Genomic DNA, 54,027 nt, shown 5'->3' with positions numbered 1-54,027 from the left:
TCATCAAAATACATCGTAAAACTCATCTCCCCAATTCTAAATCGATAAAAAAAAAAAAAAAAAAAAAAAAATCCCGGGGGAGACCCCCCCCCCCCCCAAACAATAAAGTCTCACGCCTTCGGCGCTCGGAAATTTATCAAAATGCATGGTACAACACATCTCAGTTATTCTAAATAGTAACATTTTTCCATTTTGCATATTAATTTATTTACTCTGTTAGCGACGCCACTGTCTATTATGTGTACAAGGATTATATTTAATTATATATAAAGTACATGTATCTCCTCCGCAGGGGGGAGGGGGTTCATGAAATATTGGGGACATTTGCCCCCAAAACGTTTCATCTTCATACACCACTGGTTTGATCTTCGCTATGTAATTATGTAATTATTTGATCTGTGTTTATGTAATGATGTAATTGTTTGATCTGCGTTTATGTAATTGTTTGATCTGTTGATGTAATTATGTAATTGTTTGATCTGTTGATGTAATTATGTAATTGTTTGATCAGTTAACTGATGTAATTATGTAGTTGTTTGATCTGTGTTTATGTAATTATGTAATTGTTTGATCTGCATTTATGTAATATGTAATTGTTTGATCTGCGTTTAGGTATATATTGTGAGGCTGGGAGAGCACAATAAAAGTACAGGCGTTATTAAAATAACCATTAACAAAGATAGAAAATCCATGTGAATTTATTGCAAACAACAATAAATCAATGACTACATTTTTGAAAAATGACAAAATACTTTTTCATTCTTTCCCAAGAAATATCACACAATTTTCATGGCCTTGTTAAAAGGACATTGAACCAACAAGCAGAAGCTAACATCACATTCATAATCTCTACAGCCCCAGAGTACTACAGCACACAGTTAACTATAGAAACACGGCGAACTTGTGTAACAAACTTCTCAGGTCATTATAATTAAACTATAGAAACATGGCGAACTTGTGTAACAAACTTCTCAGGTCATTATAATTAAACTATAGAAACACGGCGAACTTGTGTAACAAACTTCTCAGGTCATTATAATTAAACTATAGAAATACGGCGAACTTGTGTAACAAACTTCTCAGGTCATTATAATTAACATAAGACTTATAACTAATTCAAAGATAATAATAATGGCATTGAAAATAATGAAAAGTAATGAACAGATACAAATGTATTTCATTGCAATTTGTGTCTATGCAAGGTATGTATGTGTAAAAAAAACTTTACACACAACAAATATGTAACAATACGCCCAGGTCATTTGTTAGGTTGTACTATAGGCTGTTCATCTTTGGGGCTACAGTTCAAGAAACATCATTATCTCTATCTTCATATTAGAATCAGCATTGAAAACATCAGGAATTAAACGTCCCAACAAATAACTGTAGCAGAAAATGTATATTATTTAGAATGAATTGAAATTGTCACCAAATATAAAAATTTGACTTTCAGTAAATATACGAACAACAATATTGAATATAAATCTGTAATGTTTCGAGCACTTAAATTGTATGTAATGGTTTCTGATATAATAATAAAAACAATCAAATATTACAGACACTGAAATAGATCATTATAGTACATTAACTTCATATGATATCTCTAAATGTTAAAACAATACGCGTGATATCCCTTGATATGGCTTAAAAGGGAGATAACTTTATGCGATTATTGGCCTTTATAGATTGTTGAACCCTAGGTAGAACTAATATTTTTTTTCTACAATACTCACACACAGATAAAAATTCCATAAAAACAATGAATCAATGACAACAAAGATGTTGAGATCATATAAAATGAATATTTTAGATCTGAAAAATAGTTAATTATGAAAATCAAATCCCTATGTCTTTCTTAATATTCTGGTAAGCAAACATTCCTATCGTACTTTCAAATAATTCATTCTCTCAGACAATTCATGCCATATATGTTTCTCGTCTTCATTAAAACATCAAGATAAAATAACCAAATTTCAAGTTGGAACTGACATTTAATAATGATGCAGATTTTAAAAACAATATTTACAACATATAATTAGTTGAACAAACACTCAGCATTAAAAACCATGTACAAATTTGGTATAAATAGGTGAAAACCATACACAAAATACCGAGTACACAAATCATATAAAGTGTTTATAGAAAAAATATTCCACAAAAGTGTTGGCAGTATATAATTTTTACACAAGTTAAAAAAGATATTTTGGTTTTTTAGTCTTTTGAAAAATGATGTTCAGACTTTATGGAAAATATTTAAAGATGAACATTTAAACCAGCATTTTGTCAGGAAAATCTTATGAAACACAGGTTTTTTTAACCCCGCTGATTGGACTGTTTTAGGAAATCAGCGTTTTGGGAGTATCTGAGTCTGTCTTGTTCTAATAAAGAGTTGTAACAAGACTTCTATATAGATAAGTCAATTTGGCTGTTAATTAAAGCATTTAATAACATAACATGGAACAAGGAAGGGACAGCACAGCCTGGTAGAAAAAGTCATAACGGGAGGGACAGCACAGCCTTGTAGAAAAAGTCATAACGGGAGGGACAGCACAGTCTTGTAGAAATAGTCATAACGGGAGGGACAGCACAGTCTTGTAGAAAAAGTCACAACATTATAGGAAATACAACGTAGCTTATAAAGAAAAGTAACAGTTCAAAAATAATTAAAACAGTGATTTGCATTCAAGTGGCAATGAATTACAGAGTACAGTTAATTAAGATATTGGTCCTTTGTTATGTTGTATCAAAAGTCAGATGATGTACTAGAACATACATATAAAAACTAAGATTATTTCTGTAGGCCCTATGTCAAAATATGAAATCTCAAAAGTATTTTGACATAATTCACAAAATATTTTCTCATTTCAAAAAGATAAATTTAGAATTCAAAAGTGATTGTCAATCTTAAATCTGTAATGTTAGAACAAGGACATGAAGATATCACATATATGTCCTTTGTCAGAGTAAACCTTTCCCTTAGAAGGCATCATGTCTTAGAGTTACCTGTCCTTGCCAGTAGGTTTCAATATGGTGTCATTAGTTTGTGGATGAAAATCAATTTATCTGCTAAATATGACTTCATGCTAAAAAACACATCACATAACCATTACTACCTATTCCATATTTGCCTATTACAGAGTTGCCTCCCTTGCAAATAGGTATCTATTATGACATCATCATTTTGTGAGCAAAATTAACGTTGAATTCTCTGAAAAATATGACATTACACTGACAAACACACACTATCACAATGGATACTCTTCCAGCAAGGGCAGATAACTCTGTAATATGCAAATACAGAATTTGCAAGGGCAGATAACTCTAATTTGCATACAGAATACCTAACAAAGTTGAACTCAGGCCCACCAGAATTGATAAAACTAATTGACACGAACTAAAATAAAGCAAGCAATTTCAATTATTAGTATTATACACAAGTGTAATATAATTAGTTAAAACTGGTGACAAGGGCGTGTGGCCTATATTTTATGTCATGTTAATTAGCTGAACAGCTAGTAAGGCAAAATCAGTAGTTAGTGTAAAATATTGTCTTTTTTAAAAATGTATCTTTCTGTAAAATCTAAATTATTCCAAAACATGTCTTTTTTGTCATATTAAAGTACAGTCTAATAAAGATATATAGTACAAGAATTACCTATAATAAAGAAGAAGATTACCAAAAGCTGGCAATAAATGAAAAAACTAATTATGATCATTATGATGATATATTTTGTAGACTTTTGGATTGTCAAAATGTATAATGTTCTATCCATTTATTCACTAGATCAGCCAGAATTCCAAAAGGTATTCATACACTGATTTTGTTTGATTTCAGATAGTTCTGTAAAAAAAATCTAGATATTTGATTTTAGATAAATAATCTACCTGGTAAATAAAGTACTTGACCAGATAAATTACACACAGGTTTCATAATAAAAGATATCATAGTTGTTCCTAAAGAAGCCTTAATGACTATCAGTATATATCCATGGAACTACAGCAATGGTTAGTATCTGTATTTATAACAAAACCAAAATGTTCCTATTAAGAACATATTGGAATGCTCCAAAGTTTTACTTAATCTATGGCATCCAGGGAAATGTTCACATGGTTATTGATTAATTGTACAGATACATATAACCATGGAAACTAATTATTCCTGTAGGAATTGGAGAACTATATATTACTGGTTACTAATAATGATTGTCATAAAAACACTATATATATTCAGTCCTTAATAAATAATGAAACTTTAACAATGATTTCTGAAATTCTTCTTCACAACACAAATAAATATTATGTAAAATACCTGGGACTTATATACAGTTGTAAAACCATATAAAATGTAACTGCTCGTAATACAGACTCAACACACGAAATCTGTGGGCAGGATTACCGAGCACATGAACATCTACACAAATTAAATAAATTAAATCTTCATTCATAAAAATATTCTTTGTAAAATCCTTATTTACAATGATGATTTGTATTTACACGGATGAACAATGCTGCACCAACAGTTACAGATTTGTGATAAGTGTCATAATATCAGAAGATTTGAAAGCCCCGTGGTTAGAGGAATTCAACACATTGATAAAAACATCCCTTTCTACAGGAGTCAATCAGCTGGAACATGCTTTTATATTATTTAAATAATGAAGAGGGTTATGTTAATTAATTGATTTAACACAAGAACTAAGGTTAACAATCAACCCAGGAAGGTAAGAGTTATCTCCCATAACAACATTGGAAGTCTCAAACTCTTTTACATATACACCTTCAGTTGTCTCACCTACCATAGGAGGGAAAGAAAACCTCTTGGTGAAGTTCAGGGTGATATGGCAAAAAGAAATATTCCAATTGAGTGTACTGTGTTCATAGTATAACTTATACAATTATTTCCAACATAACTACATTTCGTACAAGGTAATCTGAAAGCACTAAGTTTTTAGCACTGTATGTATATCATATTTCATTTACTGAAATGGTCAAGACACAGCAATTCTATAATAGATTTAAAATTTGACAAAGGGTTGAGGTGAACTAAGTATTTCCTATATTATATACAAATTGTACCTCAAAACTTATTATTTAATAAAAAAAAGTCTCCAACCCTTCCCAAACAGATAACTCAGAGTAACTCTGATGGTGTATCATTATTGTTTACCTGTAGGGAAAGAATTTATAAAAAATGTGTGTGTACACATTGACAGCGTACCTATTACAGAGGTCTAGTGACTATAATCAGCTAGTAACACCTCTTACACAGTACTTGGATTTAAGGAAAAGCATTTTGTCTGATACTTAACAACACTTATATCAAGGATAAATATATAACTCAGAATATTAAGACCTTTGAAAAGCAGATATTCCTTGAAAAAACGTAGGTAAAAGTTTCATATTCCATGAAATGTGTATTGATCCTTTGAGTAAAAATGGATGATTTTCCAACTGTTTTGGTTGCCCTGGTGATCAGAAATCTTGGAAATGCTTTAGTTCTCTGTCCGTGACAGCCGCAGCCTTCCGCCAGTCGTCCTCCGAGTATTCATCAAAGTTCTTAGTGTCGCCAGCGTGTGACAGTTTGGGAACAATAGGAGGCTACAACCAAGAAAACGGGAAATAGCTATAAAAATGATGGAAGTTAAATTATCAACATTGTTTGCTTTAGGCATAACCTGTAAAAAAAAAGTTGTTTAGAATCATCTTGATCTATTAGTTAATTGATCATCAATTTAACTGAAGAATTTTAAAAAGATGAAGGAGTTTAGTTTTTATTAGCAAATGAGTATGCATAACCAAAAAGACAAGCAACAATTTCTTTCTTATACTAATTCTACACATTTGGTTGTGGAATTTCTCAAATCCATTCCATAAAAAAGATCATGGATAACATTTTTTTTTCTTGCCAACATACGAACAATGATTTCACAACTGACCGTTAATTTTCTGGCGACCACATCCTCCCATGTGATTCCTTTGAACCATTTGTGTTTCTTTACGTCATCTGCACCGTTCTGTAAAGAGGAGTAAAATATACATGTAATATCAGATATCAAGTAGGAGTTACCTCCCTTACACCAATGAAAATAAGTACATTTCTGAAATAGACTATACTAGCTACACCATTGATATGTGCATTGGTCAATGAGATTTTTCTAGTCCAAGAAAGTTTTCTTCCTAAATTGTGACAAGAGACTGATTACATTTTTCTCCTAAATTGTGACTAGTGACTGATTACATTTTCCTTCCTGAATTGTGACAAGAGGCTGATTATATTTTTCTTGTGACAAGAGACGGATTGCATTTTTCTTCCTAAATTGTGACAATTAAGAGAATGGTTACATTTTTCTTACTAAATTATGACAAGATACTGATTAGGTACATTTTTCTTCCTAAATTGTGATAAGAGACTGTTTACATTTTTCTTACTGAATTGTGACAAGAGACTGATTAGGTACATTTTTCTTCCTAAATTGTGACAAGAGACTGGTTTTTCTTACTAAATTGTGACAAGAGACTGGTTTTTCTTACTAAATTGTGACAAGAGACTGGTTTTTCTTACTAAATTGTGACAAGAGACTGGTTTTTCTTACTAAATTGTGACAAGAGACTGGTTTTTCTTACTAAATTGTGACAAGAGACTGGTTTTTCTTACTAAATTGTGACAAGAGACTGATTACATTTTTCTTACTAAATTGTGACAAGATACGGCTGATCTTAAAGGGACATGAACCTTTAATAATTTGTTCTGTATGCTTTGATATGGTTTTCAGATGTTTATTGAATACTTTATTACAATAATTGGTTATCTAAAACGACAGGAAAACGTGGGGAATACCTACCTTAAAATGATAAAAATAGACCGTCATATTCTATTTTTGGAACACAAAACGAAAGCTGACCGAAAGCGAAGTTATAATGAACAACAACCTTGCTGACGTGACAAGGAATATTAGTTTACCACATTTAAAAATTATTTTCTAATTTATGATGGTTGACAATTTGACAATTTGTATTTAGCGCAAGAATGATAAATCAGAAGTCAAACGAGACTTTTCATTCGATCATGACAGGACACCGTGTGCAGTGCATTGTGGGAGGTCACTAAAGTTCAACACTACTATACTATCGTTATAAAATTCGACCGGGCCAGTTCAAAATACAGAAAGATGGAATTTCCATTATATTTATTTTTTTTGACACATTTGCACAATAACTGATATATATTACTTAGTAAGGTATCTGACACGTCTTAAATATGTATTTTACTCAAATTTACATGTTTTATTTAGGTTCATGTCCCTTTCAGCGTTTATGAATATTAATTACCTTCATATTTCCTAATCGTTTTGTCCTGTCCTGGACAAGAAGTTTCTTTACTAGGTCTCTGTTAGAAAAAATAATTAAATTAATTTCAGTATGTTTCATCAGGTAAGTAGATACACACATGAAACAAGGAAAAAAACTAGCTGAGTATTTTCATATATTTGTCAATGTTATCACTATATTCAATCTGTATTTCTCCTTTTATATTTCATACATGATACTTACCTGGTAATTATTTAACTTAAACAGGAAATATATCTACAGACAGATACAAAATTGAGAAAAGTGAATCGCCAGTTTTAACATAGAATTTGGCTGTTGTGAACAGTTGAGAACAGTTTCGAGACACAGAGATAATTGTTTAAATCGTTTCCTCATACAACTCTGACCGTAGGTAATATTACATTTCTGAGGTTAACAATGCCTCATAATAATAAATCTACAAAAAGTTCATAATTGTATAATGTTTTATATATATGCTAATTCTTACTTTGCTACAGGATCAAGATGTCGCGGCCATTCTATTTTACCCTCCAGAATCTTCTCATAAATGGAAAAAGGATTGTCATCGAAAAATGGAGGAAAACTGAAATAGAAAGATAATTGATATCAAATTCCTTTTATAGAATAGTATATACCATGTTTGTCTAGACAAATTATTTTAAACTCATTCCAGCAAAAAAGAACTTCTTAAAATTAAAAGTGCATGTATCATGATCTTTATCAGAATACCTATACTGAAGTATCAGACTTATTAAGAAAAGGTTGGTATAAAAGGATACATAGAAGAGCTTATAAGTTTAATATAGCCATAGATATATTGATCCCATCTAACAGATAATAAGATATTCCTTGTACACAGGATCTAAAATAGAATAAGGCAGAAAACACTACAGTAATAATAGTTAAGTGCTGTACTAAAATTCACCTTCATATATATTCATACAATCAATAATATACCATGATAAAATATGACAGATGACTATAACGCAATAAAATATACTTATAAATAAATTAATTTTTCATTAAGCAAAGTAATCAATATGTTATACGACTCAACATTCTATGTCACTCGTTCATCTAAACAGACATGATTTCAAACATATCCAAGCAGCATTTCGTAGATGAGGATGACGAGTGACCACCAGTCAAGGCCTTGTTGTGACCTTTACTCTGTATAATTTCCTACTTACCTGACAAGCATTTTGTAGATGAGAATGATGAGTGACCACCAGTCCAGGCCTTGTTGTGACCTTTACTCTGTATGATTTCCTACTTACCTGACAAGCATTTCGTAAATGAGGATGACGAGTGACCACCAGTCCACAGCCTTGTTGTGACCTAATTACTCTGTATGATTTCCTACTTACCCGACAAGCATTTCGTAGATGAGGATGCCGAGCGACCACCAGTCCACGGCCTTGTTGTGACCTTTGCTCTGTATGATTTCTTACTTACCTGACAAGCATTTCGTAGATGAGGATGCCGAGCGACCACCAGTCCACGGCCTTGTTGTGACCTTTACTCTGTATGATTTCTTACTTACCTGACAAGCATTTCGTAGATGAGGATGCCGAGCGACCACCAGTCCACACCCTTGTTGTGACCTTTACTCTGTATAATTTCCTACTTACCTGACAAGCATTTCGTAGATTAGGATGCCTCGCGACCACCAGTCCACGGCCTTGTTGTGACCATTGCTCTGTATGATTTCCTACTTACCTGACAAGCATTTCGTAGATGAGGATGCCGAGCGACCACCAGTCCAGGCCCTTGTTGTGACCTTTACTCTGTATAATTTCCTACTTACCTGACAAGCATTTCGTAGATGAGGATGCCTCGCGACCACCAGTCCACAGCCTTGTTGTGACCTTTACTCTGTATGATTTCCTACTTACCAGACAAGCATTTTGTAGATGAGGATGACGAGTGACCACCAGTCAAGGCCTTGTTGTGACCTTTACTCTGTATAATTTCCTACTTACCTGGCAAGCATTTCGTAGATGAGGATGACGAGTGACCACCAGTCCACGGCCTTGTTGTGACCTTTACTCTGTATAATTTCCTACTTACCCGACAAGCATTTCATAGATGAGTATGTCGATCGACCACCAGTCAAGGCCTTGTTGTGACCTTTACTCTGTATGATTTCCTACTTACCCGACAAGCATTTCATAGATGAGGATGCCGAGCGACCACCAGTCCACAGCCTTGTTGTGACCTTTACTCTGTATGATTTCCGGGGCGAGGTACTCTGGTGTACCACATAGTGTCCACGTTCTGAAAGTAGTAATTATATGATATCATTTTTGTATTAAGACCTACTATGATTATAATCAACTGTATTTATTGAGTATGTACATGCTTCAAAAGCTGACAGCTTACCTACCATATCAAGAGCTCTGATTTCTCAAAACAAAAAGCACTGACTTAATTAAAATCAAAACTTAAAAACAAATTTTCTCAAACAGCAAAAATATCTCTTTCACTAATTTTTGACTTCTTGGCCATCTTCAGGTACATAGAAATAGGTTTCTTGTTAATTAACTTAAAACAATTTGAATGTTTGTTTACCAAATTTAGCACTAGAGAGTTTTAAATTTTTCAACAAGACAGCCATTACTCAAATTGCAGTCAAACAAAACTGATGGGTTCACACTGAAAAAGTTGTAAACAACAATTAAAATCATTAGTCATTAAAAAGAAAAATGCTTTTAACGTAAGTTCACAGGTGTGTAAATAGCATTAATCACTATCTACCTGTACTGATGACGTAGTATTGGTACCTTATGTTACACCTGAGTGATTAGAGCTCTGATTGGGAGGTGTAAACAAAATGTACCACCCGGTTAACGTTTTACAGAAAGTAAACAAGTGGTTCTGACACATTACTGTGAATATCACCAACCATCCAGTACCCTATTTACATAACCTTTTATACATATGACATGTGTTTACCAATAACATACATTTATTTACATAGTATTTAAACTCCCAGTAAAAATCAATGAGAATTTACATTAAACGCTTATTCAATACAATTGATATTGTATTGTTGTGTGGGGACATTATTGAAAATATTGTTGTGAATATTCTGTGGGTAAGAAAATGTTATTGTGTGATGCTTGGAAGGTTATTACAACTTCTACAGTACTAGTATTGTGTCCATGAAAGCGGTCAATGCTGACCACTTATTAAACTGACCTCCATCAGAAAATATTGCTATCTTAGATTTTTCAGGAAAACACTTAAGTACAACCCTATTGCACATCTGTAAACAACCAGTGAATGTTTCATGTGTAACTATTCAATGCCTAGTACATTAAGTACACTAAGTTGTACATCAACATACAATGCACCGAAAATTTCAAAACAATATGCCTATACACGTATATTGGTGTCCATACATGGAAATTTTTGAAAAAACAAATATGGACACATAGTCATAATTACACGTAGATACCCAATCATCTGTGGTAAGTGGCCCTTATTAATGGTCAGTACCTGTTAATCATCTAGTGCACCGACCAATTCACACACATCACTGTGGAACAGAGATCTAGAGATTATGATAGAATGTCAAATATCTTTACAGAGGAATTATGATAGAATGTCAAATATCTTTATAGAGGTCGAGAAATTATGCTAGAATGTCAGATATCTTTACAGAGGACGAGGAATTATGCTAAAATGTCAGATATCTTTAGAGGTCGAGGAATTATGGTTGAATGTCGGATATCTTTACAAAGGTCGAGGAAATATGGTAGAATGTCAGATATTTTTACAGAGGTCGAGGAAATATGCTAGAATGTCAGATATCTTTAATGCTCATCATTCATCAATGTAGTCTCTTCATATTTTTTTTACCTCTTTTATTGTTTTCAAATCTAAAATCAATACCCCCGCCTACATCTTCTCTCTTCTTTATTGGCCGCATTATACCAAATATCCTCAAAGGAATTCAAAATAAAAATATCAAAAGAGGTTTATGTTCCCTACAGCTAATCAATACCAGTCACCATTGAAATATTTAAAAAGACTTGAGCTGGAAGGGAACACAACATATTGGTTTACGCTGCGATCGATCAAGGAAAAATACACAGCTAAAATAGGCTAATCATACACTGTAATACTAAACCATCAAACAAGCTACATATGTATGTATAAAGATACAGGTAATGTCATTCAGAAATCATTACATTTACCGTCAACAGCTAATTAAAAGGTCACTCTAAGGGTAGCGATAATTGATACGTTATATCTACACCATCATTACTTATGGGTTTCCTTTCTATGTGTAAATGTTAAAATGCAGCCATGTGCATTTTCATCATTTAATTAGGCCAGAAAAATATTCATTTACGTCATCAGGACCACAATGTTTTCTTCCTTAAGGCACGGGCTGTACCTTGTTAGTGAATTACAAGGGCCTGGTGTTTGTCACTGAAGGGAAAAAATAACAATTTAAACATGCACGTCTGTCATGAATTACTGCTTCTGTCACAACTTACTGCAGCATAAGCAAACATTCTTGGTTTTAAAGTTGATGTAATATTTGGAACTAATTCTATTAGTCAACAAGATATAAAACTTCCAATTCCAGAAAATTTGTGAAAAGCAATGATATAGCTCAATCGATGTCCAAACGTAGCATATTTTGCTTGTTCATTTCAATCAGTGTTTGTATAATCTTACCACAACAGGCACTAATAAGTTCCAACTTACTGTAGAAGGAATAAGATAAAGTGCAGATTGCCAATAATCCTGAAATTTTACTGTGCGTACAAATGCATAGAGCCAATGCAACAATGGCTAGTCAATTAGCCATGGTCAGCAAATTCAGCCTTGGCCAGTCAATTCAGCCAATGCAGCCATGGTCAGTCAATTGAACCAATTCAACCATGGTCAGTCAATTCAGCCATGGTCAGTCAATTCAGCCAATTCAGCTATGGTCAGTCAATTCAGCCAATTCAGCTATGGTCAGTCAATTCAGCCAATTCAGCCATGGTCAGTCAATTCAGCCATGGTCAGTCAATTCAGCCATGGTCAGTCAATTCAGCCATGGTCAGTCAATTCAGCCATGGTCAGCAAATTCAACCAGCAAATTCAGCCTTGGTCGGTCAATACAGTCAATTCAGCAATGGGCAGTCAATTCAGCCATGTTCAGCTAATTTAGCCATGGTCTGACAATTCAGCCATGATCAGTCAATTCAGCCATGATCAGCCAATTCAGCCATGATCAGCAAATTCAGCCAAGATCAGCCAATTCAGCCAATGCAGCCATGGTCAGTCAATTCAGCCATGGTCAGCCAATTCAGCCATGGTCAGCCAATTCAGCCATGGTCAGTCAATTCAACCATGAACAGTCAATTCAGCCATGGTCAGCAAATGCAGCCATGGTTTGACTATTCACCCATGATCAGCCAATTCAGCCATGAACAGTCAATTCAGCCATTGCCAGTCAATTCAGCCATGGTCAGCAAATTCAGCCGTGGCCAGTCAATTCAGCCTGGTCAGACAATTTAGCCATGGTCAGTCAATTCAGCAAATTCAGCCATGGTCAGTCAATTCAGCTATGGCCAGTCAATTCAGCCATTGTCAGCAAATTCAGCTTTGGCCAGTCAATTCAATCAATACAACTAATTCAGCCATGGCAAGTCCATTCCGCCAATTTAGCCATGGCCAGTCAATTCAACCAATTCAGCCATGGCCAGTCAATTCAGCCAATTCGGCCATGGTCAGTCAATTCAGCCATGGTCAGCAAATACAGACATGGTCAGCCAATTCAGTCATGGTCAGTCAATTTAGCCATGGTCAGTCAATTCAGCCAATTCAGCCATGCTCAGTCAATTCAGCCAATTCGGCCATGGTCAGTCAATTCAGCCAATTCAGCCAATTCAGACATGGTCAGTCAATTTAGCCGTGGTCAGTCAATTCAGCCAATTCAGCCAATTCAGCCGATACAGCCATGGTCAGTCAATCAGCCATGGCCAGTCAATTCAGCCATGGTCAGCCAATTCAGTCATGGTCAGTCAATTTAGCCATGGTCAGTCAATTCAGCCAATTCAGCCATGCTCAGTCAATTCAGCCAATTCGGCCATGGTCAGTCAATTCAGCCAATTCAGCCAATTCAGACATGGTCAGCCAATTCAGCCATGCTCAGTCAATTCAGCCAATTCGGCCATGGTCAGTCAATTCAGCCAATTCAGACATGGTCAGTCAATTTAGCCGTGGTCAGTCAATTCAGCCAATTCAGCCAATTCAGCCGATACAGCCATGGTCAGTCAATCAGCCATGGCCAGTCAATTCAGCCATGGTCAGCCAATTCAGCCATGGTCAGTCAATTTTGCCATGGTCAGTCAATTCAGCCAATTCAGCCATGGTAAGTCAATTCAGCCATGGCCAGTCAATTTAGCCATGGCCAGCCACTTAACAGCCATGGTTGGTTAATTCAGGTAATTCAGCCATGGTCAGTCAATTCAGCTAATTCAGCCATGGTCATTCAATTAGGCCATGGCCGGTCAATACAGTCAATTCAGCAATGGGCAGTCAATTCAGCCATGTTCAGCTAATTTAGCCATGGTCTGACAATTCAGCCATGATCAGTCAATTCAGCCATGGTCAGTCAATTCAGCCAATTCAGCCATGGTCAGTCAAATTCAGCCATTGTCAGCAAATTCAGCCATGGTCAGTCAATTCAGCCATACGTGAAGGTCAGAGTTTCCATTGGGTTTGGTTAGATTTTTTTAGGTTTAACATTCTATCAACAGCCAGAGTTATTTAAGGACGACGTTCTCTGTATGCAATATGATCCATGTGTGTATGTCTGTATAGTTTGGGAGGCTGGGGTATATTTGTGTCTCTTTGTGATAGTGGAGCTATTGACCCTTTTTATCGTGCTATCTCTCTGAAGCATACCGCTAAAGACATCAAACAGCCCACCCCACCTAATCACATCTTTACTGACAATGGTCAAAATCTACATAACCTGAAGATCAGTAACAAACTAATATTCTATTAATGTGCTTTACTTAGCCATGACTGCCAGTTGTGAGTTGTAGTTATTATTGATCTTCAATGTACACACTTTGTCAACATGTGTGATGTAAATAACAAGACATGTCAGTTTTCTGTTAAACATTGATCACAAATTGAAATCCACAACTGCATTTAATGTGTACTGATTAGATAAGTTAAGATACTGTATACGAATACTCCCCATTGATGTGCTGAACATCCAAAAAGTGTTCAAATGTAAAACAAATAAATATGAGGTGGTATGTTTCATTATCATCCTTTAGAACAGATAAAGACATCATACAGGTATATATTTTTTTATCTGCATCAAAATTTTGTCAGCCTTACAGCTGAAGTTGCATGACAATCAGCTTTGGTCTACCAGAGATAATTAACAGCTGTGATAAGCTGACTCAGCTCTTGTATAAAAAAACATTTGTAAACATCAATAGTATACTAACCACTGATTTGAACTTTGGATACGATAATCAGCTTAATCAGCAATGAGAGAGAACCTTTCTACAAATACCTTTAGAAATTGTCATAATTCCAGAACTCTTCAAAAAATTATATATATAGAATGCATGATTTTTTTTATGATTTCTTCAATATAAGGTATCTGACTGCACATAGGAAGCTGAACAAGATGATGGCAATACAACCTGATTAAAATATTAATTGTCAATCCTTGATTTCTTCTCCCTATACATTATACATTTGCGCTGGTATAATCTTCAGACTGGTGGGGTTTGTGGTTCTGACTGTCAGCCATCAGGATTCTGTGTTTAGCAATGATACATCTCGTATCTGTCTACAGAAGACAGCTTCAGGCAGTCTGACAATCAGTCCTCCCACTCACTCTGTAATCAGGGACAACTTCTCCACACACTACATATTGTACAGCCATGGACATTCATCTGCTACTTCATTAAAATTATCAATATGTCATGCTATGTAAAGGGGATCACAGACAGATTCTTTATCAGAAAACAGGACATTGTTGGCTGTATACAGGGTTCAGAAAGATATAAATACACATAACATAAAATTAAAGGTCAAGGCCAATACAGCCTAAAATAAACTGTAGGTCATTAAGGTCAATGTCATCTGATACTGTGGCCCAAGGTCAAAAAGGTCATCACCAACTGATACTGTCGTCTATGGTCACATTCAAGGTCATTATACTGTAGTTCATTGTCAAAAATGTGATTGCTATCCAATACAGCACTGTATTCTAATGCAAGGTCAAAATGATCAAGATATTTCCTGAGCCATTAACATCTGTTTTAATGTCTTTAGCAATTCCACCTGGTGATAATGAAAGGTCATTGTAACCATTCTGTAGTTACTGGTAGTTTAAGAATGATTCATCGCCAAATTGACAGAGGAATTGTAAACACCTCTAGATATTTCTCTAAGCTCCTAAAACAAAAGGGAATACAATAACCTGAAGGTCCAAGGCCAAGTGGGTCATAACAACAAACGTAAGGCAATGAGGTTACAAAGGTCACTGCCACCCAGACCTATCATAACTGAACAGGTGATTCACTACAAAGGCTGACATGGTCTGTTGGTAAGTTCAACAATCTAGAACCTCCTCAGACTATATCACAGTGTGGCTATATTAGGCTTTTCTCTCGTACCGTTTTCACTATAATTAGCACCCCTCCCCCATAAGCGCCCCTCCCCTTTTCTGAAGAGATGTTTAAGTTGTATAAATGCTGCCATTCCAAGGACTTATTTCCATGTTTTACAATTTGTGAAGCTTCTAACAACAGCATTGTATTCCATATTACAAGAACTTGGGAGACTATATAGGCCCTCCCGTAAATACCACCCCAAGGAAAGCATATATATCATAACACACCGACATAAAGGACAGATTTTTCTCATACCCTTCAGGAGCCATCAAGCTACTTCAAAGCTTGGAGCAATGTGCAACAATAACAGTTTTAACAACAAATATCTGCCAGTCTCCCAAGATAGCTATCCATCACTCTCATCCAGTCATCACCGTCTGAACAGTATCCAGGCTAAACATCTCGGTTAATCTCTCTACTCCAAAATTATCTGTTTTCCTCTTTATCCAACAATTACTCATATTTCATCATCGTTACAGCACCAACACCGTGGAAAATGGAGACATTTTTGTCTTTTATATGAACATGTTTCTACTGCACACATCTGAAACATCACCTAAATTAACATTATTCAATAATTTTTTGTGACAAGTGTGTAAGACGTTGTTTGTGATCTTATCTAATAATGAATGACATCTCTCTATTTTAATGTTTTAATCAGTACATTTTTATATGAAGCAGCTCAATAGCGCTTTTTTTAATGACAAAAGGATCAATAAAATGAAGTAGTTTTGTTTTGATGTTTAGACATGTAATAGTGATAACACATAACCAAATTTATTACTTACAATAAAGCTAGGATGATGACAAAAACACATACCCTGGTAAGTCAAACATGTTTGAGGAATAAAACCCAATCTCTCTAAGTACAAGCCAACAGTAACCTTTTTGTACTTGCTTGATGAAAACAAGGGAAAAATTGTAGAATAGAAGTGATACTGAATCAGGAGGGGAAAAGGCAGTGACAGGTGGCCAGGTGGTTAAGATGTCCTGACATATTATCACAAGCCCTCCATTTCTGGGCCACAGTGGCCAAGTGGTTAAGATGTCTCGATATATAACCACAAGCTCTCCTCCTATGGGCTTCGGTGACAAACAGGAGACATTTATGTAAGAACATTTCTTGCCATTTGCCTATGTTAGATAACTAATATTCATGTTCCTTTCAGTTTGGTAATCTAGTGAATGGAACATCGGATTTTTCTGCAGGTCTCCTTAAAGCCTGGTGGCCTTACATATCAGACCAGAGTCTCCTTAAAACCTGGTGGCTTTCCATATCTGACCAGTCTCCTTAAAGCCTGGTGGCCTTCCATATCTGACCAGAGTCTCCTAAAAGCCTAGGCGGTGGCCTTCCATATCTGACCAGAGTTGACCCCCCCTGAGTCATTTAATCTACTTACTTTTATTGTATCAAACATAACAAAACAGCAATTAATCCTCAACTTAGCCCACAGTGTTTGTAACAACAAGGGTACACACCTGGCGTAATACCACTTACCTAACTGGCTGATTTAATATCAAACATGAATGAAATCAGGGGTTACATCGAAGACATGGCACCTAGTACAAACCTCTCTCCTTATGCTGGGCTATATATATACCAACAACTTGTTTATTATATTGTCTAGGTAAGATATCCACTTATGTCCTTACAAATTCAAGGTGTATATGCAATGGCTAAGGTCTTGTTACAAAATATAACCAGTTATATAAAAAGTTTTCCTAAAGCTGAGATTTAGTATATATTTTTGTCGAAGGTCGCCATTTCACATTTGTATGATAATCATCATCAATTTTTTTTTTCATCAAGAACATATATCAAAATAGTGTGTTATACACGTTTAAGGACATCGGGACTGTATCACACTGCCACAAATGATCAATGCTGTAAATGCATCATGTTTTAATCCATCAATAATCTGTTAGTCAGGATTGGTGAAGGAAGTCAACAGCTCATCATGGCACTAACACATAGCATAGAACCAGTGATGTCACACCTCAGAATTAGAGTTCTCCGATTTCTAAATTGAGATTGAATTTAATCTTTGGGTTATTTGTGTAACTTGCCTGAATTAGGTTGACCTAAAGATTACAAGAGACAACTGGGAGGGAAGACTAACCTGTCATGTCAATACATTTAAGTCAAACACAGGGGATTGGTTTTGTTTCAAGTTAAACACAGGGGATTGGTTTGTTTCAAGTCAAACACAGGGGATCGGTTTAGGTTTCAATCATATGTATTTTAACACTGGTTTAATCACCATGTACCTGGTGTTATTTCTTCTTTATAACTACAACTGGAGTTATCTCCCATTTATAACAACACCTGAAGTTGTCGCCCCTTATAACCATATCAAGGGATTTTTCTCCTTTGAAACTACACATGAAGTTATCTCCCATCTATAACTATACCTGAAGTTGTTTCCCCTAATAAACATATCATGGGATATTTCCCTTTTATAACAACACCTGAAGTTGTCTCCCCTTATAACCATATCAAGGGATTTTTCTCCTTTGTAACTACACCTGTTATTATTGTCCATAACCATATTCATGGTTTTTCCCCTTTATCACAATTTGAATGTACAGATTAGCCTATTAAAATATCTCAGAATCATCTACAGGCCATTGGGTTGTGCCTTGCTACAATAAGTATTACAATGCTGACTTACGGTTATCACTTCCTTTGGGGTTATTTCCCCTTATAACACACCTACCACCCCTGTCCGAACCATCTCTCTTTACATAAATACATACAAGGCCATGAAGAGTCTTTGAATACTGTTGATACACATGTATATCAGACAACAATGACAATGCAGTACAGTATCTGTCCACTGAAGGGTTTCTATAGTGATGCTGTGTAGTAGTATCTATCACCGTATGGCCACACCCAAGATTAATTTACTTACAGGTAATTCCAGTAATGATACCAGGGGCCAAAACAGATTCTCTCAAGGATTTTGACCCAATTTATAATTTGGAAAAAAAAAAGAAAAATTTCAGCATTAAGAAATCAATAACCAATTCCTGGACATTGGACAACATGCTTGTATTATATAATACAATGTTTGGTATGTTTTTAACTATAGCTTTGAGAAACTTAAGAAAGAAACATTTCAGACATTACCAATGCCAGTATTGTTTTATATGCTATTTTCTATAGACCACAGTAAATAACATGAATCCTGTCAGTTACTATTTCAGTTCATGTTCGTACACTTGTAGAGAGATTACTGTTTTTCCCTACATGGACAACATCTTGGTGTTTTTACCATATGTTTATACAGCTCAAAACAAAAATGATATGTTTCTGGAGTCTTTGATTAGTAACAACATTGATATACAGCAGAAATACAAACAATAATATCTCTGACTCTCCCTTCCTTTAATCCCCCCTGCCTACTGGTATATATCTCTCTGGCTATACCCAAAGCCCTTTCCTTCCTCTGATCTCCCTGCCCCTCACTTCAGTTATATCCTATACCCCTCCCTCTTCCTCTATCCCTCCCTTTCTCTTATCCCCTGTCCCTTCCTTCCTCTTATTCTGAATCATGTCCCTCCCTTCCTCTACATCCCACCCCTTTCTTTCATCTTTGATACCTTGCCCTTCTTTTCATCTAACCCCCCTGCTTCCCCCTTCCTATCCACCCCATCCCTTTCTTTAATCTTTTGATACCTTGCCCCTCTTTTCACCTAACCCCTCTGCCTCCCCCTTCCTCTAATCCCCGCCGCCCCTTCCTCTTATCTCCCCCTTGCCCCTCCCTTCCTCTAATCTCCCCCACACCTGCCCCACCCTTCCTCTAATTCCACCATCAACCCACCTATACCCCCCCCCCCCCCCCCCCGCCCCTCCCTTCCACTCCATTCCTCTTATCCCGCACCTGGCATTCCACCCTTCCTCTCCATTCCACTAACCCCCCCTGCCCCTCCCTTCCTCTCCATTCCTCTAATCCCCTCCACCCCCTCACTTCCTCTCTATTCCTCTTATCTCGCCCCACCCCTCCTTTCCTCTCCATTCCTCTAATCCCCCCTGCCCCTCCTTTCCTCTCCCATTCCTCTAATCCCCCCACCCCCCCTTCCTCTCCATTCCTCTTATCTCGCCCCCCCCCTCCCTTCCTCTCCATTCCTCTAATCCCCCCACCCCACCCTTTCTCTCCATTCCTCTAATCCCCTCAACCTCTCCATTCCTCTTCTATCGCCCCCACTCCTCCCTTCCTCTCCATCCCCCTAATCCCCCCCCCATCCCTCTTTACCTCTAATTCCCTATTATACCCCACCTGTTGTCAGTAATACTTCTCACAACCCAGTGACCTATTTTATCAGGAAAAGAACAACATATGTTTGGCTGTTTCCTATCATATCACAGGGTTAATAGGCCAATACACTAATTAGTTGACGTCAGAAAACACAAATCATATGTAGTCGGCCATGAATGAGCTTGTTTTATTAAACACAGAATGAACAATAGACCTTCGTCAAGTGTCTTCTAACCTTGTCATTTTAACTATTTTGTTCTTTTACCTGTTTTATTTCTAATCAGGAAAATTACTAAAAAGTCAAATCTATAGTAACACACAGGTAGCATTACAGGGCAGATATCAAAGAGATTTTCAGGAACTAAATTTTCACAATATTGTCTTGATTTTAAAGATATTTTGTATTTTAATTCTGTATCATTTCCTTGTATCTACGTCAGATACTTCTAAAGATTACTTTTTGGCCAAGAGTTTGATGCTTATCCCCTTGAATACTAAAATGTTTTTTATTATTACTTTCTCTGCATTTTAGTAACAAAATCAATTTGAATATGATATTTTGATTTTGGTATGACAGACATGATTAAAGAATACATGTTAAGACAAAACAACCATTTACTCTGCATTTATATTTAAGTCATCTGCCATTTTGGTTACCATATGCGTATATTTGCAGGGATGATATTTCCATAATTTCACAGAACACTACTAAGATCACGAAAATTCAATCTACGAAATAAATCATAAATATATCACCATAAAGGTAAATCGCGAAAAAATTTGAAACTGGTAAAATTTAATTTTTTAATTTTTAGCTGAAAATTTTGAACCATATGAATAATCAGCCGCTATATGGTAATCAGAAATATCATGTGATGGATCCAATTTCTGGATATATTTTTCTTAGTCAGCAAATTTCCCTATATATTCAGTATCCTGTTTATATACCATAATATGCTCCCTTTACAATACCTTTGTGATGTACGATAATGAAATCCCAAGGCTAATAAACACCTGGATGTACTATGACAAAGTCACACCTGCAGGTTGTTGACAGAACCCTGAACTATAACATACTTATTCTATTGTTAATCATCTTCAGGTTTCTATACCGAATTATTCAATTACCAAAACATCACCGACAAAATCATACATGTTATATGGTATAGGCAAGATATCAATGGGTTCATGTTACCAAAAGTTCCCTTCTATTCCATCACCATTCCTTCACTGTACTACTACATCCGTATCATCCTGTGTAACAGTGCCTCTAGATCATAGGTTTATATAAACAAACTTTAAAGTCAAATACTGATAGCTTAATTTCATTAAAGCATTCATTTAAATTCCAGAAAAATGGCAGATACTCCTGGAAGTAATTAAATTACAGGGGGCTGCTATAATTAGCTGCATCAGATCCTTGGTGTAGATTCTAGGTGTGTGGTAAAACTCAGGGTCTAGAAAAACTAACAAGTAAATGGCACATACAGCAGTCTCTTGTTCACTGGATTTACAGTATTAGCCACTAGAGAGATGAAAGATCCTAAATTGATCAATTAATGCTGTCATTCACTCATTCATTAATTAATTCATTAGTCAATTTATTCATTCATTACTTTGTTCGCAAACAATTAGTTCATTCATTTATTCATTAATAGTATTCATTAAACAATAACCCAATCACAAATTCAATTAGTTTATATAGATAAAACTTCAGAAATATGTGACACTAACAGAAAAAAACCTTCCATTTTATATGACTGTATACCTACATATATCACAGACATCACAACAACTTGTTCTGAACTATACACACTGACTTGTTACATCCAGGAACGCTATTTGATATCCTGAGAATGCAACTTGTTTGAAATAGATCTACCCTTGGAAAGTTACTAATGCCCCTGAATACAACTTGTTCTACACTCAGAAAGTTACTTATTCATGCCCCTGAATACAACTTGTTCTACCCTCGTAAAGTTACTTATTCATGCCCCTGAATACAACTTGTTCTACCCTCGTAAAGTTACTTATTCATGCCCCTGAATACAACTTGTTCTATCCTTGGAAAATTACTTATTCTACCCAAAGTTGTGTCTTACTCCAGGAATTGAGAACATAGGCACACCATTAGTATTGATAGTTAATGTTAATTTGTTTCATGTAAATTAACATTAAACATCAAAGCCTGTGAAGATAATTGCTCCAGCTCTGAAACCTTCACCGTGATGTTACAAGGCAGGACTTGGCAGTAGATGAGTTGTAGTAATAAAATAGTATTATACAGTTTCTTTATGGCTGAACCCAACAACCCTGGCTCACTGGGCTACAGCTGGGCCAGAACGGTCATCTGGGTGTAAGAAAAAACGAAGTGAGATAAAAAATTGATGACCTGGTAAGGTTACCTAGATCTTAAAGTCCTCAATGAAGCAAAATGTGAGCCACCGAGGAGACGGTGACCCCTACTCGATCGTGTACATGATGGAATTTAATATTACATCCCAACCCAATATTCCCCCTCTCCCCAGAGATTCTCATTATGGTTGAAACTCCATAATGCTTTCTCTCCTGATTTCATCCTGTTTGAAACTTCAGCACCCCAATCACAGGCTGTAATATGTATACAGCAGAAACTTTTATAATCTGTTCATTGGGGATATTACAACTCCTACAAACTTATAACTCAGATAATTGAGTTAATCACAAACTTGGTATAAATTAGAACTCCAGACAAACTATCGGGGACATCATGATTTTGGTATATATGATGTGCTATTAAACCCTAAACTTATATGAAGGGGAGGTAATTCATTTATTTCAATGTTCGAGAAATTCCTATCAAGAACTTTAGGTGTAGATATGGTGATCATACAGTGTCCAAACCTCTCAAAATTTATAAGACAGGGAGGTTATTCAATATTAGAAAAATTCTTATCAAGAACTTTTGGTCCAGGTTCAAGGTGTTGATCCAGTGTTCAGATCTCTCAGCTATTTGATAATCGAGCTATATATATATATCCTACCTGTGTTCAGGTAATCTGAAGGACGTCCAGTCCTACAGCACTGACCGTTTATCAGGTTATGTCTCTGGTATAAACAAATATATTGACGGCAGTGGTTTTAGATGGCTTTTAATAATAACAGTGACCACAATGTGACCGGTCAAGTGGCAAAAGGATACCATCTTATAACAATACCTTAGAGTATGTACACTACTGATTGACCCCAAGTGACCATGGGTCAATTACACAATTCCAATATTACAATAGCATTGTAGATAATTGATGATGTTATTTATCACATGACCTGCCTGTTATCCAGTGATTTTGTCAATGTAATATCACTACTGTAATATAACCTGGAGCATTTTCATTTTGTCATCATCATGACTTGACGTCAGTAAATATGCAATGGCGTAATGTCAGGATATAAGGACATCATTACAAAAAAATTCTTCGAAATGAAGGCTACTTGTGAATATCTTTATACATTTCATAAAAGACATCTAGATCATATTTATGGTAAATCCGCACAATAAGATTACAGAATTCAGTTTCCGTTACAAAATCAAAGTGATAATTAATATAGTAACAAACTATTGTACCTAACAGTACCTAATAATAGTGTACTGTAGAAGGATGCACACATGACTGTGGTATCATTCTCTCTATTGCGCACACAACAAATGTCAGGTGTACTTTATTGCACCTGGACATTGTTATGAAGTCCAGACTTATTATAGATACCTATAAACAAACAGCAGGAAACTAACAAACATGTGTTACACTGCATTACCCATGTAATTCAGCAGATCCACTGTGCCTTGCATTCCAGCCTCATTATAACGTTGTTAATTGTAATCTGTTTCTAATTGTACAACCAAATCCTCAACAATGACAAGAATGTATTACAGACTTAAATACTCTATTTCAGAATGTAGTTTTCTACAAAAATGCTGATATTTTCATTTGGACTCTGTTAATGTTCTGTTGTTTTGTCAATACAGTTTTTATAGTAAAGTCAAAGAACAAACATGTATATATCATCATCCTACTGAATATTAAAACCATCAATAGTGTTGATTGTTCTTTTATTTTGACATCTAGAATTCCGTCTTTGCATATTGCAGAGTTACTTCCCCTTCGGATAGGTATCCATGTAGACAACATTTTTTTTGTTAGCAAAATTCTTATTGTTTTCTCTAAAAAGGGTAGACAACTCTGTTTTATACAAAGGTGGAATAAGGCGAGTTTAAAAACTAGGGGAGATAATCTACTCACAGAATTTGATTTTAAAATGTTACAGGTTAGAGCAGTAAAGGGCTCACACTCTATAATAACACTGGGCAATAGAATATCACCTAGGAGCTATCAGGCTTCATACTAGCTTCAGCTTTCTGCTGAACGATCTTTGGAATAAAATAATTACGTGTTATATATCATTTAAATTAACACAAAAGTACAATGAATTAATTCAGTAGTCAATTCTCAACTTACCGGTCTTCCAGCTTCTTGGCAAAACCAAAGTCTGTGATTTTTAAATGACCTTCCTTATCAAGAAGTAAATTTTCTGGCTTTAAGTCCCTATACACAATTAATTTGGAGTGTAAATAGTCTAATGCCGACACTATTTCACAGGCGTAGAAATTAGATTTGTCATTGTTGAATCTGCCATGATTCCGAAGATAAGAGAAGAGTTCTCCTCCTGGTACATACTCCAACAACATGTAGAGGAATCTGTCGTCATGGTACGCCCATGTCCTGGAAATCAGAAAATCAAAATATATTGTCATGGTAACAACGTCCCGGAAATCAGAAAATAAAAATATGAATCTGAAGGTCATCAATTTAATGATCTAATTTAAAGATAATAATTGTTGACCTTCATCCCATCATGGTTTTGGTCTAAAACTACATGACCAGGGCAAGAGTTGTTTGAATGGCTTAATGTTTGATGTCCCATGCATCAATGTAGGCTAGCCACCAGACTCTTACTAAAACATTAGATTATCTCCCCTTAGTTTGAATCAGATAACTGACAAAATGACAAAAATTGTGAAGGCAAACGTTATCAGTGACTTTAATGTTCTAGAGACTGGTGGTTTGGTGTCATTTGGCAGGAGCAAGTGAGGTAAAGAATTGAATTGAAGTGAGGAGAAAATAAACAGAAATTCATCTTTACAGCAAAAACCCCATTATCAGTTATCTGTTCTAAATGCTTTTTTTGTCTTTACTAAAATTTCAGAAATATTTCATCAATTGGTTACTTCTTAATGAGGATAGTCATCATTCTCCCTATTGAATATTAATTGATATTTCAATCACTAGTTCATTAGCTGTTCTTTCTGGTTTTGATGTGATAAGAAGATAAGAAGGGTGGTGCCTGTTTAAGTAGGTATATGGGAGGGAGGCGTTGTTGCTGTAACAAAAGTGATGAAGCGGTAAATCCAGCACGGATTAGGTGGGTGTGGATGAACACAATCTTTATAACCATCATATGGACAAGTCATTGTGGGCGATATTTTTAGCCTCACGCTTACTCATAATTATATCAGGGCATTATCACTGCTGTACTAATACAGAGGGCTCCACCAAATGTATTTACCATTCATTGTCCGTGTACCAGCTCACCTTTGCCATCAAATTAACCCCTAACTAATCCTACAGTCTTTATGCTTTTCCAATGTGAACAAAATGACTCATGCTAATTGGTCCTGGTGAGGTAGATTTTCTCCAAAGACGGAGGTTCGCAGACCAGATTCATTAGTGGCCTCTCTGGCTATTTACCTGAGTTTGATCATTACAGTTTCATTATCATTTCCGAAGATGTATTATATAAAATATGTTTCTTCAGTGTATAGTAAATAAGTGAAACCATTTAGTTAACAATATTTCTGAAATAAGTTATTCTTATCCTGCATAATTAAAAAGGAAGAGGAAATCTGAAGGATGTAACATTTTACACCATTTAATTACTGTCAACTACTTAATTTCCGCATATACGATATTTCGCATCTTTGTTATTTTTAAAAGATGCAAGATTGCATAAATTCACTGTCAAGAAGCCTTACTGACAATCTTACAATCTAATATGTCTAATTATTCATAGAACATTTGAATTTGTATTAGAACTATCTCGTAAAGTAACATGAAAATTGGTACCTCACAAATATTGAGTTGTTTACAGACTCGCAAATATTGAGTTGTTTACAAAGTGATTTGATAGACGCATGTACAACAGATCATGGATATACATATACGAGCTAAAGGAAAGTTGTATGATAATACTTACATGTTGACTATAAATGGATGTGACACACTAGCGAGTATTTCCTTTTCATTTTTCACGTGTTCTATCTGTTTGAGTCGTATCACCTCTGTTATCTTCATCACTTTCAGTGCGTAATACTCTTTGTTGTCTTTGTGCCTACACAGCACCACTCGACCAAACGTACCAGTACCTGAAACAATAATATCATTATTATTTATCTGGGAAATTCAACTGCCATTCATAATTGGTTAAGTTTGTTTTGCATTCTCTATCATGGTCATTTAAGGTAACAAAGTACCTGCAGAAAGCACTAACATACAGTTAAGTATATCAAGTACCAAACAATATAGGCTAATAAAACTGGCAACACAGTGATGTAAAAAAAATGACAATAAAAATAAAAACAAGACTACTATAGAACTGATAATTAGATATAATATGATGCTTAGAACAAAGGGACATAACTCTATGTTTATATGGCAGCTACAGTGGTGGATATCTGACAGGGAGAGACTTTAAACTTGTACCTGTTGATCAGTACTTGTCACAATGTCTCTTAAACCAATAATATCAAACTTAAACACTACTGACAGACTCTATATACTTCATAGATTTGAAACGAATGGGGGATAATCTAAACTCAGAAAGGGGAGATAATCAAGACTCAGGAAGGGGAGATAATTTAGAATTAGTTGAGTTTCTGTTTACCAACAGAACAACTTTTCAATGCAATCTAATTTCAAAATTCAGTAAATATGCTCTATTGTACTTGCATTGTATTTGTATTGTTATTCATGTTGAGAGCTTTCCATGAATTCAAAACACCCACAAAATATACAGAATTCAATTGTTATCATGAAGCCATTGTGCAGTTAAAAGAGCCAGGTTTTGGGGTGAGGGATCTAGAATGGTTTGATGAAACTCCTAGGGATTTCAGATAAAGGTTTGGTCCTGGTGAGAAGGAGCTTCAGTGAATGGATCTTAGGGTTTTGAGATATGGACCAGAGAGGGTGTAACCTTCTGTCTGTGGGAGGACTGATATCGTTCCCTGTCTGACCTTCAGGATACCAAACAAATTATCTTTATCACACAGTCATCTCCATTGACTGGCCTAGCTCATTACCACTGCTACAAACAACATACTCTCTATAGAGGATAAAAGTAATTCTCTGTTCCTATATATACATTTTCTAATCTTCAGCAATCAGCATAGATTTGTGAATGAGTTCTCACAAGATGACCAGAAATAAGTTTGGTGAATATCGCAATCCATATGAAAATTGTTGACAACAGAAACAGATATCTTCATTAAACAATGCTGATTTTATGTCAAAAAGACAATATCTTTCTGTCTTTAAAAACTCTTATTTATTCAAATCTACTCCATGTTCAACTTAATTTGCTCAAAAGGTCAACATAATTGATTTGGTAATTGATCTAAGCTACTTAAGATGATATTCCTGATTCTACTTACAAAAAGAAAACAAATTATGAACAATAATATTCTATTTCTGACAGTAAATCTTGGTCAAATTGTCAAATACAACGAAGCAGACAACCATAAACTAGTTATAATACATTACACCCGTCATCCACAGTACTAATTTGCTTGTATGGTACAAAGCATTACTCTTATTTCAGTAAAATTACTTTTATTACGATAGGACATATGTTAGTAATTCACAGATGTCTTTCTTAATCAGTAAATAAACCATGCCATTGTAGGTATAATAAAAAGATATGACAATACGGTAAAGAAACAAAACCGAGCAGCGTCACCTGACGTTATGGTGTGTCTGTAATGATAACATTGGCATATCATTAGCTACACCTAATTAGGTAAACAGACCCCCAGGGACCAAGCACAGCAGGGTAACATAATACTAGGTATTGTCAATGTCGGACAATACCCTTGCCGTATATAGACACACATTGGTATGAATACCAACATATATAGATCAGTACAGCAAATTGTTCTATGTATGTTAAAATGACTGGCATTAGGTTTTGCTATTGAAGTACATGTATATTTTTACTACATGTACCATAATATTATATGGGTGATTTTGTAGGTGGTGAAGTGACGGCGATTATTGTGGTTAAGCCACTCACCTTTCACCTAGCCGGCTAGGGTTTGATCCCCAGTATAGACATGAAAAGATCAGAATCACCTGGTACTCCCACAGGTCCATCATGTGCTTACATTCCGACCAATCAAAGTGATTTGTATCAGTTATATAACTTGTTTTGTAATCAACAGTTAAATAATATTGAAAATGGTCCTACTTTTTATAACTACAACAATACAATAGATTGTATTATAAAAAGTCTTTATACAAGTGAATTCAAATTCTCTTGATAATGAGAAAAAAGACATATATAATCGGTAGAGCATATAGCTGGTGTTCGGAAGTGCCAAGTTTGAGCCCAGGTATGGGTGTGCATGTTTCTGCTACTACTGTTTCAAGCATTGGGTATACTTAGTGTATCTGAATTGGACTGGGATGATCATCGGTAACCTGGTAGCTCAGTCAGTAGAGCACTCGGCTAGTGTTTGAAGGGTCCCGGGTTCGAATCCGGGTCTGGCCGCTACATTTTCTCCTCTCCTGTTACAGAATTGGTGCCCAACTAAATAACCCAAGGTGGTGGTGTTTGGAAGGGTCTCGTATGTCTTCGAGGACGAAGACTTCGAAAAAGGAGGGAAGGGTGTAGCGGGATTGGACTGGGTCGATCATCGGTGACCATGAGGAAGCTCAGTCAGTAGAGCACTCGGCTAGTGTTCGGAGGGTCCCGGGTTCGAATCCCGGTCTGGCCGCTACATTTTCTCCTCTCCTGTTACACTTAGTAGTAAGATACTGATGCAAGCCAGGGCTGTGTGATTAGCCTTCAGGACAAAGATTAAAGTAGGGAGTTAAGTGTACAATGTTATAGGGTTGTATAGGGTTTTATAGGGTTGGGTTGTATAGGGTTGTATAGGGTTGTATAGGGGTTGTATAGGGTTGTATAAGGGTTGATCGCAGTCATCAGAGATAGCAGGTAGCAATAAATTGTTATAATGAGGAAAAACGGTATAAAGCTAGTATATTAATAATCCGAAATAAAAGGCCAAAATAAATAAATTCAAAGTAAAATCAAAATCATTTCTATGGAATATATATTCAGCCACTATAGGGCCTTCTTCAGTCCGAAATAACACTAACACAACGTGTTCGTCTACATAATAAATTGTTAGAACATACGGTTACTGTTCCAATTGTTCCGAGATGCCAGGTTCAAGCACCAGTCTGGCAGCACATTTTGTCTGCTTCTCTTACACATGCACTAAAATTACTTTCTAAGAATGACCTTGTAAATGGTATAAGGACAAACATTCCTTGTGGATATAAATGAGCCAAAATGGTCCCTGTTTATTAGTAAAACGATTTGGAAGCCATAAAGACAGTGACTTCTCCATTTACTTTATATAACTACCACTGCGTTCGTCTGGCAGCCCTATGCTGTAGACAATGCATGTAATCGGTTATTAAGAGATATCTCTCGTGGCACCCCGACAAAATCCAGGATTTTGACACATACACGATGCCAAGAGGTATGACAGTGTTGTTTGTGGTACTGTTAGCTCTGAAGGTCTATTTATACATCAAGTATATTGAGAACAGTCCCAGAATACACACTGTGTGAAGGGTAACAGTCATAAAACTATGTAGAATTAGTTATGCGAACATCAACATTGTGATTCATGGCCTTGTCCAAATATAACCTGGTGTCCCCTCTTTATTACACCAAACAACAATATCGTAACACAGGCTTTCTTTTTTTTCCTGTCTCCCTGTAACGTGACCACCCCTTTTGTATTAGGGTGGTAACATCATTTAATTGATAAGGGTGCCAAGATTACTGGTGGAAGGGGTGACAAGGTTCTACAGGAACATGGAACACATGTTCACCATACCGAGTACCAGATTAATAAGAACAGAAACACACGAGGTTCTCACTGTTAACAGCACAAACATCTTAAAACAAATCTTGCATACAGAATCTCAAAATTATATTATTTCAAATATATAAAAAATATGTATTTTTTGCCTTTGTACTCAATCCTATTATATCATTCCTTTAATCCCTGATTAGGTTTCATTGTCAATATTCTTATATGACACAAAGTAGATCAGTGTTTTATGGCAGAAAACTAACCATGCTTTTGGACAGATGTATAACCATTGTTTAAGTTGGATACTGTGTGCTCCCTGATAAATCGGCTGCAGTACCAAGCTATTGTTTTATAATGATACCAGAAAGCACTACGTATAGAGTACTTATGGCTGTTCTAATGTTAAACATGGTGAGGCAAGTCATACTGGACATCCATATCCAGGTCACGGTGCTTCTATAAAGACACTATATTTATTTTAGTAGTGTAAACATAACGATTATTGACCTAAAGTATGTACCAAGCACCATAGCACCCCCAAACTCTCACCCCATCCCTTCCCTCCCACCCTACTGTATAAAGGTTGACTAAATTGGGGCATTCCAAAGCATTGTCTTCCTCTAAATATAGTTACCAGGCAGCAATTAGAATTGGTCTCACTTCCTGAAAACAAATATGTGTTCTTATTTCCTCTTTTAAATCTAGGTCACTGGGATACCAAAGACTTGACTGTACACTCCAAAGGTTTTTGATAAAAGCCTTCAAACTAGAACTCATTACCCGTAACTGCCTGCAACAAAACTGATGAATTACCTAAAGACTTAATAATGACGGCAGGGACAAAAACTACACCTGTTTCTCATAATGTAGTTACACCATTAGAAAGTAAACAAAAGCGGCTTGATGATGCCACCACCATTACACCAGGTTTGAATGGCTTCAGTCAGCTCTGGGCATGTGATACCATTGTTTTACAACCTTATAGACCAAACTTTGGCTGCCTAACAAAACAGAATTACAATGTTCACAGAGGTTGTGGTGCTCAAACAGGGGATCACAGCAGCTTCTCAACAGCATTGGTTTGCTCAAAGTTTGCTCAAAAATGTCACCAGAAGGAAAAATTCCAAAACATTACAACCAGCTTTCCAGTGTGATCCCATTGAAAGGTCAAAAATGGGTCATTGTATAAATATTCAAATGTTCAAGTTAAAGTAAAAAAGACCAATAATTGAAGATTTTTTAAAGATGCTCCACCGCTGACAAATGGTATTTTTTCACTATCAAAAACAGGAGCAGACGATTTAGTATTTTTCTTCAGTTACAAAAGTTACTTACTTTACACCATTACCACCATTGAAAAGTTTGAGCTTCTAATTTTATTTCAAATTAAAAATATGAAAAATAATTATTTGCATCCCGAAAAAATTCCATGGCACTATATCCTATATAGAATGATATACTGAATTCGCGTGCACCAAAGGAAAAATAACTTATTTTATCTTATTTTTTGTGTTAATTAGACATACATAGACACGATCAAACACCAATTATCGTTCAAATGATGAATATCATTTATGCTCTGTTGGCGGTGGAGCATCTTTAAGCAATTACAAACATACTGGGTTTTTTATGATCAAATGTACCAGTCAAAGTGCAACAATACCAATTGTTCAAGAATTACTAACCATTTCCAAATAAATTTAAAATGAAAGTACTTTATACAGGTGAAAGTTAGAATACCTTATATACTTGGTAAATGAACTATTACAAACACATATGATAGATACAGATGTGAAGTTATACAAGCAGGATGACTTGAATATGGTGTTCTGTTGGCAAAGCTTTCAAACAGGTGCTCTGTCTCTAGATGGAGGTAATTAAAGACTTTTATACACAAAGTGAACTTGAAAACAAAATTATATTTACCACAGTTTTACATTCAATTCAAATCTCTTCTTACAATCAGGACATTAAAATTAAATGATGTGCTCCTGATACAGTGAGGAGGAAATAGGTTTAAATTGTGTTGTTTCTGAAAACTGTATATTGAGTAATAAGAATATTTCTATATGGCTTCGAAATCATAAAGCACTAATGCAGCACCATCTAATCTGAAATAGCTTCTGGATCTGATAATGTAAACTTATACAAAATATTTCACTGTAATGAAAATATCAAAGCTTAAAATACTACATTATCTTCATCTTAATTGAAAACAGAATATGAAATGATAATGCGACTTTAATTGAAAAATAATGAAGATTTAATTAAGACTAGCAAATTGAAAGTGATTAGAATTTAAGGCGTCCATTACGTTAGAACTATAAACACGTGGATGTTCTCTGTTCGGGTCCGGTGCAGTGATGGTCAATGGGTCCGAACTCAACATCCCGTGAATGTTTTAATTAAAGCTGATAACTAATAAAACATATATTTAATTAAACACCACACTAGGGCTGTAGTTTTGAGAGAAAGGGTTTTATAATGGAGCTTTTATAAACACAATTTACTTAACTCAACCCTTTGCTAACAGTAATGATTTTATACATAATACATTAATGACCACAAAACAAAACATATGGTGTACATGCAGTAGTTAAAAAATCAAAATTATCATATAATTAGGATTCTAATTTCACACTGATATAACATTTGAGTATATTGTGCTGATGATGAATTCATTGACACAATACCATATCTAAACCAGCACTTAATTGTCTATCTCGTGTAATTGTATGTTGCTTTCCTTATAGTACATGTACACCAGGTTTGAAATGGCTTCAGTCAGCTCTGGGCATGTGATACCATTGTTTTACAACCTTATAGACCAAACTTTGGCTGCCTAACAAAACAGAATTACAATGTTCACAGCTAGAGGTTGTGGTGCTCAAACAGGGGATCACAGCAGCTTCTCAACAGCATTGGTTTGCTCAAAGTTTGCTCAAAAATGTCACCAGAAGGAAAAATTCCAAAACATTACAACCAGCTTTCCAGTGTGATCCCATTGAAAGGTCAAAAATGGGTCATTGTATAAATATTCAAATGTTCAAGTTAAAGTAAAAAACACCAATCATTGAAGAATTTTTAAGCAATTACAAACATACTGGGTTTTTTATGATCAAATGTATCAGTCAAAGTGCAACAAGACCAATTGTTCAAGAATTACTAACCATTTCCAAATAAATTTAAAATGAAAGTACTTTATACAGGTGAAAGTTAGAATACCTTATATACTTGGTAAATGAACTATTACAAACACATATGATAGATACAGATGTGAAGTTATACAAGCAGGATGACTTGAATATGGTGTTCTGTTGGCAAAGCTTTCAAACAGGTGCTCTGTCTCTAGATGGAGGTAATTAAAGACTTTTATACACAAAGTGAACTTGAAAACAAAATTATATTTACCACAGTTTTACATTCAATTCAAATCTCTTCTTACAATCAGGACATTAAAATTAAATGATGTGCTCCTGATACAGTGAGGAGGAAATAGGTTTAAATTGTGTTGTTTCTGAAAACTGTATATTGAGTAATAAGAATATTTCTATATGGCTTCGAAATCATAAAGCACTAATGCAGCACCATCTAATCTGAAATAGCTTCTGGATCTGATAATGTAAACTTATACAAAATATTTCACTGTAATTAAAATATCAAAGCTTAAAATACTACATTATCTTCATCTTAATTGAAAACAGAATATGAAATGATAATGCGACTTTAATTGAAAAATAATGAAGATTTAATTAAGACTAGCAAATTGAAAGTGATTAGAATTTAAGGCGTCCATTACGTTAGAACTATAAACACGTGGATGTTCTCTGTTCGGGTCCGGTGCAGTGATGGTCAATGGGTCCGAACTCAACATCCCGTGAATGTTTTAATTAAAGCGGATAACTAATAAAACATATATTTAATTAAACACCACACTAGGGCTGTAGTTTTGAGAGAAAGGGTTTTATAATGGAGTTTTTATAAACACAATTTACTTAACTCAACCCTTTGCTAACAGTAATGATTTTATACATAATACATTAATGACCACAAAACAAAACATATGGTGTACATGCAGTAGTTAAAAAATCAAAATTATCATATAATTAGGATTCTAATTTCACACTGATATAACATTTGAGTATATTGTGCTGATGATGAATTCATTGACACAATACCATATCTAAACCAGCACTTAATTGTCTATCTCGTGTAATTGTATGTTGCTTTCCTTATAGTACATGCAATTTCAAATATGGAAACCTGGCCATACCAGCATGCTGGCCCTAATGACATCTGCTTCAGACAATTACACTGTACTTCCATATATGGGCATACTTCAATTAACAAACATTGCTGTGTAACAGTGACTTATCAGTTTAGTGCCTGAATGACAATTGGACACTTGTTGTTATTTTTCTGCTTGTCCTGTATGGAATTGTCGACCCTAATCACTATGACTGGGTAGCATTCCTACCTGTATTAAAGTTGAGTACCAGGTATGTAACAATACATGGCTTAGAATACTTAGACCACTACGGGGCAGTTTCTCTATCAAACCTTCTGGTTCTACCTCACATAACAAAGACTCTGGCATCAACCCAATAGCCTCTTGTGTAGAATGGGACAATTCGGCGACAGACATCATTTGATAATTCTTTCAGGACAGAAATCATCTTATAATTCTACTGTGGAGAAATGTTTCCATACCTGTCATATTGGGCTGGAGGTGGTGACCAATATAATCTCCAGGTTTTACTTACACTTGTAGTTGGGTTTTTTTCCATTATAATATATAATGACCACAATGCTGAACTCTGGATAGTCCAACTGTTGAATACTCTTAACCATTTGAGAAAATCCCCCTGATTTGCATTTAAACTACAATTTAATTTCTCGTGACTTTTTACTACTTTTTCTACCTCTTTGACATTTTTATCTCTTTGGCTAATTACAGAAGTACCAATTGTGAATTATGGTTAATTATTGGCCCCCAAAAACCTGTAGCATAAACAACAAGAACAACTGGGCCCGAATTTTCTTGAAACAAACTTTATCAAAAACAGACTAGAGAAAACAAAATGTGTACTTCAGAAGTGACTTAAGTGCTTGACTGATTTAGTCGTTGCTTTTTGTTTTGAGAAATCAGTGTCAGCTAGGACTTGAACCCAAAACCTGTCAACTTGATCTTCATGATCATGTACCATATTAGTTCCAACCACTTAGGTTAAAAATCCATGATACATACACACAATATAGACAAATTAAATTCTAATTTAAAAAAAATAATATATACCTTGATACATTTGTACCTGCATGTACTAAATCAGACGTACACATTTCAAATCCTTGTAATTTCAAGGATTAAAACCGGTGTCTTATTTAAACTACCAATTGTAGTATAAGGATGCCTTGATATGGAAATTTAATTTAAAGATTTAAGTTAAGGTAAGCTATATATAAATTGATAATTTGATTGACCAATGTGAATATATCTTCAGGCAGTTGATTCAGGAACATCGTCTAAGAATTAAGCCCATATAGGAAGTAAGTTCATATCTAGGAAGTTGTTATTGAATCATTGCCTGACATAATTTTAGGAAATTGTGACCTTTACGCCATTCCTGCTTCCTGGTATCGAATATATAAGAGACTCGAGATATTCTTTTAACACACTCCACAGACACTCTACACTCTACACTCCATAGACACTCTACACTCCATAGACACTCTGGACACAACAGACACTACAGACATGGCACACTTCACACCAGGACACTTCTACAGATACCAACATTAGGAAACATGGAAATAATTTTGTACATGTATTTTAGTAGACGGAGAAGTTATGATTGTAATTCCCGTCAGGATGTATAGGACTATATGGTCCTTTATCCACTGTACTAAATATGCATATGGAAACAAATAAAAACTATGCAACTGAAAGTCAACGCCTCCATCATCATTCACATCTACAACGACATCGACACAACAACAACTACAACCTCACGAGTCTTGGGACGAGAACGACCCACATCCAGCATAAACTATCAACATGAAAATATTATACTGATGCCGTGACAATGCGATGGAATTTTTGGTTTCGCAGATATCACCAACGGAGCTACGCCGCTATACGATCATCAGTGCCACAAGAACATAGCCACCCAAACCCATCACCACAAACCACAACAATGAACGAAACAATAGGAACCAAAATGCAGAGACCACAAAGAACACCCTACTGACCACGACCACCATAGACCAACCGGTACGAAGACAGAAGAAAGAAAAAAGAAGAACGAAAATGAACTGAACTCTGTTTGAAAAATTGTGATTTTTTTTGGACCTTTATTAGTGTATTTTGATATATTGGAATTTAGTTTTCGGTAATGTATAGTGTTTTATTGATTTTTAAGCTAATATACTTTTACATCTTTTCTTTAATTTGTTTTCATTTAAATATCATATGTTTTAAGGTACAACGTATCAGTAAAGTTATTATTATTTTTTTACATACAGGATGATAATTGTTCTAAGCGAAACGTTATGAAGTAATGTAATACATTTTTTTTAATTCAATATGGTAAATATAATTTACTTCATTACACTTAAATATTTAATATTACCATACTATCAATTTCATTTTTATATTTTTTTTTCCTGAGCTAACAGATTTTTGAGATTTTTGGATAAATAATCTTTTGTTAATTTCATTTCTATCAATATGTTCATGATTTGTGCTGTTCATTTATGTCATTCACAAAGAAAGTTCCTCAACATACCTTTTTGTTTTAAATTATTATTTTTCATTTACACAAATACATTTTTTACACAATGTATATTTAAACGTCTGGTTTGTTCTGCTGACATGGTTAACATGCAGTGTAAAAATGTAAATTGGAACAACCAGTATGTCTTGAGCACAATAGGGTGGTGAGCTATCTCATTAAGGCCCATTGTCTCGTTATTTATGACATATTTACGTTTATATATATTATTTCACGTTGGGAGGAATACCCGATGCAGTTCAATGCCGGGCACACACAAGTTTTTATGTTTCTTTCAACGTTTACATACACAAATACACAATATTGGAACTTTCTTTGCAAAATGATTTTTATTTCATTTTTATTATTAAAGATATCAGCTTTAATTGGAAAGCGATATTTCATCCGTTTGTTTTTAAGACGATTCAACGTCAAATTCAAACAATATTGTCAAATTTTTTTTTTTTTCTCATTAACATCATTTTTTATACAGCACAAGTCTTAACAGTACTAGTTCAGGATAATTGATTTTTTTTCCTTTTGGATTGAATAACTATCTAAAAATGATTTTTATTATGCTTACGAACTGTTATCATCCTAAATTTTACAAAACAAGACATTTCAAATTTGAACAATCACGCTATTCATTTCAGTTATTTAAAATTTGTTGTCTTACAGTAAACACATTTTGTAATGGTTGGTCAGGTATCTGCCTGAAGACATATCTGCTTCCGCTATGGTAAATTGTGCCCAAGGTCAAATAGTACTTATAGATATCTTATTAATATATATTTAATAATTACGGTAGCTTAACTGTTCATATTCACTGTGCAATTTTTGTTTAAAGTTTTATAACAAATTTATTTTTAAAAACAACTAACACACGTGACATCTTACTTTAAAAAAAACTCATCCAAGTCGCATTAATTTTTTACAATGACTTGTTCATGATTATGCTGTTGTTGTATACTTAATATTTCATATGGAAGTTCTTTTAACAATTTATATCTTACTTTATTTGTTGACACGTATACACATTTTACATATTATATATATTTATGGGAAGTTTCTCTCACGTGCTAATGCATGGAGAATGAAAAGTATTTATAAACTTGCCATTTTTTATGTTAGAGGCGGAGTAGTGATGTGATATAACACACACATTTAATTGTTGTTGCTCCGACCTTTTAATAACATAACACGCACAATTCACAACATTTTTTTACACAATAACAAAGAACTTCCAATTTCATTTTCATTTATTCCTTCTGATAACAGCATATCATGAACCTTAAAAGTTGTGCAAAGGATTTTTTTTTTTTGATAACATCATTAATTTACATATCACTTAATATCATCAACATATGTAAATCCAAACACCAATGTTACATTGTACATTCACCAGAAAATTTATTTTAATGTGTTTTATTGAAATATTTACATTGTATGGCAAAACAATAGTGTAGAGTTTTGTTAATTTTGACAATATCTTTTTTTTTGCACATTTCACGGTGAACTATCTTAGATGTTTTTAGTATAAACGATGCCTTGATATGGAAATTTAATTTTACTTTTGTAGCATAATGATTTCAAATTTTAGCTAATTTGAAATCATATATGAGTATATGGCGAATGTAGTATAAGGATGCCTTGATATGGAAATTTAATTTAAAGATTTAAGTTAAGGTAAGCTATATATAAATTGATAATTTGATTGACCAATGTGAATATATCTTCAGGCAGTTGATTCAGGAACATCGTCTAAGAATTAAGCCCATATAGGAAGTAAGTTCATATCTAGGAAGTTGTTATTGAATCATTGCCTGACATAATTTTAGGAAATTGTGACCTTTACGCCATTCCTGCTTCCTGGTATCGAATATATAAGAGTCTTCGAAATATTCTTTAAACAGACACCACAGACACACCCCACAGACACTACACTCCAGAGACACTCCGGACACAACATACACTACAGACATGACACACTTCACACCAGGACACCTATGAAGAAACCAACACTAGGAAGCATGGAAATAATTTTGTACATGTATTTTAGTAGACGGAGAAGTTATGATTGTAATTCCCGTCAGGATGTATAGGACTATACGGTCCTTTATCCACTGTACTAAGTATATATATGGAACCAAATAAAAACTATGCAACTGAAAATCAACGCCTCCATCATCATTCAACTCATTCAACTACAACGACATGAACATCACAAGCAACATCAAGCCTTCCAACTACATTTTAAAAGAAAAAGACATTTCATTATACAATTACAGGATTATATATATATATATATAAAATATTAATTCAAAATTCAATCCCTTATTCAATAGAAGTCTTTAAATCATACTTAACAATAAAACCAACTCTAGTATAACAGTCTATTGCAGTGGGCTTTTTTTCTGAAGAACAGCTGCCAAGACATATACACCCACCATTACTCAAGCTTAACTAATACAAAGTCATACACACACACTCCATAATTTGATTTGGCAATTAATTGCAGTTATACCTATAATTATCATGGCCATGTTTATTTCCTATTAGTATGTGGACCTTGTTATTTTGGGGACAGCTATAGCTATAATGGTGACACAGTTCATTGTAGAAAGATTTCCTGATTATCATACAGTACCTATATATATACCAACTTCCCCTCCCCTACTGTCATATTTGTGGACTACAGCTAGCCTCTGTAATATACTTAAGACTGTGTAGTGGTTAAGCCTTTCACCCACCTAGCCAGTCCTGGTTTGATTCCCAGCACAGATGTTTAACGATGAGGGGTGACCTGCCCGATTATTTGGGTTTTCTCAGGACAATTACTGCTCCATGTAGGTTTCGAATGGATGGGGGGAGGAGGCTAGTGGTAGAAAGTTGGGATACCTTAATAACTAGTTGGCCACTGACACTAGTGAATATTAAACTTGTGTCACAGTGTTCTGGGTGCCTATCACCCAAAGGCAGATAGCTGAAGTGGGAGAGTGCTAGACACCTCCACAACTTTGTTATTAGTTATATAATGGAATAGCATGATGTCATGATTGAACTGCATTTTGTACCTAATTATTAATTCTACCCCTATAGCCTATTGTTGGTAGATTACTTTGTTACAGATAGAAGTAATATGGTGTATATTTACTGATGGAATCTGCACAAGCACTCGGATGGAGGCGCAACGTTCTAGGATGTTGAAATCGTAGACATTCTTGAAAGGACCAGTCGTGGATCCAGGTTAATACAGAATTCTCACTAAGAATCTATGTATGAATTTTAAAAAGAGTGAGCCCACAATTTATTACTATATAAGTGTATCTCCCCTTAGTTTCAATCAGTCATATAACTAAAGCCAAAACATATACATATAACTTTATTCAAATATACTGCGATACAATATCTTGTCAGATTATTGATAGAAAATAATGTTCGAATGAATAAAATGAATATTATACTTAAAATTCACCATGCAGTGAAGATCTGTACTACATTAGAATTTTATGAGTTGGTATTATATGTACACAACAGAGTTATATTCACGTTAAATGCCATGGAGTAATGACAATGTATATTTCTAAAGTATATACCTGTGATTGTCTATGATATTTAAAGTTATAAACAATGTGCCCGTTGAGGCATTAAATGCCCTGCTGTATTGGATATGTCAGTCTGACATCAACTGAAGACAATGTCTGTAATTTATAAGATTCATTAAATGTTTAAAGACCAAGTCAATGCCCCAGTGGGTCACTGTTGTATTGAGGCTTCAATCCTGATTGCCAAATTCTAGCAGTTGTGGGTCAAACAAGTATGTGTGTTCGAAACACCAAAATAAACATTGGGTATATTTGCATTCATAAAATAAAGGGATGTAACTCTTTATCGAGGGAAATAATCATTAACATATTAGAATATTCCATGATGAATGGTACATAATGATTTTGCTAAGATCTACAACATATATTCATTACTATTAATTGTAAATTGCCATTACTGTGAGTACCTGATATACGTAAAACAAGAGGCCCAGAGGGCCTGTATCTCTCACCTGTTTTTTTTTTTTTTTTGGAGTAATTCTGTAATTTAATAATTAGTGATTCAAAAATCACAAAGACAAATTGACCCTACATTTTGTTTAATTTTGAATTAATTTTGAATCCTAACCATATAATGATGCTATAGGTACCATACAAACATGCTATCCAATACATAGTTTCAGAGTAATTTATATGGAGGAAATAGTAGCCTAATTAACCTTTTTGGCTCCACACCCTAATGTCCCAGGGGGTCAGTCCTTTCATTTTAACAATTATGAATCCCCACCCTATAAGGATGCTACCATTGCATTATGAGTGCTCTCCCATGCTAATTTCTGCGAAGAAGTTGTTTATATGGAAATAGCCAAATAGACCCCTTTTGACCCAGCCCCTCAGGTCCCCCATGAAGTCAGCCCTATCATTTGTACAATTTTGAATCCCCACCCTGTAAGGATGCTACCATTGCATTATGTGTGCTATCCCATGCTTAGTTTCAGAGAAGAAGTTGTTTATATGGAAATAGCCAAATTGACCCCTTTTGACCCCCCCCCCCTCAGACCCATGGTGGTCAGCCCCATCATTTGTACAATTTTCAGTCAGTAACTCATAAGGATGCTACCAGTCAAATCTTGTTGAATTCTGACCAGCTGTTATGGAAACGAAGTTAATTGTTGACGGACAGACCGCAGGGTATGGCATATAAGCTCACCTTGGTCCTTTGGACCTGGTGAGCTAATAATGTAAGTAGGCAGTTAATTTCACAAAGGATAATAACTCTGTATCTATACACTGTAAATACAGCAAATAATTCACCACATTGTTATGAATATGCACATTCAAAGCTACCATCAATACATGTATACTCAAAAAAAAAATTCATAATGAAAGTCAAGATCGTTATGTAATCCCCAAGTTCTCTTCCAATAATACTAATAACATTGAATACTGTAATAATTAAACTTGTCAGAACGCATTGATGGTTAATCACTGCCTCTGTTACATTCAGCTATATATAGATCTGAAATATATTCTAAAATATATTTATAAATGAAACATCTGAACAGCATGAAAATCAATGTTCTTGGTTAACAAAATATTATCAAACAAAGTTCTATTTTTGGTCAAAATATTAGCAAGTTCACACTTTTATTTTGTATACCGTCATCCTCAGTTTAAGGTACATATTATCTTGCATAAATATCACATAGGCTTTGAGAAGACCTCTTTGATCTGACATAAAGGATCCTTCATTATTCTACAGCAATACATCATGTGGTAATTTGTATGGAAAATTCTACCTTGGAATAAGTCAGGATATAGTACAAGGTTTATGATACCTAAAGCAGGAACATAGCATATACAAGTACACAGTTTACATATGGTACTCAAATCATTGAAAGTGGCTACGGCCACAATAAGATCAGCACCTTTACAAAGGTTAAACTGTGATGAATTTATTAGCTTACATTTCATATCTAAGGACACTAGACTACAGAAATAATTCTAACCATAATAAACGTCCTGCATTGGCCCAATGGCAATAGATTTTGATCTCTATATACATTGATCATTTTCAGAACAAATTACGAGCACAGAGTCAGAAAATAGACTTGATAAAAAAAGGGGGAAGGGACTTATTGCTGAGAGGGGGCTTATTACGAGGGAATTCACACTAAAATAAAAAACACCCATCAAAATTTAAGTTTCCATTTCGGGCATTTCCAGCATTCTGTACACTTTATTGGGGTAAATACTGTACTGTACCTTGTACAATTTATTGGGCTAAATACTGTACTGTACCTTGTACACTTTATTGGGTTAAATACTGTACTGTACCTTGTACACTTTATTGAGTTAAATACTGTACTGTACCTTGTATACACTTTATTGAGTTAAATACTGTACTGTACCTTGTACACTTTATTGAGTTAAATACTGTACTGTACCTTGTACAATTTATTGGGGTAAATTCTGTACTGTACCTTGTACACTTTATACTGTACTGTACCTTGTACACTTTTTTGGGCTAAATACTGTTCTTTACCAACTTTGATTAAATGATTAATTTGAAATTCAACATATTTATTTAATGATATTATATCATACCTTGATCCTGTGTACCTGGGTAATCATATTCTAATTATAGAAACAGATATTGAGATAGTGATCAAAACATGCTGTCTAGGGTCTCAATTTAATTACTTCAAATAAAAATATAGTATCAATCTGCACCAATACAACTGTAATGTTGAAAAATGTTTATAAATGGAAATACTATGGTCCGATTTACAAATAGTGAAATGGATATTCATTTTGATATATCTATGTTTATGTACAAGGAAGGTTAATATCACATCAAAGAACAATAGCTACAGATTTATATTATGTACACCAGCCCCGATCAGTAGATCCCAAATTGATCGAGAAATCTAATCTATAATTGTAGAGACAATTAACCAATTTAGTACGCCATTCACAGCACAGTACTGAACAATCTAAAACCTATTACTGTTGAAGGGTGTTAGCTATGACCATAGATATTTAAAATTAGTGCAGTCTTGTGATTTATCATTACAATTCTAGCAGTTCTTGAATAACGAAAATTAACCAACAGAAGAGCATGCTGTTTGAAAGTCGATGATCAACAACCTCATAATCAATTGAATAACATTGGTTAATCAATAGATAGCATTAATAATCGATAATCGGGACGATACATGAGGGAATATATGTAGTGCACTACCACTCAGAAAAAGCTTCATAGGTAATCAATAAATATGGTATTGCTTTAAGGCAATTCCAGAAGAAATCCAGAAATATTGTAAGCTGCTTACAAGCATTGCACTTATAACTTCATTCTACACTAGTAATTAGGGCTTTTCACGTACAGGTATTGTCTTTTTTTTCTGTTTTTTTATTTTTCTTCTGCACATACAGTTGTATACAACAGATCTCCGAAATGGTTATACAGATCAAGGATTTATAAGTGAGAAGGATTCGATTTACATTACTAAACACCACGCGAGACGCCGATGAAACGGGAATAAAAACCATTTTTCTTTACAAATACTTGTCTTATCGAATCAAACGAAACACCAATGTAAAGTTTATTAAATTTCACAACATTAATCACTTGTTTTAAGGATGGAAGATTTAGAGGATATGTCTTAAATTTTCATTAAAAAAATATGTCAGCTCATGAAATGACGGCCCGCTTCAGAGAGTAAGACGGTAACCCTCGCACCCGCAAGCTACATCAAAGGGTGAGACGGTGGATATCAAAGGAAAATCAGTCGTCGCCCAACGTCACAGTCAGTGCACAAACACAAAAGCGCCTGCCTTGGACATCCCCCAAACCCAGTGTGACTTATCCTTCTCATATACGTCCTTGTACAGATATGCAAATGAATGTTTCACCATATTGTAAGGCATGAGTGACAGCAGCATTTTTATGTTGGTCAAAAATCCAATATCGCCGCTATGACTTCACTTCCGGTTTTCTACTTATGTCAATATCTCGTTAACGGCTTGAAAAATTTCTCTCTGTTTTGGATTTGTTGTGCAGAATAACAAATGGAGCAAATAACCAACATTGAAACACTTGCACTAAAACATCACCTTCCATTGGAAATAAGGGTTGAAGTTCAAAAGTGCAATTTTTCGAGAGAAAAAGAAAAAACATTAAAAATTCTTCTGAATTTCTAGTACGTCCAGAGACCTATTAATATTATTAGAACTGTAGCATGCTGATAAAATAGTTAATCTGTGGCATAAGGCAAACCATTTACCGATAACATGAAGAACTTATACTCATTTACCCCTCAACTTTCACAATGAACTGTTCTGGTCATTGATTTGGAAGAGTCTAAATGTGCCTTTAGGGGTGAATGAGTTCCTTTGTCATTTTAGACTTGCAAGTTTGAATTGGTTTGGTTCCTGTTTTGTTAATGATCAGCATATTACCTCAAGAAAACATTTCACATGTTTGCAGGTACTAACACCTCGGAAACTAATTTTGATGTTGGCTTACAAGGCATGAAACAACTATGAAATATATTCCATTAGTGATTTAACTTTAATTGTGTGTTGTGAATAGCTATGGTATATACAATTATTCTCCCTAAATCAATCACACCAAATATATTTGTGTAAGTCTGGTAACAGCAACATAATTTCTCCAATCGATAAATTCAAAAGAAAACTATAGAAATCATAAACAAGAGGCCCATGGGCCTTAACGGTCACCTGAGTTAGAATATATAATGAAACAAATAATAAAACAAACGAAAGACATAAAAACACTATATGCTCTATTGCTGGGCCTTGAAGTTGGTCAGTGATTTATAAATTTGACCTTTTTAGACTATGAAGAGTATTTGCTTCCATCAAACCTGTGAACTTGGAGGTATTTTTTGAAATTTTAATCAATTTGACCCTGTTTGGTCCTGCCCCTCTGGTCCCCCAGGTGTCATCGAGGACGGATATGGATGTTAAAATGCTATATCCTAGGCTAATAATTCTAATCAAGTTTGACTAATTTCCTACGAAAATTGGGCAAATAATGTTCACAAATGTGTTTTTTCCTATATAAACTAAAGTAAACTTGACCCCTCCCCAGGGGGTAACGTAAGACCCCAAGGTCATATAATTCACAGTTTTTATAAAACACCTGAAGACCTTTCCATCTATAATTATTTGATTCTACTATATCCAGAATTTTAGAAGATTTTTGAAGTTTTAGCCTATTTGACCCTTTTTTAAGCCCCGCCCCTCTACCCCCAGGGGGTCGGCCAGGACCAATGTGGATATGATATTAAAATGCTATCTCAGGCTAATAATTCTAACCAAGTTTGACTCATTTCCTATGAAAATTCAGCAAAAAATGCTCATTAATGTGTTTTTCCTATATAAACTACAGTAAACTTGACCCCCTCCTCAAGGGGAAACAGGAGATCCCAGGGTCATATAATTTACAATTTTTATAAACAAACTTTAAGACCTTTTTATCTATAAAGTGTATTTGATTATACCATTTCCAGAATTTTAAAAGAATATTTTTGAAGTTTTAGCCTATTTGACCTTTTTTGGCCCCGCCCCTCTGCCCCCAGGGGGTCGGCCTGGACCAATATGGATATGATATTAAAATGCTATCTCATGCTAATAATTCTAACCAAGTTTGACTCGTTTCAAATGAAAATTGAGCAACAAATGCTCATAAATGTGTTTTCCCTATATAAACTATAGTAAACTTGACCCCCTCCCCAGGGGGAAACGTGAGACCCCAGGGTCATATAATTCACAATTTTTTTAAAGGACCTTAAGACCTTTCTATTTATGAAAAGTATTTGATTCTACCATTTCAAGAATTTCAGAAGAAGATTTTTGAAGTTTTAGCCTATTTGACCCCTTTTGACCCCGCCCCTAAGGCCCCTGGGGGTCAGTCATAGAAAATTTGTTAATAGGATTAAATGGCCATCTCATACTGATAATTCTGACAACATTTGACTCATTTCCTATTACAAATGACCAAATAATGCGCAAAAAAGTGTTTTCTCAATATAAAGTATAGTAAACTTAACCCCCTCCCCAGGGGGAAACTAGAGACCCCAGGGTCATATAATTCACAAGTTTTGTAAAGGACCTTAAGACCTTTCTATCTATGAAGAGTATTTGATTCTACCACATCTGTGAGTAGAGAAGAAGATTTTTGAAATTTTACTCAATTTTACCCCTTTTGGCCCCTCCCACAGCCCCCTGGGGGGTGGGGACCATATAATTCACAATTTTGATTGGCCTTATGCCTTAGAAGGTTTGTGCAAAATTTCATTGAAATTGCTTCAGCAGTTTTGGAGAAGAAGTCGAAAATGTAAATTGTTTACGGACATACGACGCACGACGACGGACGACGCACGACGGACGACGCACGACGCACGGCGGACGACGGACGACGACGGACAAAAGGCGATTAGAATAGGTCACTTGAGACTTCGTCTCAGGTGACCTAAAAAGCCCTTGTGTTGGACTGTGAGAAATCCAACTCTAGTGGATACATACAGGTTAAAGTCGTGTAAATATTTAGAGTTGAACAGCTAAACTGTTACACATTGTGTACTGGCAATATAGATTACACAAATAAGCTCCTTAGAACAGGACCTAGGGTCATCGATACACAATACAATAAACTGTCAGTGTTGGTTTTATTGAGTGTCACCAAAGAGTTCTATTGGTAAAAGCTTTTGATGGCTTTTGTGTGAAGTATATAACCTATTTCTGAACTACAATTCACACATTTTTAGGTCACCTGAGACGAAGTCTCAAGTGACCTATTCTAATCACCTTTTGTCCGTCGTCGTCCGTCGTCCGTCGTCCGTCGTGCGTCGTGCGTCGTGCGTCGTGCGTCGTATGTCCGTAAACAATTTACATTTTCGACTTCTTCTCCAAAACTGCTGAAGCAATTTCAATGAAATTTTGCACAAACATTCTAAGGCATAAGGCCTATCAAAATTGTGAATTATATGGTCCCCACCCCCCAGGGGGCTGCCGGAGGGGCCAAAAAGGGTAAAATTTAGTAAAATTTCAAAAATCTTCTTCTCTACTCACAGATGTGGCAGAATCAAATACTCTTCATAGATAGAAAGGTCTTAAGGTCCTTTACAAAAATTGTGAATTATATGACTCTGGGGTCTCTAGTTTCCCCCTGGGGAGGGGGTTAAGTTTACTATAGTTTATATAGGGAAAAACACATTTTTGAGCATTATTTGGTCATTTGTAATAGGAAATGAGTCAAATGTTGTCAGAATTGTCAGTATGAGATGGCCATTAAATCCTATTAACAAATTTTCTATGACTGACCCCCAGGGGCCTTAGGGGCGGGGTCAAAAGGGGTTAAATAGGCTTAAACTTCAAAAATCTTCTTCTGAAATTCTGGAAATGGTAGAATCAAATTCTTTTCATAGATAGAAAGGTCTTAAGGTCCTTTACAAAAATTGTGAATTATATGACCCTGGGGTCTCTAGTTTCCCCCTGGGGAGGGGGTTAAGTTTACTATAGTTTATATAGGGAAAACACATTTTTGAGCATTATTTGGTCATTTGTAATAGGAAATGAGTCAAATGTTGTCAGAATTGTCAGTATGAGATGGCCATTAAATCCTATTAACAAATTTTCTATGACTGACCCCCAGGGGCCTTAGGGGCGGGGTCAAAAGGGGTTAAATAGGCTAAAACTTCAAAAATCTTCTTCTGAAATTCTGGAAAAGGTAGAATCAAATTCTTTTCATAGATAGAAAGGTCTTAAGGTCCTTTACAAAAATTGTGAATTATATGACCCTGGGGTATCACGTTTCCCCCTGGCCTGTGGAGGGGGTCAAGTTTACTATAGTTTATATAGGGAAAACACATTTATGAGCATTTTTTGCTCAATTTTCATTGGAAACGAGTCAAACTTGGTTTGAATTATTAGCCTGAGATAGCATTTTAACATCATATCCATATTGGTTCAGGCCGACCCCCTGGGGGCAGAGGGGCGGGGCCAAAAAAGGTCAAATAGGCTAAAACTTCAAAAAATATCCTTCTAAAATTCTGGAAATGGTAGAATCAAATACACGTTATAGATGAAAAGGTCTTAAAGTTTGTTTCGTAAAAATTGTAAATTATATGACCCTGGGGTCTCATGTTTCCCCTTGGGGAGGGGGTCAAGTTTACTATACCGGTATATGTCTTTAATTTGTTTCATTATTTGTTTCATTATATATTCTAACTCGGGTGACCGTTAAGGCCCATGGGCCTCTTGTTTTTCTATGGAATACTGATCTCAATAAAATTCACAATGCGAAGTAAACAAATTGGTTGTAATTAAATTACAGAATGTTTTACAATATTTTAAACTATGGTTTTTATGTCCTTAACAGACTTAATATCTTAAGAACTAACTAACACATCTGAACCATCATAATTCAGATTCCATAGACCTTACAAACTGTTTTTGTTTTGTGGGTTTTTGTTTTTTTTTTGTTGGAAGGAGGGAGGGTGCTCCACTTTTCCCATAGACGTTTTTGTGACTATTCTTACAGCATCACTTGCACGAAAACATCAATGAAGATTGATAAGGACAACAAGTAATGAAAAGTCCTCATTTTTGTTGCGAGTAGTCCGGCAAAGGAAACCAGTCTAAATGCATTATTTGGCCTTCCAAAAGTCCTTGCTTACCATAATGATGGTGAAGTTCTGCTTAAAAAACTAAGGTAGCTATGTTTTGTTTGCCATGGAGAGCTGGTGGATGTTGCGCATGCGTTAAGATTACATCAGAGAACTGCACTGATAGCCGGACGGGAAGACATATTAGGATTGATTCATATAACAATATATCTCAAAACAAATCTTTTAAAGGGTTCTTCAGAAAAATATTGTTTCGAAACAAAATACAATCAGAATACTAAATACTGGGTAAGATGTGGCTTGCTAAATACATTAGAGGTTTCATATAAAACATGCACAAAAATGGAAACAGATTTGTTGTACTCTTATTGAGTCTGATGCCTTTATTGCCTTGTGTATGTGTCTGTAGGTAGAGGCAAAGCATACTTTCTAATCTCGATTTTTTCCCGTTATACATTTGTAAACAAGTACGGCCACTAGAATACAAGAGAAATCATGTCTTTATTCATTAAGAAGTACACTATTACAGAGCTTCCATGGCTTTTTAATACTATCTTCTGAGGGAACTTTACAAGTGTATACATGTTTTAGTCTATCATTATAGGTGAATTGATGAGGGGTCTATTCCTAGCTTGGCATATATTTAGTTTCATTTCCTTCTTCAAGCAATAAAAACCCCTCGACCACTTATAATCTTCTCTTTTATAGTCATTCTTATTCTTTGATTATTAAGGATCTCATTTTCATACAGGATGAACTGTTAAAGAGCCTGCACATGCTAATTGTATGCAATGATGTCATGGCACCCAGGTCATTTCATGGTAATAATGCATAGCCGGTTATTTTCGCGGTAATGATAATTCATTTCGAAATGAAGAGCACATTGGAAGTATTATTAGCAGAACATTTGGGACTTATTTTTACTTATTCTGAAAAGCAATTGAATACTTTTAATGCTATTGGACAATGGAAAAACCGCTAAAATAGTACACAGAAAACTAAATATATCATGGTCTTTTTTATAATCATCTAAAATGTAGGTGAGATAGATACAAACATTTTTACGAGGAAACTAGAGTACCTATCTTAATTACCTCTGTACCCACTGGTAACTATAGCGATTGTGCGTACTCATTGACCCCTGACCAGTACTGGCCTCCTGTGATACAGATGCTGTGAGCCTATGGAGTTTACAATAGATCTGTATAGCTGGGGGCTACATCTACTGCTGATTAGCAACTTAGTAACCCTTCCCAACCACATTGATCCTCAATTCTGGTATAAGCGGGGAGCATAATGTGGTTTCAAAACACAATTTCATTGTACAAATTGACCCATTACCAACTTGGTGGCAGGATTTCTTTTCTAATAAGTGCAGAGCACTGACTTTTTTTTTTTTTTTTTTTTTACTTCAAATGTAAAAACTGAATTTATGGGATGGTACATGTCATCACATTGTATATGATTAACCATTGAAATACATGTAATCTAAGTATAAAAAAAAAACCTTGCCGAGACATTTGTCTGCAGGAGTTTAATTAATAAGTTAATAATAACACATAACAAAACTTTCTGAAAAACCATTTAACATTTCCATATTTTTTATGGTTTCAAAATATTTCACAACAAATTACTCAATTAGCTTCTAAGGAAATCACTTGTCTTGTGGAGTTCAAATACTTTCAATATAGCACATGTTCTAGCTTTAACCATAAGCTCTGAAAGACATTATTAATCCTCAAACCAGAATTAAATACCCAGCTTGTTATCGGGTTATATAGCCCAATTAATTAATTCAATACTTCATATATTCCTTTTAACTTATCGAGAAAATAAATACACATTTCAAAAACATTTGATATGTCCTGCAAAGTTTGTGGAAACAAGTTTGTATTTTTTGGACTCTGTAGCACCTATCTAGCTGTCTAGTACAAAGTACATATACCTACTAGTACAAAATTGTATCTGTTGTGACACATTGTTCGGCTTCAGTACACAACATTCAACCTGATTACAGTTAAACAAATGAATCGAACACACTTACCTATCGTAGTTAATATATCATAACTGTTGATTTTTGGTGGTCCTCTGTCTTTTTCGTCATCTTTCACAGAATTCTGACGTTTTATTTTGGCTACTCTAGCAGACGCCATTTTCGAGTACTAAGTTACCCTCTACTCCAGAGTTTTTTCCACCGGCACCTTATGTCAAACCAACTTACTCCAACAGTTCATGATTAGAACAGATAATAGTCACATTTGAAGACATGTTCTTCACTCACTGCTTCACAATGTTGACATTTTGGTGTCTGTTCACCTACAACTGAAGCACAGATCGTCAACCCCGCCTTTCACCTCTCACACCAACTGTCAAACTGCCCTAATACACAGCAAGCACCTGTCAATGTCCAATTTAGAGTTACCTCCCCTGCAATAGTACAAACGTATAGTCTGTTTCAGAAAAGCGTTTCAACGCATCATAACCAAAAGGAGAATGGTATTCAGGAGAATGCCTATCGATGCAGCATTCTGTTTGAAATACGTGGATCTGAGAATTAGTTACAATTTATATAATAATGGACCCACCAGCGTGCTAATAAAATATTTTTAGATGTTTTATGTGTCTAGAATAGATAAAAAAAAAAAAATCGGTAAAACACATACCCTACATAGTACTATAAGTACTATATAGACATCTAAAACATCTAAAAATGGTCTTAGGACACTCTGGTGGGTCCATTATTATAATTATATAAACTGTAACTAATTCTCAAATCCCTGTGTTTGAAAGTACCACAAAACAAAATGACAGAAATTAGTGATAATGAATTATTTTGCATAATATCTTTCTTTCCCTATTACCAGAAACATACATGTACATGTACAAACCACGGGCATTTGAAGACTAAAAAATAATCCGACAGCATGTCTTGGTAATAAGTATTTTATCTTCAGAAAATATTACCAAGACATCTACAATATAATCTTTATTGAAACCTTGATACAAACATTTCATTAATTTGGCACTGAAGGTTAGAACAGCTCCCACTGCATGATTGTAAACGGCGACTAAAGGACCAGGTCATATCTTCAATCTCTTCTTTTTAAGTTGTAAATTAGCATATGTTGGAAAAATTCTTCAATGGAGTAAAAATCAATGTTTGTTTGATCTTCATACGATCAGCATTATATGTATTCCTAACCTGTACCAAGCCTTGCAAAAAATGAGTTTACCAGGACTGATTTTCTTTTTCATAACATCTCAGATTTATTGTTTATGTTCCTGTTATTTCCCCGTTATCGGTAAAATTTGAGTGGGTGGGGTGTGTTGTTCTGTATCTGTGGGGCAGCATGCTTCAGTGACGGAGATAGCCGTTACTATACAAAAGGGCAAGATACACAATATACTGCAGTCTCCCAAAACACACGAACAACATATTGCATTATCATACGTGGATGACCCGGGCTTAGCTGTACGACGTGGAATGATTATTTATTAACTGATTCAGACACAATATTGCCAAAAGAAGCATAAATGACGTTGCATATATGCACCTTGTTCATCCGTAATTTATGAGAATCTATGAAATTCATCAGAAAGGACTGACATCAGACGTCCTTGTGTTTAAAATTCAATTATGATAATTTAGTAAGATCTTATGACGAAGAAAACTGTCATGGAAACGTTTGTCATTATTATACTGTTTACTAAATAAATGTGTTGATCAACAATACCACACAGCTGTACTTTGTTTACATCAATATTACATGAATAGTAAGTTTTTGTTAAACGCGTTACCCGCAGTATGGCACGTAGAAATTGTTACACTCCTTCTACTAAAAACAGTTCCATTGTCTAATGTGATAAACAGAATATTCTATTTTATAACCGAAATGTGACAAAGAATAAAGCATTAAGAATTCATTTGAATTTTGCGTAACGAATTTATTTAGAAAGAGTATAGATGTTCAGATTTTAATCAATCACATTGTCATTTTAAAACGACAATGCATGTTGATTCAAAAATCGATTTCAACGATAAAGGAATCATCTTATTAAACATCCTATTGTATGTTTTATTCAATGACGTCACAGGAAAGAATTAGATTTATGAAAATGGGATTTTAGTTATGACTTAGCATAGATCAACAGATTTATATACATCTAAATAAAAGTGAGTTTAAATATTCTATCACTCATATATCATCTGACTTATGACTTGGCTTGCGAACCTTCTCCTTTTTTTGTGTGTACATACAGTATATACATGACAATTTGATAAATAAATTATACAGGTGGGTATGAATAAAAAGTCATAAAAAAATTCATAGATGGCAATTACCAATGATTATATAAATACATACATGTAGTACATAATGAGCCGCGGGACATGATTGCATTTTATAATGTATACTCAGTGATCGGTGTACTTAAGAAAATAATCATTGAAATCTCCGTACTTGTGTAACTTCTACACGTCTACTTATGGTGGGTAATTCACGAAGTCGTGCCCGGCTTTGTGTGGATCTCTTTGGTCCATACACAGCAGGGTTATAGGCTGTGTGTATCGCCTTTGTACAACGTTATACACCTGTCACAAAACCCTTTAACA

General features: G+C 35.0%; 1 protein-coding gene across 2 annotated transcripts; it reads right to left on the bottom strand.

The window, feature by feature from the left end:
• Nucleotides 1-682: 682 nt before the first annotated feature.
• On the bottom strand, nucleotides 683-51,824 carry LOC138308301 (cAMP-dependent protein kinase catalytic subunit 3-like). 2 transcript variants are annotated; one of them, XM_069249293.1, is made up of 9 exons: nucleotides 51,460-51,824; nucleotides 26,534-26,702; nucleotides 24,739-25,002; nucleotides 9,548-9,606; nucleotides 8,697-8,757; nucleotides 7,817-7,912; nucleotides 7,330-7,387; nucleotides 5,937-6,014; nucleotides 683-5,598 (listed from the first exon to the last, which is right to left on the bottom strand). In XM_069249293.1, exons 1-9 carry the CDS (start codon nucleotides 51,566-51,568, stop codon nucleotides 5,473-5,475), a joined length of 1,020 nt encoding a protein of 339 aa, XP_069105394.1. In that variant the 5' UTR covers nucleotides 51,569-51,824; the 3' UTR covers nucleotides 683-5,472. The 2 variants fall into 2 exon arrangements, with proteins under 2 accessions (XP_069105394.1, XP_069105393.1); XM_069249292.1 differs by lacking the exon at nucleotides 8,697-8,757 and having other exon boundaries at nucleotides 9,487-9,606; nucleotides 51,460-51,822.
• Between the last annotated feature and the right edge of the window lie 2,203 nt (nucleotides 51,825-54,027).

Source organism: Argopecten irradians, chromosome 14 (genome assembly GCF_041381155.1).
Source record: "Argopecten irradians isolate NY chromosome 14, Ai_NY, whole genome shotgun sequence".
NCBI classification, from domain to species: Eukaryota; Metazoa; Mollusca; class Bivalvia; order Pectinida; family Pectinidae; genus Argopecten; species Argopecten irradians.
This window is presented reverse-complemented; position numbering and strand designations above follow the sequence as displayed.

Coding starts and splice junctions, on each gene's coding strand:
- LOC138308301 (XM_069249293.1), bottom strand. CDS start 51,568: ATGGCGTCTGCTAGAGTAGCCAAAATAAAACGTCAGAATTCTGTGAAA. Junction 8,758..9,547: donor GGAAATCATACAGAGTAAAG/GTCACAACAAGG, acceptor TACAGAGCAAAG/GTCACAACAAGGCCGTGGAC. Junction 6,015..7,329: donor AACGATTAGGAAATATGAAG/GTAATTAATATT, acceptor TCCTCTTTACAG/AACGGTGCAGATGACGTAAA.